The sequence below is a fragment of the Peromyscus eremicus genome, chromosome 3 (assembly GCF_949786415.1).
Source record: "Peromyscus eremicus chromosome 3, PerEre_H2_v1, whole genome shotgun sequence".
NCBI lineage: Eukaryota > Metazoa > Chordata > Mammalia > Rodentia > Cricetidae > Peromyscus > Peromyscus eremicus.
In genome coordinates, this window is record NC_081418.1 from 95,455,044 (window position 1) to 95,524,319 (window position 69,276).

The 69,276-nt window shown below is 47.6% G+C and overlaps 2 protein-coding genes and 1 long non-coding RNA gene across 3 annotated transcripts in view; 1 reads left to right on the forward strand and 2 right to left on the reverse strand.

The window, feature by feature from the left end:
* Actg2 (actin gamma 2, smooth muscle) overlaps positions 1-1,546 on the reverse strand; it is a 25,331-nt gene extending 23,785 nt beyond the window's left edge. The window contains exon 1 of the mRNA XM_059258057.1: positions 1,415-1,546. The gene's annotated coding sequence lies outside the window, so the exon portion shown is untranslated. The remainder of the gene's footprint in view (positions 1-1,414) is intronic.
* Positions 1,547-8,095: 6,549 nt separating this feature from the next.
* Stambp (STAM binding protein) lies at positions 8,096-36,204 on the reverse strand. Its single transcript, XM_059258058.1, has 13 exons — positions 36,072-36,204; positions 35,071-35,168; positions 33,170-33,267; positions 31,069-31,285; positions 24,336-24,411; positions 23,977-24,072; positions 22,059-22,416; positions 18,888-19,012; positions 17,595-17,732; positions 14,380-14,492; positions 12,875-12,974; positions 8,859-8,949; positions 8,096-8,461 (listed from the first exon to the last, which is right to left on the reverse strand). The coding sequence occupies exons 4-12, from the start codon at positions 31,269-31,271 to the stop codon at positions 8,893-8,895; spliced, it is 1,266 nt and encodes a 421-aa protein (XP_059114041.1). The 5' UTR covers positions 31,272-31,285; positions 33,170-33,267; positions 35,071-35,168; positions 36,072-36,204; the 3' UTR covers positions 8,096-8,461; positions 8,859-8,892.
* A 37-nt stretch (positions 36,205-36,241) lies between these two features.
* Positions 36,242-50,039, forward strand: LOC131907102 (uncharacterized). Its single transcript, XR_009378285.1, has 4 exons — positions 36,242-36,336; positions 44,187-45,663; positions 47,676-47,836; positions 48,745-50,039. It is a non-coding gene; the product is annotated as an uncharacterized LOC131907102 (long non-coding RNA).
* The last annotated feature ends 19,237 nt before the right edge of the window (positions 50,040-69,276 follow it).

The window sequence follows — 69,276 nt, forward strand, 5'->3', positions numbered from 1 at the left end:
AATGGAGTGGAGCTGAGTCCTTTGCTGTCCCAAAGACCACCATGCTTCCTCCCTCCTCCCCTCCAGGACTGTCCTTCTCTGGAGCTCAGCTCAGATATTCTTCCCCAGGAAGCCCTCCCTGCTTGTAGCTTAACCAGGAGCTTCTTCTGGGCTTCCCCTGTTCGTACACTTAGATACTCCATTGTGATTCTATTTTTAATCTCATTTTATACTGATACAGTATTTTGTAAAGCCTGGGCTAGCCTTAAACTTACTATATAGACAAAGGTGATCTTGAACTTCTGATCTGCTAGCCTCCACCTCCCAAGCGCTGGGAAGGTAGGCTTGCACCGCCACATTCTCCATAGTGCTTATTAAACTTGAGAATGCAAGGCTAGAGAGACCCTAGCCACATTGGACTGGGTGCTATACTATACACATTTACTCCTCACTCTGAGTCAGTCTGAGAGGTTTTCTGGGTGCCCATGTTATGGGTGAGGACATGGAGGTCACTCATAACACTGGGTACCAGCATCCTGACCTGCTCCACTTGGATGCAACTCACAAATGTGGTAGAGCTCTCCCAACTGTGTGTGTGTGTGTGTGTGTGTGTGTGTGTGTGTGTGTGTGTCTGTTGCAGAGATGGTGGCCTTGGCATATTACTTCACAGATGGTGTGAGATGTTTTGTTTTGTTTGAACCAGAGTCTCACACTGAGGCCCAGGTTGGCCTGGAACTCACTATGTAACCCAGGCTGGCCTTGAGCTTTGGGCAATCTACCCGCCCTAGGCTCCCATGTACTTTGAATAAAAGCATGGGCCTCCATGACCAGCGAGGGCGCATCTTCTGGAAAAGTTGCTTAATTGCCCTGGAAGGGCCTCAGCGACTTCCTCAGAGGAGAACAAGTTAGCTGCCTTCTAGCCCCTCAACATCATGAAGCCATGAGGCATTTGTTCCTCCCTCGTGTCTCACTTTCCACACCCCACAATGGCCTCACAGCCTTCGGATACTGTGAAAACTCTCCACTCATCTCAGCCAAGCTCAAGTTGGAGGACAGAGAGACCAGCTAAGGCCAACGGAAGGAAGTACCTTCCTATTCTAATGCAGGTAGCTCATGGGTACCAGGGCCACCATTGGCTGTGACCCAAATACCCAGGGGAAGCTGCTTTTCTGCAGTGACACAGTGACCCAAGGCAAGGAGAACAGGACAGGTGTAGACTACAGGAGTCATACCAGTCCCCAAGCTGTCCTGTCCCCAGGACACTCCCTGATCAGAAATGCCTTTTCCCAGCAGGCGGCAACGTGTTCCAGGCACCACAACCACTAAGGGCCTTGACCTGGGCCACAGAAACCAAGCAGATCTGGAGTTGCACAGATAAACAGGAGGCCTGACAGCCCCAGAAAGGAAGAGGCTACAGAAGCCGGGCAGTACTCACCGAGGGTGTGAGAAGTCCTTCTCCCAGGGACTGAGGGCCGTGGAGTCTTTGGCAGAAACACCAGAGCAATATAAAACCCCTGAGGCGGATCTTCTTTAAACAGAGTCCCTAAAAAGGCCAGCTGACGGTGTGGTAACACTATTACCATATAAGGTGGTTTTTTTTCAATACACCAGCCTTGGGGGGCGTGGATGGAGGGTGGGTAGAGTGAATTATCATTTGAAAAATGTATGCAAAAGGATTCGAATGGTAACAGTCTCCGGGCTATGGATTTGTTCCTTTTAGGCCATACTTGCGTAAACAAAAAAATCACACCAGGCCTTATAAGCTGCCCAGAGTGAGGCCTGATAGGGCTGTGCTCCTGGAGAGGGAACCACACCAAGAATGGCAGTGTCTGCCTCTGTCCCCGCCTCTTTCCTCAGGCCCTCTGACTGCTGCCCCAGGGTCTGCCTGGGACATGCATGCTGTAGCCACAGAATGAGTGCCATTGTGCTTTGTCAGGTGTAAGTCCAGGACAGCAGAGGGCTGAGGGGGAAATTCCATCTGCGCTTGGCAAAATATCCCATGTGTCCTACTGTTTTTGCTGCCCTGGAACCTCCAGTGCCCTTAAACTTCCTTCAGAACTCCAAACTCTCCAGTTCTCCCTCCTGGAGTTGATCTGCCAGTCTCCCAGTCCTGGGAAATGCAGAATGAGGGCCCTGCCTCAAGACTGAGCACACCTAGCAAGACCCACGGGCCGGCACAAGTGTCCAGAGTCCTGTGATGGTGGATTTTTTTACATAATGCATTCTCTCCCTGGGCAGCTGTTCCATGTCCTACAGTGTCCACCACCAGCTCTGTGGCAGTTAGTTCACACTTCACACTTCACACCTGATCCAGACCAAAATGATCAGTTGTGAATTGGAGAGCTGCGTCCAGGTGACTGTGGGCTCTTCAAGCTCAGCTGTCTAAAACCTGTCTCTCCCCCCCCCCCCCCCGCCCCAAAACTGTCACACGCCCTGATTCCCTCCCCCAGAGTCTTTCCTCTCACTCTGTCCCTCAGGAAAGCCAGTCAGTCTAGAAGCTTCTCTTTCTCCATCTCCAAGTACCTGGGCACAGTTCCATGAATTCTAGACCAGCCTAGGCACAACAATTTTAAGGTAAGAAGCAGTTATAAAGGTAGAGACGTTTTATAAAAAGTGTCAGAGGGGTACATGGGAAGGATTGGAGATAAGAAAAGGAGGGAGGAAATGATGTAATTATATTTTAATTAAAGAAATATGAACATGCACTCATGCACACACACACACACACACACACACACACACACACACACACAATGTCAAAACAAGACAAGGCGGCCTTCTGAGTACTGGGATTATAGAGAGGCTTGCCTCACCACAGCCTACTTCACACTCAGAGGTTTTTTAACATCTTTTCAGCAATGGATGAACAAGGGAGAAGAGAAAAACAAGAAAGGATACAGTGTTTAAGCAACAGGATTAAATCTTCCTTAGGTAACCCATTGGCAGACGTCAATTGCCGCTATGCCCCACCCCCAGCTGTAATAACAGGCTCTGGATGGCCCTGCATAGAACTCCTCCCCGCTCTCAGGTTACTCACCCCCACCTAGAGCTCCCACTGTCCCAGCTTCGGCTTCCTTCTGTCTCCCAGGCTGTGGAGAAAGATGGAACAGTGTGAACAGGGGACCTCTCCTGTATCTGTGGGAAGGGGAGTGAGGAGCATCCCAAGAGGGCATTTCGGGAGATCTAGAGTGGCCGTGAGACTTTGTTCTTGTCTGGGTGCCGTGCCCACCTGAGTGGGGAGGAGAAGAGAGTGTGGACGGCAGCCCGCTGCCAGCTTTGTCAAATGGGCACAGGACAGGTGGTTGAGCCTTCTTGTCAGCCCCACTCCAGGGGCAGCCAGTCCACCTCGGACTCCTTCGATAAAAGGCTGTGGGTCCCTCTGGAAGGGGGTAGGGTGGGCAGATGGAAGCCTTTGGACTGATTTCTCTACAAAGAACTACGTGGCCGGCCAGAACTTCTAGGAATTCCCCATGTGAACACTGGCTCGGAGCCACCATTTGGACTTCAGCACTAAAGGGAAAAGCTTAACATTCCGAAGTCCAAAGAGAAAAAATTGAAACTTGCCAATCAGCTAGGTGAAAAGATGTCTGTTTCTCCCGTCGTCCCATGAGATGGGAACCTAGAAGAGCTAGGAACAGCCTGTATTCCTTCTATTTTCCAAGAGTCCTAAGCCTTGTGCTGGCCTGGGAGTTACCTTGGGATCTGGGTCTCCATAATCCCCATCTAATTATCCGTTTTCTCATTCCCACACCCACATTCATCTTCTGGCAAACCACTTGTTACCCTAGCCTCAGCCTAGAACTAAGTAAAACTATAATTCCAGCAGCCAGGAGGACCATAAAGTCAAGGCTAACCTGGGCTACAAACAAACAAACAAAACCCCCAAAACAGCAGTCAAAGAAAACAAAAATACATAAAACTCTTCACATGAAACTCAGGCCTGTCACCAGAAAGATGGCTTTAAGTGGAAGCAGGACCCTCCCTTCTGTTTTTGATCAATACTGCAGTTTCCGTAGGAAGAGCAGGGAACCCATAGGGACTGAACAAAATCTGGGCTGTTAGGACCCTCAGCCTACCCGGTTAGGCAAGACCAGAATGTTCTAGAACACCAGAGTCTCCAAGGGTGAATTTGAACAAGTGACTGACACAGGTTCATACTTTCTTGTTGTTACCAGAGCTGCCATTTATTGATTTGTGTCTACATGCTATATATTATACATAATCCTCTGTACATACAGTCATATATGTAAATTTATTATTATTGTGTGCTTATGAATGTGTGACTATGATGTATATGAGCAAGTTTGTGTGCCATAGTGCACGTATGGAGATCATAGGACAACTGTAGGGTTTATTTTCTCTTCCCATGGGTTCAACTGAACTCAGGTCGCTTGCTGTACAAAGTTCCTCTGATCACTGAGCCATCTTGCTGACCCCTGAGTAATCATATTTAATCTTGGTATTACGGACTTCAAAAAAAAAAAAAAGAGTTGGAGACTCTGAGGTCAAGGGAGATGAAGCCTCTTATGGAAATCAGGAATCCACCTGTTCCGGGTTGGTCTAGCACCAGGTCCTGTCTTTGAACCTGAATGTGACTCTCCTCCCAGTGTTGAGAGAGCCTGGTGTTTGCCAAGAACTTTTGGAGTGGTTGCTCACGATGCTGTAAGGATGAGCGTCTCACAACATAATGCAAATCATTTCAGATTCATTTTCAAGAAATCACCACCACTATCATCATCAACATAATAATGACCTCCACTACTATGCCATCCCAAAAAGAAAATTCCAAGCAATACATCAGAGCTTCCAGGTGTGACAGAGTTCATCCCTGCATTAAGCCAGTCACAGAGTCCAGGGTGTCTCAGTTGGAACCTACAGTGCCCATCCCAGTGCCAGCGGAGTTATTTTTCTTCTATATGTGCTTTGGTGAGATGCCGTAATTTGTATTGGAAGACAGATTCTGTCTACCAGAAGATGCTGGGTTTATGTTATTGTACAGATGATTATGACATACCTCATCCAAAGTGATTGTAGTTCACACTTAAATTTGTGTATGAGTGTTTGCCTGTATGCATGTCTGTGTACCACATATGTGTTTGGTGTCTGCAGAGGCTAGAAGAGGGTGTTGGATCCCCTGGATCTGGAGTTACTGGTTATAAGCTTCCATGTGGGTGCTGGGAACCAAACCAGGGTCCTCTGCAAGAGCAGGCGGTGCTCTTAGCCACTGAACCATCTTTCTAGCCCACGGTTGATTACCCCTTTTAAAAAAAATTACTGAATCCACTTGTCTGTGTGCTTGATTTTTCCATTTCCCTCCATATTCAACCAATTCTTCTTTGCAATGGTTTATATATCCCAGATCTGTCTGAAATCTTCCCTGCAAGTTCTCCAGAGCCTGCCTCTATTAAATCCTGTGGGACTTGGTGTTTAGTAGGTGTATGGTAAACATTTGCTGAATGAACGGAAAGTGGAATACATTAACTACAGTGAAAACATGTTTCTCTCTTTAGGGTCTCCTGGCCACTGTCCTGTGTACATTTGTCAAGTGTGAGGAAATTGATCTCATACTATCACAGGACTATGGCTCTGGAGGGCAGAGGGCAGAGCATCTGTTTTTTTTTTTTTTCTTTTCATATTTTAAACAGTGCCCTTCACACAGTAGGTACTCTTGAATGAGCCATGGTCTGGATGTATGACTCATGTTTTGGGGGAGTGAGTCAGTACCCCCTAGTCTAGCTGTTATTACCTAAGTTCCACAGGACTTGGTAAGTGGAACCACTTTTGGGACCACTGCCATTGGCAGACTTAGATTCTCATCCTTGGCATCTGTTGGAGAGAGCTGCTGCCTCCCCTTGCTCAGCATCCACTTCTGCTTCTAACGCTATCACGATTTTCTTTGAAAAAGAATGCTCCCTAATCTCTGACCATGCAGCTCAGATGGGATATAGGCTTTCAGTGCAGGCCTGACCAACCAGAACATTCCATCCTTCTAGGCACAGTGGCCCCAGGATGAATTGTGGCCAAAGCTATGATCCAATGACTCAATTACAATTGTGTTGAAACCCAGAAGTTCATTTTCAGCTACATTTATCAGGACAATAGGTTATTAAACTACAGCTGTCTTCATTACTTTAATGGAATAACTCACTTAAATAACCAAACTCTGAACCAAGGGAATTGTGGTCACAGTGGATACTGGATCCAGCTCTGTCTGACCATCAGCTGAATTTTCTGTTAAGACAATGAAAAGTATTTGAACTAACACAAATTCCTTTCTCTGTGGTCTCTTTCTGGGCCAGCTGAAGCTTCAAGTGTCATAGTTCTTAGAGATGGTGTGCTTTCAAAGCCATGATGCCACTGGGAATGAAAATGCTTGTGTGACCATATCCTGGGTCTACCATGAATCAATTAAAGGTAATTCTAAGCTCCAAGTCTCAGAAAAGGGGCGGAAGCACTAGGCTGGGTCAGAGATGCTCTGGACACAGAGGCCTAGTGTGCTGAACAGGGACTAAGGGCTGTTCAAGGTGGCCGCGTGGCCAATGCTTAGCATGGATGCACAATAAGATGGAACTTTGCTCTGGTGCAATGGCATTGACCTTTTAAAGACGGGTTCACCGTGTGGTTCAGGCTGAGCCTCCTGCCTCAGCCTCCACAGTTCTGGGGGTGACAGGCATGTGTCACCATGCCCAGAATCATTAACTTTTTCCAAGGCAAAATGAGGTGAACATAGACTGCTGGGGGTGGCGAAGCTTCGATGGCAGGGAACAGGCAGAGGAGTAGCTAAGAATGGCCTCCTTCCTTTTGTGTAGGAGATGGTTCCACTTCCGTCACCCACCAGCAACCATTGTAGTGTTCAATTTAAGCAACAGCCTGTGTGCTCGCCAAGCTCAGAAGTCAGAAACAGTGGTAGGCCATTGCAGCAGCTCCTCTCAGGAGGAGGGTGACAGGAAAAGCAGTCCTCCTCAGGGGACTGATCAGCAGCAATAGCCCAGAATTTGTGTTAGTTCAAATACTTTTCATTGTATTAACGGCCCCGACTTCTTCAGGCATAACACCAGCGATTCACTCCTTAGGCAGTTTTCAGCTCTCCATCCACCAGGCTTTGTCCAGAGATCTCAAGGCAAGGTTTATGTTGAACAAGTTCCAGCAGTGAGGTCAGCCTCGTGGAAGGTTCCCATATATGACATATGCCTGCTGCATTGCCCAAGAGTGTTACCGAGGCCCCCTCACTGAGGCTGTTCAGAGAAGCAGGTCTTGGCTGGGTTCCCACATTAAGGGGGCAGTGGAGTTTTGGTTTCTGGGAAACAGGAGGTACTGTTCTTTTTGTCCAGTTAGAATGCAGTATATGTTCTTTCAAGTTGGGAAAAATTGAAAAAGGAGAGAGGGGAAAGTAAAGAATCATTTCATAATCCTACCCCTTGATACGAATCCGTCCTTTTCTGAACGTACGTGCCCATGTATATTTCAGGAAGGCAGCCTTGTGGTATGGTTGAGAGCATCAATTTGGGGGCTCAGCAGTCAAAAGCACTTTCTGCTTTTGTAGGGCATCTGGGTTCTGTTCCCAGCATTCTTCACAGCAGCTCACAACTGTCTGTAACTTCAGCTCTAGAGAATCCACAGCTCTGTTTTGGCTCTGCAGGCACCTGTACACACACGGTGCACACCACACACACACACACACACACACACACACACACACACACATTAAAAAATAATTTTGCTGTCCAACATATTTACTCTTCTTTCATGTTGGGGTCACAGATTTCTAGGCTACCTTTAACACCTGCTCAGTTCGTGAAGAGAGGTGAGTTATCACCCACAGTCTCACACACCATCCTAGACATTCCAAACACGACGAAGCCAGCCCGGTGGCTTAGCAGGGTGGGTGGCTAGGCAACCGCTCCATTTGCTGGGACTCTGAAAGGCTCAGTGCCTTGGCTGTGAGGCTTGAGGAGAAAGTGGGAGGACCCACTTGAAACAACACCGGAGCAAGAGACGACTTCCTGCCCGTGGAGGGGACAGTGGGCAGGCAAACCACACTGACCACAAGTCAATTGCCACACAGTTCGCTGCAGGGACGCACCATCCCATTTGCCCGCAATCAGACAGAAAACTCTAGAGCACAACACCAGTGAGCTGTTTTATTACAGAAGAAAATAACATCCTAACCTTTTAAATAATATACTTCTGTTTTTTAAAACAAAATCAACTTATAGGGGGCTGTGGGCTCCTCATGCACTTCCCTCCAGAGTGATACGCTCCCTTAGTAATGCCACAAAGAAGAAAAAGCTATATCCTTCAAAATGGCTTTCACGGTTTTGCATAGACGCCCTTATTTAGTCCAAAGGTAGAGATGAACAAGTTGGTAGATAAATCACAAGAGGGACGAAAGGCTAGTGGTTGGGTCTAAAGAGATGCTTTCTCTTCCATCCTAATTTTTGAGTTAGTTGCTTGGTGTGATTTGCTCATTTTTCAGATTTGTCTTAAAAAGATAAAATGGCTTATTTTCAAATAACAAATTAAAAAGATCAACAGTCTCCCATTGGTGTTGACCCTTTCATATTCTGTCTTAAAAGCTTAATTCCGTGGCGGGGGTGGGGTGGGGGTAGGGTGGGGGTGGGTGGATAGTAAACTGATCAGGGTGCGTAACTCAGGAGGAGGGTGAGACTTTTTGTAAATTACATCTGTTTATTTATTTATTTAGTGTGAGTGTGTGTATATGTGTGTGTGTGTGTGTGTGTGTGTGCGTGTGCACGCACATACCACAGTGCACAAGTGGAGGTCAGAGGACAACTTGGGGGAAGTTGATGCTCTCCTTCCATCATGTGGGTCCCAGGAATTGAACTTGGGCTGCTGGGCTTGGGGGCAAGTGCCTTTACCCAATGAGCCAACTCCCTGGGTGACGACTGAGATTTATCGAAGGTCTGTGATGGTCACAATCCTGTCCTTGACCGTGACATGACTGCAGTCCTGGAGCAGGGAGAAAGGAAGGACAATGAACTTGTGGAAAATCCTTAGAGTCATTAAAAAAACAAACATTTATTTATTTTTGATTCGAGCCTGGCTTCTATGAATGGCGTCACACTCCCTAGGATGGCCTTGCTCCTCCAGCTGCTCCGCCAGTGTTGATGTTGCAGGTATACACTACTCTGCTCTGTTCATTAGGCCTGGGGACTGGAGCCAGGCGCCTCAGGGGCTTGTGCAGAGAGCGCTCCACCAGCTCAGCTACGCCCCCAGCCCTAAACCTCTCATTTAAAATGCCCACTTCAGTGGCAACCCAGATCCAGAAAGGCAAATGCCAAGTATTATCTCTTATTTGTGGAGCCCAGCTCTGAACGTTTACATTTGAGTCTATACCCTAATGTGTCAGAAGAAGCCAGGAAAGCAGAAAGGGGCCACGGCAGCAAGATTGGTCACGAGGCTCTAGAGAGGGGAGTGAGAGGGGAGCATTAGGAGTCAAGTGCTACAGAGGGGTTTAAGAGAATAATGGAGGGTTATCTGGGGAGGGGGAGGAAGGATAACACAGGGAGAGAGGGAAAAAGAGATAAGTAACATAAGGGTACCTAAAAACATAGGTTCCCCTAATATATATATACACGTGTGTGTGTGTGTGTGTGTGTGTGTGTGTGTGTGTGTGTGTGTATACATATACATATATATATGTTTACTTTAAAAATACATACAATATGCTAAGTGCAGTGGCATACATACTTAATCCAAGCACTTGGGAGGCAGGAGGCAAGTGGATCTCTGAGTTTAAGGCTGCCTGGTCTACACAGTGAGTAGCTGGCTACTGAGACACTGTCCCTCCCAATATATATTGTTGGGCATTGTTTGGAGGATTAGAAGTCTCGCCAAACAATATGAGCTATTGTCATTGACCTTGGTTGCCCCCCGGACCTTGAAGGTAAGACTTGCTGAAGATACCACACTCTTTTGGACACAGTACTTGGAGGACTCAAGCTGAAACTGACCTGGAACTGGCTCTCAGAGTATTGAAAGGTACTATGTAAGCTGCTAAGGAAGAGGAGCAATTGGATGTCCTACCCAGCTGTAAACCTACGGCTCATGATAACGACCAGATAGGTCAACTATCCACAGTGGCGCAACAGTGGCATTTTTATCCTGGGGGTGACTAACAGTTGTCTAGTTGGCCTTAAGGCCTTCTCAGTGGGAGTGAATGCGTATTTGGTAGTGTAAATGTAGCCATGGCTGGAGAGGTCACAATCCTGAGAGAAGAACCTACTAGTGCTGTTTTCCTAAACCAATATAGTTTCTGACTGTATTCTAAACACCCTTTTACCTATGGACACATGGTGCTCTCACCCTTCACCAATAAAGCTTCCCTTTGCAACAGATGAAGACAATTAGAGAGCAGCAACTGATTAAAATACCAGAAATAAGTGACATATCTACAGTGCAACCAGGAAACCCAAGGCTTAGGGAAAAATCTCAGAAGAGGGAAGCAGAAAGAGTGTGTAAGCCAGGGGTTGGGGATTTAGCTCAGTGGTAGAGTGCTTGCCTAGCAAGCGCAAGGCCCTGGGTTCGGTCCTCAGCTCTGGAAAAAAAAAAAAAAAGACAAAACAACAAAAAAGAGTGTGCGAGCCAGAGGCCCAGGATGCCTGCTGTGAAACTGTGACCCCTAGACTTGACAGGGAAAATGCATCCATGAAATATCAACAATACGGTTGCATAGACAAGACAGAATATTTGACACTAGTTTAACCTGCCAACATGGATGGGAGAAATTTCACATGGCCCCACCCCTAGGTGAAAGCTCCAGGTCATTGTTTGCTGAGAGAGGGAGAATGGTTTCCTCAAGGGATGAGCTCCTGCAGACATTGTCCAATCCCAAGTGGTCATCGCAGAACACATGTATACATGGGCAGAGCTAAATGGACTCGGTAGGCTGTATAAACGTGTGTGTGTGTGTGTGTGTGTGTGTGTGTGTGTGTGTGTGTGTGTGTGATAGTAATTAAAGAAGAGATCATGAATTTGGGAGGGAGAAGAGGGGACACAGGAGGACCTGGAGGGGGAAGGGAGGTGTGGGAGTGATGTAGATGCAGCACTCTTGTGAAGTTCTAGAAAATAAGTGAGTAAATAAAGAAAATGCTGGCTCAAGGTCAGTGATTCCTAGACTGGGAGCCAGACCCTGATGTCAGTGGCAATTACAGTAACAGGCCGGGGAATCATCACTCCCGCCAAGCTCTACTCATGGTCTGAATCAGCATCTTCCCATAGATTTTCTAGAGTCACTTGTTAAATATTCCTTTATTCAGAAGAATTAGCAGGTTTCTGGCAGTGTTGGGGGCATTATATCATCCAGAAAATAAAGGCCACCTACCACCACCTGGTGGGGCTGGGGGGCAGGTTCTCACTCTGGCATAAAAAAGCTTGCTTATTGATCAATTGGTTGAATGATTGGAGTCAACAGGGTCTGGCTATGTAGCTCAGGCTGGCCTCAAACTGGTGATTCTCCTGTTGCAGCCTCCTGAGTGCTAGCATTACAGGTACGTTGCACCATGAGCAACTTCAGAAAGAACCTTTAGAACTAGAAACCTGGGTACTGGTGTCCCAGGCCTATTTGATGGTGCAATCTTTATTTCAACATTCTGGCATCTAAACATTACTATATCCTGAGATAGACCAATATATATACTTTTTGAGACAGAGCTTGCCTAGAACACACTGTGTAGATCAGGCTAGCTTCAAACCTACACAGATCTGCCTGTCTCTGCCTCCTGAGTCAGCACTCCTGGCCCTGTTTATTTTAAGATTTATATTTTCTTCCTCACTTTTAGCTGAAACCTATTATCTGAGTTTGGTCCACAAGACTGAAAATAAAGTTCAATAAAAACATAAAAATAATAAATCAATAATACATATATATTTTCAGAAGCTATTATTCTATGAAGCTTAAGTTTTTGTGCTTGGAAAAGTATGAAGTACACCTACACACACACATATATGTATGTGTGTATATATATGTACATATATGTGTGTATATATGTACATATGTGTATATATATAAAATATGTATGTATATATGTGTATATATATAAAATAACTGTTCTATCATACAAAATCAGCTCTCAGATCCCATGATCCTAGCCTTCTGTGGTTCTCTTTGATACATTCCCTGCTCTTTCATGCTTTATGGCATAGGGCTCTGGCTCCTTCCTCTATGTTGCTTGCTTTTCTCTGGACCCCTTCCCCAGCCCCCTCAAAAAAGAAGAGGGAAAATTCCAGGCTGGTGTGGAGTCAGTACCAGAATCTCATTGACCTGAGGCTTATCTGACACCCTGAGATCTATGATCAGCTAAGCCTGTTGTTGTGGACACAAGCTGGGAGAAGAAACCACTTCCTGGGGCGGGGGGTGAGAACTCTATTTTCTATGCAAAATGAATGCATAGAATGAAATACGCTTAGTTTACTTAGCTTACATGGCTTTTCCCTTTGTATTCAGGTCACTCACTGAAACTTAGTAACTGACAGTGACCAAAGTAACATTTAATAAGTAGATAATGCATTAGGTATTTTCTGTTATTACTTCCTTTTCTAGTGATGCTGGGGATTGAACCCCATGAGGCATGCTGAACACACATTCTGTCTGGGCTATACCCGTGTCCCACTTATTTCATCCTCTCAACGACGCTGTAAAGTAAGTATTATTATCCCACATATCAGATGAAAGACCCAGGAAGGGTCAGAGTCTCACAGACAGAAATTAATGGGGTGACAGAGCTGAGATCCAAACCTATCTTCACCGCCCACTGCTTCCTGTGTCCATGCTGACTATGGAACTCTGGAAAGGTGAGGAGTGACAGGGCTGAACTCAGGTGGGTTAGAAAGGAGCATGCACTTCAAGGCTTCTGACTTTTACATAGATACATACGCAGAACAGAGGGGGGTCTCTGCCGTGAGGGTGAAAGCCTTTCTGCCGGCAGGTTGAAATCTCTTGAAGGCCATAATCAGTTAACTTAAAGAATCCAGTTCTGAAATAAGAAAGGGAAGGCTCAGAGTCAAGAGTCAAGGTACCCCTCAGAGGCCTCCCTCAGTCCTGACCCTGTCTGCCTGTCTCCTTCCGTCTCTTACACTCACACATTCCAGGCAAGCACACTGACTCAGCAGCGCAGAGGATTTGAGACAGCTTTCACAGTATACTGGCTTATAGCTCTCTTCTCTGGGGAATGGGCCATAGTTAAAGAATAAATTATCTGGTGATTATAAATAGGAGTCAGGAATTTTTTTTTAGACTTATTTACTCTATTTTACGAGTGCTTTGCCTACAGGCCTGGTACACAGTGAGGTCAGAAGAGGGTGTTAGAAGCCTCGGAGTTACAGATGATTGTGAACCACAGAGTGGGTGCTGGGAATTGAACCCATGTCCTCTGCACAAGTGACAAGTGCTCTAACAAGCCATTTTCCCAGTCTCCAAAGAGGAATTCTCTAGTTGAAAATTAAAACTAAAAGTGAGAAATTCCTTTGAGCAAATCAACAACAGATTTAAGGAGGAATAAAAAAGGACCAATGAACAATTACTTAGGTGAATTAAGAGTCCTCTGTCTGAGGAATAGAGGGGAGATGTTAAGAACAGAGTCACAAAGCCCTGTGGGATAACACCAAGTACGCAAAAGTGAAACCTAAAAACAATGACAAATAAGAAGGCTAGTTCACGACTGTCTCCATTATTAGCTCTGCTGGAGAATTCAGAGTAAAGATGACATTTGGAATGAAAAGAATTAACCCTAGGAGATAGTGTCCAATGTGGGAATTCTTTAACCTTTAACCCCAGGCTCTTGAGATCTTATCACTGTAAGTCAAATAGTTCAAATTTCTTGAAGGTTTTTCTTAGAAAACCGACATTATTAATATATCTTTTAAAGAGTAGGTTGTGTTTGTCAGAATATGGACCTTAAAGGAAGCCTTCTAGAGCAGTCAATTAAGACAGTTTATGAATTTTATTTTTAAAAGGTCCAGGGCCTGGAGGATGGCTCAGCCAGTAAAAATAATTGACATACAAACACGAGAACCCGAGACTGCACCCCCAGCATCTACAAAAGAGCCTGGTGTGATGGTATACATCTAAAATCCCCAAGCTAGGGGGACAGAGACTGGCACTCTCCGGCCTAACCAGTGATCTCCAGGTTCAGCCAGAGACCTTGTGTCAAAAACAGTAAGGTAGAAAAGCAACAGAGAAAGATATCCTATGCTAACCTCTAGCCTCCACACACATGTGAACACTTGTGCACAGGCACCCTCCTATACTCGTGTACACATGTAAGCACACACACACACACACACACACACACACACACACACACACACACACACGGTTGGTTTCAATAATAGAGAACTTTTGTTCCTTGGAAGACCCAGAACCACATCCTTGGTACTCACTCTTGGAACTTGGGGGAGCAGACAATTGCTATGGATTCTGGTAACATCATTTGATAGGAGCAGTGAGTGTGCAGATCCACACTGGACAGAAAGGCCGTTTGGGTTGGGTGAGTCTGAAAAGATGAAACAGGTCAGACAATTTCCAGTGGCCCAGCTGCCATGCCTGGCCCTCTAAGGACAGCAGTTCCAAGGAGCTCCCACGGCCCCAACCCCTTCCTCAAGTACAGAGCTATTTGCAGCCATAAGGAACACACTTGACCCTCACAGTGAGTTCCTTCCCAGCACTGTAAACACATGGAGTCTAACACCAGTGTGTGGAAAGATCTTCAGCTCTCTGACCTCAATCCTGACTCTGAGGGCTGTGTGCTCTCTCCCTGTGCAAATACGAGTCCCTTGTGCTCTTCTGATGGACTGTCCTGCTGGCACGTTGTCTTGCCCAGCCTGCCTATTCACCCCTCCTCCACTGCTCACCAGATGTAAACACACACACACACACACACACACACACACACACACACACACACACCAGACAGCTGCATACCAGAGTGTGGATAAATCTTGAAGGGTTAAGCAGAGGAAGCCGGACGTAAAAATTACATATCTTACCAATTGCAGTTCGAGGTTAGAACCAAGCAGAGCAGAAGGATAGACAGCAAGTAGGGGGTCAGACTTAGGGGGTGAACTCTAAAGAAAGTTAGGACAGGGTGATGGAAGCAGAGGGGGAGCACTCTTGGAGACAGGAAGTGGGAGGGATGGAGCGGGCTGCTGGCAGGGTCTGGTTTCCTTATTTAGGTAGTGTGTGCACGAAGATACTGGCATAATGATCCATTGAACTGCAGGGTTAGGCTGGGTACAGACACAGCAAGGCTACATTTTAACATACAATGCTTTAGGATCATCAAAGCCAAATCAAAACAAAACATGATCAAGCCAATCCACACCCAACAAACAGGAAATCAGTCTGTCAGCGCAGCTCTGCCAAGAGCTACCTCATCTCTCTCCCTTCCCTCTACCATCCCTACCATCTTCATGCTAATGACTTCCTGATTCATTGTCTGGAGACAGGGGCTTGCTAAGTAGCCCAGGCTGGCCACAATTCCTAACCCTCCTTGCTGAGTGCTAGGGTTACAGGCTGTGCCACCACACCCGGCTTCCCACGACTTGAAAAATCTTACAGTCTTTGCTCCACCGTTGCAACAGTGGGTTTCACTGGATTAATTAAGATTAATTAATTAATTAATTAATTAAGGTTAATATCTTCAGTGAGCTCCCAACCCTAGCAGGTGATCCGAGTCTTTTTCATGCTAGTGCCCAAGGCAGGTGAGCATCCTGGATCCCCCTTTAATGGCCCTGCTCTGTGGCTTCTGTGACTTACACTTTCCCTGGCTTCCCACATCTTCGCTTCCTTTTCTCACTCACTGTATTTTCTGCTCCCTTAGTAGCCTGCCTCCAGGCTGCCAGCAAGTAACTTCTTCCTGTCAACCCTCCCCACTTTCAGGGATGCCTGGGCCAGTTGAATTCAAAAGCCTCACAGACTGCTCTCCTGCTTTGACCTTGCCTCTTTTTTCTGAGGAAAACGCACAAATTCCAGCCCACAGGACCACTCACTGATGTAGGAGCACAGTGTACCCATCCAATGCTGACCCCTCCCCCATGAAACTCTCCTTTGGCCCCTCGTTACAAGTCATCATAAGTCACCTCAATTGTGAGGACCCCCCTGCTCTGAAACCCATACTGCCCTGTGTTCACCTGCTGAGGAATATAATGCATTCTGCCTCATGTGAACAGGTGCTGGTTTTCTGCGTGACCCTCTATTGTGTCCCCAGGCAGCACGACAGGGCAAGTTTTCTATCTGCCATCTCATGTCCTTGCATTCGGCAAACCAGTTATTTATACAATTGAACTGAAAAGGATGAAAGGGTGGGAGACTGCCCCACACGTCAGCACTTCCCTAGTTCTGAGTACAAGTGTGTATGACTCCCCAAATCTAGAAATAAACCACCTGATTGTGGCTTACACCTGCCATATGCCAAGGAAATCAGCTTGCTCAGTTGAGTCAGAGGCCTTAAAAATGAGAGAAACCCCAGCACTTGGAAGGCAGAGGCAGGCAGATCTTTGCAAGTTCGAGGCCAGCCTGGTCTACATAGTGAGTTCCAGGACAGCCAAGGATACACAGAAAAACCCTGTCTTAAAAACAAAAACAAAACAAACAAACAAAAACAACCCCAAAACAAAACAACAAAAACAAAACAAAAAAATGTGAGAAACACTCAGAAGCACTCTTTAGGGTGTTTCCTTGGACATCATCAAAAGTGTGCATGAGTGTGCAAACACTTGAAAACTGTGCATGCAAAAGCAAGTGCTGCTTCATAATGACAGAGTGCAACCATCAGAATGACCTCCCTTGGCTATTTAAAATAGTTTCAGTTATACAGCTTTCAGGTACACGGTCTCTATGCCGTGTCCACAAACATCCCAGGTCAGCTTCCCTTCACCATTGATACCAGAACATCAAAGAATTAGTTTTAGTAAAAGATACAGTTGAGAAAAACTGCAAAAGCTCTCGGCAAAGCTCTGAGTCAATACTGGAGCACCGGTAGTCATGTGTGCAGAGAAACAGCCTGGTAGTCATGTGTGCAGAGAAACAGTCTGGTAGTCATGTGTGCAGAGAAACAGTCTGGTAGTCATGTGTGCAGAGAAACAGTCTGGTAGTCATGTGTGCAGAGAAACAGCCTGGTAGTCATGTGTGCAGAGAAACAGTCTGGTAGTCATGTGTGCAGAGAAACAGTCTGGTAGTCATGTGTGCAGAGAAACAGCCTGGTAGTCATGTGTGCAGAGAAACAGCCTGGTAGTCATGTGTGCAGAGAAACAGCCTGGTAGTCATGTGTGCAGAGAAACAGCCTGGTAGTCATGTGTGCAGAGAAACAGTCTGGTAGTCATGTGTGCAGAGAAACAGTCTGGTAGTCATGTGTGCAGAGAAACAGCCTGGTAGTCATGTGTGCAGAGAAACAGCCTGGTAGTCATGTGTGCAGAGAAACAGTCTGGTAGTCATGTGTGCAGAGAAACAGTCTGGTAGTCATGTGTGCAGAGAAACAGTCTGGTAGTCATGTGTGCAGAGAAACAAAGGATTTGGATAGGCTTTACTCGGCTCAGGGAGTGAAGCAGGCAGTGTGCTTCTAACAGATAAGAGAAACCCTGGGGAAGTCAGATCTTACATGGATCCAGCCAAGAGTGAGGAGTCCAAGATCATCCTGCATAAAGAAAATTTCTTCTTCATTCTCTGTGTGACAATAATCAGGCCCACCATTTTGTCTGGGGATGAGAACATGTGTAATTGTGAATTCATTTCTCATCTGCAAAGGAGAAAACAACAGGTCATAATTCCCTGGGGCTCTCAACCCCACCCCCTCTTGAAATAGAAGCCTCTCCACCCTGAGCATGACACTCACTCCTCCTCCCTGAATCCCCCACCCCAGCACTTCACAACAGTGGGTGTTCTTGTACTTTTTCTAGGTACTCAATAAAGCCACAGGTGCTGAGACAAACCCTGAATCTCCCTCTGAGCCCAGGCTGGGCCAGCCTAGGGGCTTTCTTGTAGCAGTCAACAGGTCTGCTCAGTGTTCTTGAGGTGTTCTGGAAAGAGCCCCACCTCTCTGCTGCCTAGAGCAGCTTCCCTGCTCTGGCCTCCTCATTATGGTCTAGGTGAGGTTCGCTTCAAAGTTACTCATTACTCCTTGACTTGTTTGGAAGTGAGGAATGGGTTCAAGCGCTCCCTCAGTGGCCCTGCCTTCCTCACAGTCCCTACATCTCCTAGTGAACACACTGCTCAGCACTCTCTCTATCCCAGGGTTCCTTCCTTCTCTGCAAAGGACTGCACACTTCATGGACACATACAAAGACCTTAGATAATTTATGTCCCAAGGCCACCACTCAGGAGGAGCTCAAAAGAGAAGAAGAGAAACTAAGTAAGCCTTCCTGCTCAGTTTAGAATTAAGCCTTCTTTCCTCCCTTCTTTCTTTTCTTTCTTGAGACAAAGTCTTATTCCATAGTCAATACTGGCCAGAACTCACTGTGTAGTTTAAGCTGACCTCAAACTTGTGGAGAGGCTTCTGTCTCAGGTTCCCAAGGGGTAAGATTACAGGCGTGAGGCCCCAGGCACCACTCCTGACTAGTATTACAGTGTGTGTGTGCACGCGTGTGTGTGTGTGTGTGTGTGTGTGTGTGTGTGTGTGTGTGTGTGTAGGCCAGAGGGAAAATCTTGTGTGTTGCTCTTCACGTCCAATTAATTTGTTTTGAAGATGTGGCCTCTTATTGGCCTGGGGATTGTAAAGCAGGCTGTCTGTCTGACCCATAAACTTCAGGGACCTGCCTCTCCACCTCCCCAGAAGCCGTGCCATGCAGTCTTTGTGGAGGGCTTGGTGCCGAGTCAGACCCTGGATATCCTGTCTGAGAGTTACAGGAGGCCACAGAGGAGACAGTTCCAGCTCAGGCAAGTACCACTTACTTACCAATTTTCCACAGAGGACTCCACAAGTTTCAATGCCTTTGGCAGTATTGGCACTGGCAAGCTGGAGAAATTCCGAGCACAAATTGCGGGGCACCACAATGTGGCGCAGGCCTTCGATGGTGGGAACTGAAATGGACAAGAGGGAGAAGTCTGAGGCCATAGGGACAGGAGGCCCTGAGCAGAAATCAGAGCTGGCAGCATGGAGCAGAAATGCTACGTCACTGGGTTTCCCTGCATGGGCCCCTCTCCCCTCAGTGGCACCACAGAGGGACATAAAGTCTCTTCTCCACCATCTGGTCACAGCTGACTAGGAGCTGTGACCACATACGTACTTTAGTATCAACCAGTCTGGATGGAGCACTATTTCTAAATATGACCATGAGGAATTTCTAAGGAAACTGGTATTTCTTTTGGTGCCTGGGCTCTGTGGGCAAGGTCCACTCTCAACATGGGTAGACAGCATGCAGCCAGCCGGGAGCTGCAGGGAACAGAGAAAAGATTTCCTGTGCATCCCTCCTAGGACATGCACGCTCTTCTTCTGTCCCCAGACTCCAGGTCTGCTAGGCTCTGGACCCTGGGTTGTGGACGTGTGCTGAGTCCTCAGATCTCTGGCCTCATACTGAGGCTCACACAAGTGGCTTCCTTGATCTGTGCCTTTCACACACGGACTGAGCCAAACTACCAGTATTCCAGAGCTTCCACCTGCAAAGTCTGTTGTGGGAATGCTCAGCCATGCAGGCCAATTCCCCGAAGAGCTGTGCGACCATGGGAGACTCCACTTGTACTTTAAAGGACATTACAGACTGCCTGGTGGCACACAAAGAGACTTGTCTCAAGGACAGAGTTCCACAGAGATTCCCCCTATAGGGCAGTGTGATAGGAACGGGGCAGTGTCTTGGGATCCTGGAGCTGTGGGCAACTAGTGTGCACCTTAGCCTGGGAACGCTGCATCCTGGGACCCCAACTGTGAGTACAGCTGGTGACTGAGCCCAGCAGAGCCATAATGACATGGTTCTGGACTGAGCTGGGACCAATCCCCCCTCTCCTGCTCTTTCCTCCTTCCGAATGGTGCCATCTCACTCCCGCCTCCCCGCTGTATTTTGGAAATGTGGATTCGAGGCTGCACAAGCTCACAGCTGGAGAAGGCTGACTGCCTCATCTAGATCTGATTTAGATGGAACTCTGGATTCTTCTTTTATGACCCCGATCCTTCAAGAAGAGGAGGTTTTGATCTTTCAAGGTAAGGATCACCTTCTACTTTTTAAAGTCTTTTGAAAAGAAAGGTATGACAGCCAAAGGCACATAGTCATCTCAGCACTCGGAATATTGAGGCAGGGGAATCACAGGTCTGGTGCTAGTCAGTCTGTACAGTCAGGCTCAGAAAGCAAAACAACAAAAAGAGACTGAGGAGCTGATGGCTCCATGTACAGAGACTGCTGGATAAAAACATGAGGACCTGAGTTCAAATCCCCAGAAGCCACATAAAACACAGGAACAGTAGGGCACATCTACAGGCCCGGGGATCCTACGGGAAGATGAATGGCAGGAACAGAAGGGTCATCAGAAGCTCATGGCGGACAACAGAGAGGCCCTGTTTCAAACAAGGTGGAAGCTGAGGACTGACCCTCAAGGTTGTCATCGGACCACCTGGTGCCCTCTGGAACACCTGCTAGAACAAAGTTTAGCCGGGCGGTGGTGGCGCACACCTTTAATCCCAGCACTCCGGAGGCAGAGGCAGGAGGATCTCTGTGAGTTCGAGGCCAGCCTGGTCTACAGAGGGAGTTCCAGGACAGGCGCCAAAACTACACAGAGAAACCCTGTCTCAAAACAAAACAAAAAAGAAAGTTTAAAGATGAAGCTCCCTGAGAAGGCATTTCCAAAGCAGCTTGTAAAACCTATCCAGGATGCCAAGAGTGGATCCACTCATGAACTCCACAGAGAAGCTGTGTGAGACCCAGCAAGCTGGGGGAGGAAGGAACTTCCTCTGTCACGTTTTCATATTAAGAACAAAGTGAAACAGACGTGCCACATCCGCACATTGAACTGCAAGACCTGAACTGCCAGACGAGACAGCGCAGAGCTGCAGCCAGAGCTACAGCAGTTGGACAGCTGCTTCTGTGGATGACGGGTTAAGGCTGGGCACAGTCTTCCTTTCAGTCCAGCGATCCCTCAGTCCGTTCTCAGAAGGCATGTCTCACCCACAGGAGACACAAGAGGAGAAAGACTCAAGGCCTCGCCTGCAGGAAGTTAGAATCTACTTATTGACAAATGATGGCACTACCAGAAATGATTTCAAAAATATTGAGGATGAGAAGATCTCTGGGGGTTTTATGGGCGTTGAATCAATCTGACTGAACAGAGAGGACTGTCAAGAAAAGCAGGGAAGGCGGCCGCTAAGGCTGGATGGAAGCTAACAGACCTGTGGGGAAGGCATTAGAGAGTGTGCCCCAGAGCACAGGCCATGCAGGAAGGAGCCACAGAGGGACAGAAGGCTTTAGAGGGAGCCAGGGAGAAGGTCTGAAGGGCAAGCCTCAGAGCACAGCCCTCCTTCCTTTCTTAGATGTTTGAGGATGGGTCACAAGGTTTTCTGAAGGCACCAAGCAGCCCCCTGCAATGCCCAGCACTCTTGTTGAGCAGCTCCTTACAGATGAGGAGATCCAGGGCACAGTGGGTGATTCAGGGGCCTTAAAAAAAAAGCCAGTCACTCCGGGCGGTGGTAGCGCTCGCCTTTAATCCCAGCACTTGGGAGGCAGAGCCAGGTGGATCTCTGTGAGTTCGAGGCCAGCCTGGTCTGTAGAGTGAGATCCAGGGCAGGCTCCAAAGCTACACAGAGAAACCCTGTTTTGAAAAACAAAACAAAATAAAAAGCCACTCAAGAGTTACATGTGGTACTAAACATTTTAAAACTGCTTCCAGGAAGTGCCACCTGTGACCTCTAGTTCACTGAACACTTCACATTTCTGCAGAGCCCTTAAAAGTTGAGGGCCTGTCTTCCAGGAAGTTTTTAGAAAACTGCCTCTGATTAGCCTAAGTAAAAGGCCATTTTACAAGACAGACAGGATGGCAGGACAGAAAAAGACAGCGCTCATCACCCGAGGTTCTATTGACAGAGCCAAGACAGTGGGACACGGAAGCAAGAGAGACAGGAGACGGCATCAGCAGGGGGACTCACCGTTTTCTATGAGGCTTAGTGCCCCAGGCTTCAGGGACCTGTCCACCACGGGCGGCTTAGCTGGCCTCACGGTTCTGTTACAGTCTGAAGTCTGCGTGGGTGAGGTGGGGACCACATCTACACAAGGCTTTTCCAGATCAGGTAGCAGAGGCCCACACGGGCCAGGGTCCACCTTCCTGAACTCTTGGACAATTTTTAGCCGCTCTTTTTCCAGCTCCTGCTTCTGGATCATCTCCTCAAAGGCATGGAATTGCTCCTGCTCCAGCTGCTTCTGTTTCTGCTGGGCAACTCTCTGTCTTTCTTTTTCTAACTCTTGCTGGATGGCGATAGTCCGGGCAAGTTCCTCCTCTTCCTTTTTCTACAGGAGGAGAAAAAAAGGGACTTAGCTAACACTTCACCTCTCTGAAGGAAAGCCTTCCCGGCACAGAGATGTCCAAAATACAGTTTTGCTCTGGTCTGATTTCCCAGTTCAGAATCTGTGCTTTGCTAGATACCTCTAAAGCCATGGAGGAGTCACCACCCTGTTCTACCAAGCCACCATATACCTATTTTCAGGGATAGCTAGAGTTCCTGTCTTCAAGGTACCTTGGTGTGACAGCTAGTGTTCATTGCCAACTTGACAGACTCTAGAATCATCTTGAGAACAAGGCTCTGGACATGTCTGTAGGGGATGATCTTGACCCATCTTAATTGCAGATGGGACCATTCCCTGTGCAGGGGATCCTGGAGTGTATAACAAAGGGAGCCAAGCACCCATGTGCAAGCATTCATGCTGTGGGATGTTCTGTATGGCACATGTGTTGCTAATTAGTCAAGAAATAAAACACTGATTGGCCATTGGCTAGGCAGGAATTGTAGGCGGGACAAGGAGGAGAATAAAGCTGGGAAGTGGAAGGCTGAGTCAGAGAGACACTGCCAGCTGCCACGATGAGAAACAGCTTGTGAAGATGCCGGTAAGCCACGAGCCATGTGGCAAGGTATAGATTAATGGAAATGGATTAATTTAAGCTATAAGAACAGTTAGCAAGAAGCCTGCCACGGCCATACAGTTTGAAAGCAACATAAATCTCTGTGTTTACTTGGTCGGGTCTGAGAGGCTGTGGGACTGGCAGGTGAAAGAGATATATCCTGACTGTGGGCCAGGCAGGAAAACTCTAGCTACACATTCATGCTGTTTGTTTTATTTTTAATTTTTAAAATTACACTTACTTATATGTTTACTAGAGTGGGGACATGGGCCAAGGCTTATATGTGGAGGTCAGAGGACAACCTGTGGGAGTCTCTAAACTTTTCTAGTGATTACTGAAATACAGTGACATTTAAACTAATATCAATGAACAACCCCCTTTAGTGCATTAGAAATGTATGGCTCAGAGCTGTTACTCCCTCCGCTGATTGCCAGCACCAGTGTGCGGAACAGCTCAGCAGACGGCTACACATTGGCACGCAGGTACCCCTCCCGTGTGTATTCTTGCTCTACAAGGGAGCACTGTAGGGCCCTGTGTGTTTCTCCCCAAGCTGAAACTATTCTAAACAAGACCCGCTGCACACCACTGGGAAGGTGAATGGCTACAAAAAGCTTCAGGGACAAGCACAGGATCTCAGCTTCTCACACCCGACATCTGAAACGCCTTATGCTTCGTCGAGAATGTTCACTGTGGTCAGGTCTCTTGCTGTAGATATGACAGAAAGGTCACAGGTGTCTGTCCTCTTAGACACATAGACTGAATCTGTGAGAATCCTCCATATCACCACTCATTAGTGACTCTTCTGAGTCACTGGCCTTTGTGCCCCCTCACCCTACACAGACCAGCCCATTAAAAATCAGACTCCATTTGCCGTGGCACAGCACAGCCCTGGGGCTGGCTGAGAAGCAAGCGCACTGTCCTCTTAGCTGTTCAAGGCTGCTCACACTGACCTTTTGTTCTTTATACTGCTCATATTCTTTGGTGTATCTTTTCAAGAGTTCAGTCTTAAGTTCTTCTGCTTTAGGGAAAGCAACGTTCTTTAATTTCTGAAATACAAAACCGAACCTGAGAATCAGAACATTCTAATGTCAGTCAAGGAAGCGAGAAAGAGGACTAGAGTGACATGACAGCATTGTCCCTCCTACATGTGGTTCAAACCCCTCACCCCGCCATCCCGCTACCCCTCCCTGCACTGGAGAGGCAGCCCAGTTCTTCTCTCTGGCTCTGATGAATGCACTGAGGCTGCATGTCAGCTGCTTTGCGCTGCTCTGGAGCTTAGAGACAGACACCAGTGAAAACTGGGACCCACCTTGACCGCGTCTTTCTTCTCAGGAATGATGGCTGATTTGTAGTCTCGGTGTTTTGGAAGTTTTTCAATGAACAGCCTACGGAAACAGACTGGAATGATTAGGGTACACAGAAAATGCCACATGAGACCCTGAGACAATGCAGCCATGCAACAAGAGTTTCTAGGGGTTCTGGGGAGACCAGGCACAGCATATAGGCCTTGCCCTCTACCAGCTTTGTTCCTCCATAGAAGTTTTGATCTCTTCTCCCCAAACAGGGAGTAACAGCAAGCACAAGATCCCTACATCAAAAAAGGAGAGCCTCAGGGTGAGCGAGCCGGCTCAGTGGGTAAAGGCACTTGCAGCCAAGGCTGGCGACCAGAGTTTAACCCTTATTATTCACATGGTGGAGGAAGAGAACTGAGCAAGCCAAGTAGTTTACTAACCTCCATGAATGCCACATTGCAGGTACTCTCACCCCAACAAAAAATATAGAAAGGTAAATTTAAAAAAAAAATGGCAAAGAAGGATGTAGCATCCATTGATGCCTATAATTCCAGCCCTAAGGAGGCACTGTGAGTTTTAAACTAGACTGAACTACTTAGTGAGAATGTCTTAAAACAGAAAAAAAGGCACTCCCCCATCAACTCCAAACCAAATGTAAATAAAAGCCTGTGATATGCCCCAATTGTAACTCCAAAGAAAAGGTCTTTTCCTTGAGATATGACAGAAAGGGGCCTCTGTCATAAAACACGCCTCATTCTGTGCTGGCTAATCTTGGTTGTCTACTTGACACACGGGGGAGGAGGGACCCTCAACTGAGGAACTGCCTCCATTGGATTGGCCTGTGGGCCTGTCTGTGGGACACTGTGTTGACTGCTAATTGACGAAGGAGGGCCCAGTCCACTGTGAGTGGTGGTAACCCAAGGCAGGTGGGCCTGGGCAGTACGAAAAAGGTAGACAAATGTGAGCAGGAGCAAGTCGATAAGCAGCATCCTCTGCTGCGTTCCTCTTCAGATTCCTGCCTTGAGTTCCCATCAGCTGTGTGAATCCTTTGCTTTCCAAGCTGCTTTCGGTCAGAGTGGTTTATCCCAGCAGCAAAGATGCTAAGCAGAACAGAGGCCATCGGCAGCCGGGGGTAGGAGGCAAAGAGAAAACCATGGCCATCATTGCTCTTGTGAAGTTTTTCCTGGGACTCCTAATCCTTCAGAGAAGAGTATTTTGCAGCAAATCAAGTGTGGGAATGCTTCCGGGCATGTGTAGCCTGCGGTCCGCAGGCAGATGCAACTGAGGTTAACCATGAAGGCAGCCAACACAGAATCATAGACTTACTTAAAGGTAACGTGCACAGACCAACAAGACACAAGGTGGCTCCGTGGGTAAAGTCACATGCTGTGCAAGCCGTTCAGGCCAAGGGAAGTGACTCTTGAAAGTTGTCCTCTGACCTCTGTGCGTGCACATGGCCAGCGATCCATTTACCTCTCCATACTACTACTACTACTACTAAATAATAACAATAAATATAAATTAAAAAACAAAAAATTAAAGGACTGCACTCATGGCCACTATCTGCCGGGTGTGGATATGATTATAGTCAGTAGCAGACACAGGAATAAAAGATGGAGGTGAGAATTATCACGGAGGAGATCTAACACCAGGGCTGGAAACTTCCGAGGTGCCAACACAACACAGCAGTGGCCAGATGGATGCTTCTGTCTGGGGTTATATCTGGTTGCAGACTAGAGAAAAGGAAATCCGTCAAAACAAAGACATATCAGCCAACACACAAAAACCACCTCACAGAGCAACAGAGGAGAGGCAAAAGTGGGAAGGACAGGCAGTGGACGCACAGGAGAAGAGTTTTCAGCCTCACCTCAGATGAAGGAAATGCTAAGGAAAGGTGACGTAGCAGTTTTGCCATCAGATTGGCAAAGGCTTCAAGGTAGATTGTGTCTGGCATAGGCACAGGTGTAGGAAATGTGTGCTCTTGTGTGTTAGCAAGATGGTAAGTAGAGATCTAACCTTTCTTTCTTATTGGAAGGAAAACGTGGGAGATGATTATTCAAACTTAAGATGTACATAGCCAAGAAACTCACAGTTTGGCCTCAAGGAACTTACGGAGGAGATCAATATACAACATCTATGCATACACCAAGATATGTACACCAGAAGATTCAATATGGAATTATAAAAGCAGGGGAAACAACAATGTCCATTGAGGCTGGATAATTGAATAAATCATTACATATCCAACTGTGAAACAATGTTTGTCAATCACTCATTCATTCAGAAACTACTTACTAGGCATTTCTATAAGGTGCTGAGCTGGGTTCTGACGGCTGAGGATATACCATAAATCACTCAAGCTTTGCCCTCATTATGGAGCACCCATTACAATGGAGAAAAGACATTAAAACAGGAAGTATGTCAAAGAATCAGTGCCATTAGGGCTGGAGAGATGGCTCAGTGGTTAAGAGCACTGGCAGATCTTCCAGAGGACCTGAGATTGATTCCCAGCACCCACATGGCAGCTCACAGCTGTCTAATTCCAGTCTCTTCTGGCCTCCTCTGGCACCAGGCATACATGTGGTTCACAGACATACAAGCAGACAAAACACTCCCCAGTATATAATGGAAATACGTAAAAAGGCATCAGTGCCAGGCAGGTCATTATCAATGGGAAAGGAGGATGGGCAGTGGCTGGAGAACGGGTTTGAGGTGGAGTAGCTCAGGGAAGCACACAAGATGGCATCTGAGTAGGGATTGGAAGAGAACTGGCCATGAAGAGATCCAGGACATTGTTCAGGTAGAAGAGAAGGCTCCATGTGGCCCCAAGTGGAAAAACAGTATCACTAAGAGAACGAGCTCAGAACAGAATACAGACTGCGGCCGCTTTCGTGCCTCAAGGATAAGTCCATAAGTGTTATAGGTGCTGGATGGGATGCTATTATTATTATTATTATTATTATTATTATTATGTATGTGTGTGTGTGTGTGTGTGTGTGTGTGTGTGTGTGTGTTCATATGTGGAAGTCAGAGGACAGATTGTGGAGTCAGTTCTCTCCTCTACCTTTACGTGGGCTCCAGGGATTTAAACCAACTTCCATGGCAAGTGCTTTACCCACTGAGACATGTCACCAACCTGCCATCTAATTTTTTTGTTTTAACTTGAATTCCTCCCTTCTAATATTTGAGGGAAAATTATCATGAACAGGTATTTTATATGAAAACAACTCATTCAAAAAGCACGCCTTTAATCCCAGCACTAGGGAGGCAGAGCTAGGCAGATCTCTGTCAGTTCGAGGCTAGCCTGATCTATAGAGCGAGAAGATCTGGGACAGGCACCAAAACTACATGGAGAAACCCTGTCTCGGAAAAAAAGAAAAGAAAAAGAAAAAAGAAAAGAAAAAGAAGCAGACTTTCAATAGAAGGTTGTATTAAGGATCTTTATTTCATAGTTTCCAGTTTCCAAAGTTAATTGTCGAAGTGAACCTAAGCATGGGAGACCCTTTCTCTGGTCTATAAACCCCAGTCCCAGTAAATACCTTCAGTACAGGTGATAGTTGACTTGCAGAAAGAGGATTTGTGTTAGGGAAAGCTCACACACTACAGCAGACCGGAACTGCTTGAATATTCTAAGTCCCTTCTGTGCAACCTTCTGATGCCCATAAAAAGCTGTGAAAGAATCCACGGCCTGGCTTATTGTCTGTGCTCATCATGAAAGTATGTACTGATCCCACATGCTCAAGATCTTTCTTCTATACTGGGGTCTGCAAAAGGCAACACATTCCTTTAGCAGGAAAATTACTACCAAGGGGGGAGATACGTCTGAGATCATTAAGATGCCTGAACTGCTCGGGGAGGAAAGACAGACATGCCTTTTAAACCCTGAACTAAAGCATCCATGAAAGAGCCAGAACAATACTCTTATGAGTCGGGGAGGCAGAAGGGTGGTGAGGCAGATGTCTGCCCATGCCCCTCTCCAGTTGTAGTAACTGGTAGAGTAAGCCACTTGGTGTAAACTGACAGGAACTCACCAAGTGAAAATCAGTCTCCCAGTCACTGGGCTACAACTTTCCTGCAACCACCCACCTGTCAGTTCACAGACTCGAATCAGGGTCTGGAAAACAGGTACCAGAACAATGAAGGTAGCTGCATCTATTGCTTCAGGCCTAGTCCACCCAATGCAGTCCCAAATTAACCCCCAATCCATAACACTGCCCCAGACCTGGCTCACTGTGTATAGGGGCAGACACCCTACCCCATGTCAGTCTCACCATTAACTTAACATTTGTCATTCAGTGTAACACTGGGTCACATAAAAAAAAAGACGAAATCCAATTCCTTCTGCATCCATTAGTATTATTGTTGTTGTTACTGGTGCTGGGGACCAAACCTAGGGTCTCCCACATTCTAGACAAGCTCTGTACCACTGAGCTGTATCTGCAGCCCTGCATGAACTTTTTTTTCTTTTTTTTTCTCGAGACAGGGTTTCTCTGTGTAGTTTTGGTGCCTGTCCTGGATCTCACTCTGTAGACCAGGCTGGTCTTGAACTCACAGAGATCCTCCTGGCTCTGCCTCCCGAGTGCTTGGATTAAAGGCATGCGCCACCACCGCTGGGCCCCTTGCATGGACTCTTAACAGCATTAATACATTTGATTCTATTTCTCAGGAGCTTGTTGTTACAACACTCTCTCTTGGACCATTAGCCTCGCCTTTTTCACAAGATCTTTTCTTTATGGAAAAAAACAAACCCATGCTCTAGAATTTCCCATCTTAAAACACAGAGAAGCACATTCACACTTCTCATCTCCACTCAATGACTTTCTCATTATTCTACTTTGTATCTTACCCAAGTTTCTACAATGAGCTGTCTAAGCTGGGCATGGTGGTTCACACTTTTAATCCTAGCACTCAGGGGCAGGAGAATCTGTGAGTTTAAGGTCAGCCTGTTCTATGTAGTGAGTTCCAGGACAGCCAGTGACATGTAAAAAAAAATTAAAACAATCAAATAAAAATCAAACAAACCAAAATCCCCAGCGCCCCCCCAACCCCTCCCCAACCCCCGCCAAGAAAACACTCCAAAACACAAAAATCAACCTGTCTACACCAGGATTTGGCAAAATAAAACTAGTGGGCCAAATCCAGCTAGCTGTCTCTTCTTGTAAACAAAGAAAAAACAACCAGGAAAAATCCAGACTCTGGGGTTGGCCAGAGTGAGGAGAGGGATGATACTGGCACCTAGTGGGCACAAACCAGGGGTGCTGCTACCCTTCACCACCAAGCTCAGTCACAGAACTAGGGGTGCTGCTACCCTTCACCACCCAGCTCAGTCACAGAACCAGGGGTGCTGCTACCCTTCACCACCCAGCTCAGTCACAGAACCAGGGAAAATGCTACCCTTCACCACCCAGCTCAGTCACAGAACCAGGGGTGCTGCTACCCTTCACCACCCAGCTCAATCACAGAACCAGGGAAAATGCTACCCTTCACCACCCAGCTCAGTCACAGAACCAGGGAAAATGCTACCCTTCACCACCCAGCTCAGTCACAGAACCAGGGAAAATGCTACCCTTCACCACCCAGCTCAGTCACAGAACCAGGGATGCTGCTACCCTTAAACACCCAGCTCAGTCATAGAACCCAGAAGTAGTCCCTACTGTGTCAGAATGATGCTTGAGAAGACTGATAGACTCAGTGTGTCATGACTGATGGACTGATAAGAGACTCAGTGTGAGGACTGGTGTACGTCTGTCTGTCTGGGAGGACACATGCGGAACTGGTTAGAGTCGGTGTCTTAGGGAGGGAGGAATGGAGAGGGAGGTTTACTATGATCTCCAGGGACTGCTGTCTGTAAGTCTAGACGGAAAACAAAAAGAACCCACGCTCTGGAATGAAGCCTGAAATAGGAGGTGTCGGTACAAACAGAAACCCAAGCTCATTCTTGACCCCGAGATTGCTCCTCTGAGAACAGAGCTGGAGGGTGATGTGCCTCCTTAGTAAACACTGCCCTGTGAAGATCAAGGAAACCAGGCCAGGGGAACGCCTCCTGAGCCCCAGAGTTCCCCCGAGTCACAGGAAACGCTATAGATCCTATTGTACTAAACTTCAGACTAGCAATGACAAGTAAGACCTTTCCCATATGCCCTTGCTCAGTCACCCAGTGCTCTTATCCCTGGGGCTTTAGGAGTCATTCCCTGGTGACAGCCTTGAGACCTTGTATTGGTGCTGCCTACCCAGCTACCATGAACAAACCGTTCGAGAAAGGTCTTACTGTGATAAGTCAGACAGCAAGTGGTCCACAGTTATCTGGTGACTGTGTGCAGTGACGGCTAAGAAGGAAACATCTTTTCTATACTGCTCAATAGGCTCCCGGATGAGTATAGGAGTCTGGGCTGGGCCACACTCCAGCAATAGCCCCGTGACTGGCTGCCTGAGCAGAGAAAGTGCCGTCAAAACACTCACCAATACAGATACAGCCAGCTTACCTGCCAACTCTTGTGTCTAACAGCAGGGACATGTGGGCACAGACCGAGGACTCAGGCTCCTACCCAGGAAATTTCTGAGTCAAATAATGCCACCTTTGGTCCTCAGTCCTTGAACGGCAAGGACAACTCACAGGTGAAAGCTGCCTGGAACCTGATTAGTGGCTGACACGGTCAAGTTCCCTACTGTTAGCCACTGTGGGAACCACAGGTGAGCCCTGGGGCAGATGCAAGGAACGGAAAAAAGGAAGGAGAACTGCGGGCAGCTTACGTGATGTACTTGTTGTAGAGGATAAAGGCATGTTCAATGTTGCCTTCTTCAGAGTAAATGGATGCCATGCGGATGATCTCAACACCAGAACGGAAGTAGCGACGGGGTGGAATGTCTTCATTTAATTCAACTGCACTCCCAAGTTGGGACAGAATCCTCACCCGGTCTTGGGGTGGGAGGCTCACATCCCCATGGTCAGACATTGGACCAGTAAGTTCTGGGACAAACAAACAAACAAACAAACAGATAACATCAAAGCCAGGATCATATCTCCCCAGAGGTCTAGCACAGGATGAGTGTATCACAATTCTCTCAAAAAATTATAGAAAGAGCTGGGCATGGCTGAGCACACCTTTAATTCCAGCCTCTGAATTCAAGGCCAGTCTAGTCTACATAGCAAGTTCCAGGACAGCCAAGGCTACAAAGAGAGACCCTGTCTCAAAACAAAAACAAAGCACAAAACAGACAAACAAAAATTAGAGAAAATAAAACACTACACACAGTGGTTCTGATCAATAACTTATCCCTCCTATCCCCAAGAATACTCAAATCCTGATTTGAGAACTGACAGTCAAAAACAAAATTGTCCCACAATTTGATGCTACAAGGAATACAGCCATTAAAAGGCCGCTGTGGGCTGGGTCTGTTGTTCCCTGAATCACTCATCAGGGAAGGCGTGCCTAGGGCACAGTGGAGGTAAGGAAGCACCAGTTATTTTTTCTGTTCTCTATCCAGATTCCTGCTTCCATTTCCCCAATACCCGGCAGAGTGGGTTCAGTGAACCTTCTCGAAGACTGCCCTGTTAATTCATGCTGACTACTTCAAATAAGTGATATTTACTATAATACACTTCCTCAGGTTTGAATACAAGGCCATTGTGTGTGTGTGTGGGGGGGTGTGTGCTTCTTTCTGGGGCAAATGTTCCTAACTCTGCTCACTAAACCACTATTTGATTCTGTCCATCACATTTACCATTCTGGGCCAGGCAGGTAGCGCTCAGAAGCATCAATGCATACTTGTCTCCACAAGATAAGCAAGGCTTGAACAGCAATGGGACAGTTACCTCACATGGGGTGGGACACTCTAGGATTCTTACTCATTGCAATCCAAACTCCAGTGGGTCTACATTCTTTCTAGATGTCGCTTCCCTTCGACTACAGGCCCTGGGCTCCACACACCATCATTCCACAGAATCCAGAGCGGAATCCGGGTTGTTGTTGTGCACTGGATCACAGCACACCCCAGCCAGCCTATTCTAGAATACACTCATCTTCTGCTTGAGCAGTCTCACTTTTCCATCTCTGTACGGTATTCCTCCGTCAGGATTCCCACCTACCCGGGAACTGCCGATTACAGTCTCCTTTGAACTTCAGCCGTTGTTTTTCTGAGTTCTCACCTGTCCTGTTTTCTCTAGGCCAATTCTACTTTAGCTTGCTTCAACCTTTGGGTGGCATTTCTTCCATGAAGTTTCCCCACTAAAGCTCCTTATTTCCTAGCAAAAGCTGGGGGCTGCTAGGAACGTGGAGGCATTGCAAATATAACACATCTCCTCCTGCGAGGGTAAAACCCGCCCCAAGTCCCTAACTGCTGAACTGGGCAGAGCCCAGCAGAGCTCACTGGAATGGGATGCTGGAATGGGATGCTGGGGGGGGGGGGGGCAGGGCGGCGGGCGTGGGGGAGGCACTTGTGGGTAGAGAAGGGACCCTCCTCCGGAAGCCATTGAGTGGCTTGGGTCAACATGAGGTTCAGCAACCATGCAGAGGAAAAGACAGTGTCCGAAAAGAAGGGGGAGGGACCAGGAGGGGCTCTGGAGGAGGCGAAAGGAAGGAGCAGAGGGGCGTGTGCATCGGAGAGGGATCCCGCTCTAACAGCTGGCAGCGCCCTCCAGAAGGCTCTCAGGCAGGTTTCTCGAAAATGCAAGGAGTGTTGAGACCGGGCCTGGCTGGTCAGGAAGGAGCCAGCTCTGGGGACAGGGCTATCCCGGAGCTCGCGCGCGGCGGGCCGGGGTCAGGGGTACGGGTCCCACACTCATGGTTTCTCCCCGCGGGGCCCCACCGCACCAGGATCCCCCGTCCCGCAGCATTCCCAGGACCCTTCCCACCTTTCCTGAAGGATGACAGTCGGAGCTTCCGGAAACGTCACCTCCGATGACACGCCCACTCTCGCCACTCCTTCAATTACACTCCAAGGATTTAAGACCTGGTGTGGAGAACGGGTGGGTGGGGCTGGAATCTTCCACCAATGAGAACGAGCTCTGCAGCTGTCCTCTCGGTAGAGGAACATGAACCAGGAAGAAAAGGAAACCAAGTGAAGGAGGGAACGGAACTGCCGACCGAACCAGTATGTTTTAAAACTTATTTTGAAGTAGCAGTTTCCTGCCAATGGCTCCTCCACTGGAACAATAGCAATTTAACATTTCATGAGGGATTGCTGTCTAGCTTGACATTCACGGCTCAGATGACAGCACCACCTCAAAACAAAACGACTACCCAGCTAAGCAGCCACCCAGCCACCCTGTCAGTGGGTCCTGCTTTTGTTTTTGTTTTTTTTTAACTTACATTCATTTTGGTCGTGTATGTGTGCGTGCGTGCGTGCGTGCGTGCGTGTGTGTGTGTGTGTGTGTTCGTTCGCCGCCTGTGCGTGGGAGCATGCTGCAAGGGATGGTGATTGTCAGAGGACAACTTGTGGGACAGTTTCTTTCCTACCATATGGGTTCTGGGGACTGAACTCAGGTCGTCAGGCCTGGCGGCAAGTGCATCTACCCACTGACCCATCTCACCAGCCCATGCAGGTTCTATTTTAATTCTTTTCGTAGTCCCCTCCACTGTAGGATTCTCCTAAACTACAATTACTTGAAAGAAGGGAGATTTTTCTAACTTATGGCTCTATCCCCAGCGCCCATAATGGCTTGTGGTTCCAAACTCAATACATATTCTTGCGTGTGCAGGTGTTATTGAGATTACATGGATGGTGAAATCACTTTCACCGATTGTGAAAGTGTCGATGACAAGGACAGGCTGGCCATTGTGTTCTTGGGACCAAATCTTCTCTACGAAACAATCAGAACTAGGAGAAGGCAATGTGTTGCACGAATCCTAAATGGTCTTATAATCAAAACCCGGAGCCAGATATTGGAATAAATGCTGAAAGATCAGAGGAAACAAGCCACAGCCACTTCTCACCTCGCCAACTCCTCAGCTGAAAAGAGAAGATCCTGTCTCCATGAATCCTCAGACTGAATGCCTCTGAGTCCTCTCATCTGAAAGGGCCTAATTCCTGTCTCCTTCCGCCTTATATTCCTTTCCCTGCCCAGCCATATCACTTCCTGTCTCAACCTTCCTAGTGCTGGGATTAAAGGTATGTGCCACCACTGCCTGGCTGTTTCTCTTTTAAACTGGATTAATCTCGTGTAGTCAAGGGTGGCTTTGACCTCACAGAGATCTAGACCAATCTCTGCCTCCTGAGTGCTAGGATTTAAGATGTGTGCCACCACTGCCTGACCTCTGTAGCTAACTCTGTGGCTGGTTCTGTCCTCTGATCTTCAGGCTGGTTTTATTAGAGTCCAGCAAAATATCACCACAGCAGTGGGATGGGGCGCCCGTGTTAATTAATAAGTATCTGTGATACTAAGTCTGCAGGAACACTTGAGGGACAAGTTCCTGCTGAGAGGGCTGCCAGGGACTAGGGTGAGATGCAGGAGGGGAAACTCACTAGCATGAGCTGTGAGCTCCATGCACCACAGCACTGCACAAGCCTATCTGAGGAGTGAGGGTGTTCGTGAAGAGATGTGTGATGCACTCTAAAGACAGACTGCTCACAGTATTGGCCTCTTTGTTGTGAGCTCATTGGGATTGAAAAAGACAGGTGAGCCATGAACACTTAGGGGGAAAGATGTGGTTTTATGGGTTCAAACCCAGGAAAAGGCACCACGACCTTGAATTTGTGCACTATTCTTGTAGGCAAATTATATACTTGATACTTATCTCCAGCTGTAGAACACACCTCAATTAGCTGCCTCAAATTTCCCAGTGTAGAACTCATAGCAACATTGGGATGGACTTGTGGTTCTGAGCTCCATTTCGTTTGAAGGCAGGCCTTTCCTGTCACCGAGGACAAATTAGTTAGGGAAATAAGTTCTCATAGTCATTGGGAAATTCTTCAACGTGTATTTGTGTTGTTAAAATGCTTAAACCAGACATGATGGTAAAAGCCAATAAGACAGACATGGCAGTCCCTCTTCCCCCAGGCTCTTAGGTTAGGGAGATCATTTCAATGTTTGTTTTAAATGTACTTGCATAGATTCCCCCATTCTAACAGATGACATTAGTATATGTTATACGGACAGAATCTATTCTTGGGGAGAAAGGAACACCTCTAGATTGAATTAATCTGATCCATGAACTTCTGGCAGTTTTCAAGGACCAAACAATGGGATTAAAGTTTTTTTTTTATATATATATCTTTAATTTGGGTCAGGAGTAGGGTAAAGTTCATCGGGTGCACCTCTCAGGGGATGATGTGGTCCAAAGTTCTTATCTTTCACTTTCTTCATAACTGCTACCTTCCTTGTGACGAGCTAGGTTAGACTGGGCATACATCTATGTATGTTTTTTCTACTTTCATCCCCCCTCCCTTTATTGTGGGAAATATTTGTTGGAAAAAGCCTTTGTTTTGCATTCTTAAACTCATAGATGTCACTTCCGGTCACCTTCCAGAAGTAGGGCTCTCCTCAGTATCCAGATGCTCTGAAAATGGACTCCACCCACTAGAAGCAAGCAGCAGAGAGGCAGAAGCAGCTGACTGCAAGCTTTCCTTCTACTGGGTTGAATCCTGCCCATACTCTGCTGCTTTTTCTTCCTTAGATCATGTAGACAGCCCACTGTTTGGGTCTTTCATGCTTGAAAAGCATCAAAGATGCTTTCCTTCCTTCTTTTTGTTTGTTTGTTTGTTTGTTTGTTTGACACAGGGTCTCACTGTGCAGCCCAACCTGATCTGGAACTCACCAGGTAGCCTGAGCAGGCATCAAACGCACAGGAGATTCTCCTGCATCAGCCTCAGAAGTGCTAGGATCACAGGTGTGAGCCACCTGCCCAGCTCCATTCTCTCTTCTTTCGTGGGTGCAGCCAGTGTGGCAGTTATAACTGGCTTACTTCCGTTTGCAAACTGCCAGCATAGAATCTTGACCCTCCAGCATTCTCTATCAACCTTGGGTGCAGGACCAAGCAAAAAACGGAAGAGTTGGAGGAAGAAGACATTAGTGAAGGCCAGGTAAAGTACAGGTCCAGAAAAAGGGGATTTGTGTGGATTTTTGTTGTTGTTATTTTACTGTGGAAAATGAGCCAACACATCTTACCTCCTTTCGTGTTTTCAGAACTGACAATTCGATGTTTGTATATATCAAGAGAGTCCAGAAATGGTCATGAAATCTGCACACTGAAAAGAGAAACTTAAACATGTTTTCTCATGTTATCTCTCTCATTAGAATGCGTGTAAATGGTAGATCACTTTTCATGGTTCACAAAGGCATTTACACATATTTAGTGGCCTAAAAAAAAAAACCCACAAAGATACTGCCTTATTTTAACTGTACTCACTTAATTATCCAATTATTATTCAATTAACTATTATTAATTATCATTCAATTAACTGTATCCTTCAATACTTTTTGAGGTGTTAGACATTCACCCAGGGCCTCATGCACACCAGACTGGTCCTTTACCACTAAGCTACATTCCCAGCTCAACAAAATCTTTTTGTTGTTTTTTTGAGACAGGGTTTCTCTGTGTAACCCTGGCCATCCTGGGACTCACTCTGTAGACCAGGCTGGCTTCCATCTCAGAGATTTGCCAACCTCCGCCTTCTAAGTGCTGGGGTTAAAGGCATGCACCACCACACCTGGCCAAAAAAAAAAAAAAAAAAAAAACCAAAACACTTCTTCACATACAAATATTTTCATCTTGAGTAGTGCTGGGTAAAACACTGTAAGAGGAATGTCTGCTTCACAGAAAGCCTGGATTGTGTCTCTCCTTCACCTAACCAGATTCTTTCGTGGCCCAGGGCAAATCTATTCATGAAGGATGCTGTGTCAGTCAGTTTTCATCACTGTGACAAAATACCAGAGGGGACAACCCAAAGGAGGAGAAGTTTACTGTGTCTCACAGTTGCAGCTGTTTCAGAGCATCCTTGTCCTCATCACTGTGGCCCAGTGGTGGAGTAGAGCATCATTGTCCTCATCACTGTGGACCAGTGGTGGGGCAGAGCATCCTTGTCCTCATCACTGTGGACCAGTGATGGGGCAGAGCATCCTTGTCCTCATCACTGTGGACCAGTGGTGGGGCAGAACATCATTGTCCTCATCATTGTGGACCAGTGGTGGGGCAGAGCATCCTTGTCCTCATCACTGTGGACCAGTGGTGGAGCAGAGCATCCTTGTCCTCATCACTGTGGACCAGTGATGGGGCAGAGCATCCTTGTCCTCATCACTGTGGACCAGTGGTGGGGCAGAGCATCCTTGTCCTCATCACTGTGGACCAGTGGTGGGGCAGAGCATCATTGTCCTCATCACTGTGGACCAGTGGTGGGGCAGAGCATCAGCAGGAGTCGGAGAAGGAGACTGATGCAGAGACTTGTGTGTGTGGGGGGGGGGGGAGACAGGCATAAGATCCAAGTTTCGAAGCACATCCCTTGCACCACACTGCCTTTAACAAGGCCCCACTTGCTAGTTTCTGTCACTTCCCAGTAGTGCCTTCACATTATGACCCCACCAAAGGGTCAATACATTGACCGGGTCAGAGTCCTCATGAGCCCATTATTTAAAAAACCTTATAGCTGGCTTTTAAAGATGCTGTTTCTGCTGATATTTTACTACATGTATGTTTTCCTATTTATATTCTATTACTATGTTTAAAGAAAGCAACATGGGGAGGCATACCGTATGCTTTCTCATGATATTTCAAAGCAGCATGAGCCAGCTTGCCCTGGTGGACTTTATGGGAAATAGCAAAGAAAGGCACTTGAGAAATGCCATAGGGTAAGTTACGCCAGGCCTCAAGGGCAAGGTCACGTATTTGCAGCCCAGCTTGCCATGAGCTCCTTTTGCTTTTAAGTCCCTGATTAGTGCTTCTGCTGTGACTTCTGAGCGATTCTCACCAGCTTCTTGTGTCAGTGATAAAAGGAGTCAGGGCCGAGTTGCTAATGATTTACCCTTGGAGTGGTAGTGGTAGGAAATCTATGGATATAATCCGTGTCGGGGCCACTAAGGTTTCAGGGGTAGTGGTAGGAAGTCTATGGATATAATCTGTGACAGGGCCACTAAGGTTTCAGGGGTAGTGGTAGGAAATCTATATAATCCATGTCGGGGCCACTAAGTTTTCAGGGGTGCCTGAGTGAATCTATCTAGGAATTTTAGAATGAGTGACTAGGCAATACATGACACAAGATTTCAAGGGCCACAAGCCATAGGGACATGGGATGGCCTCTACAGATAAATACTGCATGTATAATCCTTTTTAAAAGTGTGTGTTCTTACTATGATCGTGCATGGAAGATTTGGGAGTGTGGAATATGGCTTTAAATATGGGAAGTTTTCAAGGTGTTGTTTTCTTTCCAGTTCAATGTCCTATTTCATAAAACCTCTTTCCATGGTGCTCCTGTATGCTCTGTGAAAGGTCTTGGGTTTGGGGCTCAAGGGGTTCACTGAGGTGGACTGGCCTTCTAGCCAAGGGATTTGTTAGACGAGTTGTTAATGCCATAGACAGACAGAGAGCAACATGACCGAGGCTCTGAAGAGAGTTCAGGCCCACATGGCAGAGTCATCCTCAGGCTCTAGAATACTGGAGTCACAGGCATGTCAACCCACATCTGGGCAGTGAGAAAAGAGATAAAAAATGAGATAAAATTGGGGAAGCTGCTTGTTCACTCGGGGAGTTGGAAGGAATGCAGTAAAGAGTCAACCTTCTGCTCTCCCTGGCTCCCTTCCTGCACCTTCACCACAAGCAAGCTGGGGTGACTGTCTTGGCCACACCACCACAGGTTTCACAGTGGTCAAAGGTGCATCTCCAGCAGAAACAGAGACGGGGAACAGACACACAGGTGCTGGCCCCAGTTTACTCCCTAGGGAACAGACAGAGATTATCTCCTCATCAGGACACTGACAGACCCTTCCTGTTCTCCACGTGGGCCTTCAGAGCCACGAGCCACAAGACAATGCCAGTGCAGAGCCCTGTGTGTGCTTTGGCCACAGAGGAGCTGCCACTCAGGCAGGGATGGGAGCCACAGGAGAGGACACAGCCAGAGAAGTCTGGACTAAACTTGGTGCACATTCTAAAGCTCTGAAGCATTGTCTCCCCATCTGCTGAGGGCCAGGCTAGAGAGAACTCTCCTTGGAGTGAGTAGGGAGTCAGAAAGTCAATCTTCACCACAGTGAGCTCTGCACATGTGGATGGTGGGATCTATGTGGAAACATAGTGAGCACTGCACACGTGGACAGTGGGATCTATGTGGGAAACACAGTGAGCACTGCACATGTGGACAGTGGGATCTATGTGGGAAACACAGTGAGCACTGCACATGTGGACAGTGGGATCTATGTGGGAAACACAGTGAGCACTGCACATGTGGACAGTGGGATCTATGTGGAAAACACAGTGAGCACTGCACACATGGATGGTGGGATCTATGTGGAAAACACAGTGAGCACTGCACATGTGGACAGTGGGATCTATGTGGAAAACACAGTGCGCACTGCATATGTGGACAGTGGGATCTATGTGGAAAACACAGTGAGCTCTGCACACATGGACAGTGGGATCTATGTGGAAAACACAGTGAGCACTGCACACATGGATGGTGGGATCTATGTGGAAAACTTTTTTTTTTAATTTTTAAACAGTTTTATTGAGGTAGAATGACATAAAAAATGAGAATATTTTTAAAACAAATAACTTGGCAAATTTTGATACATAGATGCATTTGTGAGACATCATCTTAGACAATATAGTAGACATTGTTGTCACTCGCCAAAGTAACCTTGTGTCCTTCTCTAGTCCTTCCTCACTCCACTCCATCTTCTGCTGACCCCCACACTCCACTATTGAATTTTGAGGGGCTTCTGGATAGAAGTCTTTTTTTTTTAATGCCAAATGCTGTTTATTGAAGGAGGGAAGAGGTCTTAAATACAGGCTTACAGCACAATGGGAGAACCCCGGAGGGCAGAAGTTTGCTACCGATGTTTTACAATCTTGCATCTAAGCTGTTAACACCCATTATGCAGAATACACAGACAAGGAACTTCCCTTAAGCATTCAGGAGGGTGGAACCTGGCAGGGAATTAGCATAGGGAGGATATCAAGGTCAAGGTTAGCAAGCAAGGCAACAGTTACCCAAAACAGGGGCCAGGACCCTACAGGTCCCCCTTTTACTTAAAAATGAGCTTCTGACTTAGGTTGCGTGGGATGTCAGCAGCTCACCTTACCCGTCATGGAGACGCCTGCCAAGGCCAAACAGGTGCTCTGTCTTAGGTTGGTGAGCGCCCCCCAGGCATTACCCGTCTCTGAATACTCATTATCATACAGGCTCAATCGTGTGTGAGCTGCAGAGTTAACTGCTGCCAAAGATCTCAAAGTGGCACTGGGCTTGCAATCTGTGTGTTCAACACAGAAAAGACCGACAGAGGTCCTATCCCACCCATAGCCAGTAGGCTAAAGGCAACTGAGCCATTCCCTTCCTTAACAAGCCTTACTGCACACTGGAGTCCTTGTAAGATGGTATCCCAAAAGCAAATGGAACTTGAGTTTATAAATTTATAATTTTAAAAGCCAATCAAAATGTATATAACTATTGAATTAAATTTATCATGGCCAGTAGAATGAAAGATTAACTAACTGTAGTAGCTACTTTTGCTGCCAGGGTCTCCACTGTGCTAGCTGTAGTAAGCAATTATGAAATGGTAATCCCAGAAACAGTAGCAGCGGTGGCCACCATTGCTATAACAGCAACAACAGAAGCAGCAATGTCAAATTCTCTTCTGGAACGTGTGGAAATCCACTGGCATGGATACAACTCCAGTAACACGAACCACCAAGTCCCATTTTTTCTTGATCCCAGCATGACTTAAGCTGGCAGCTCTTCTGGAGAATCCAACCTCATGGCTACAGTTCCTAGGCTTACATTAATGCTTGCCAAAGCTGGCCACATTGGGCTCCTATGTGGAAAACTTGATTCTAAACTCATCCTATACAGTAACTTGTCTTTTAGAGAGAGGATCTCATGAAGTCTAGACTGGCCTTTAACTTGCTGTCATGAAGGATGACTTTGAACTCCTGATCCTTCTGCCTTCAACTTCCAAGTAGGAAATAACATACATGTCTTCCAGGCTGGGTTCTATGCAGTGGCTCCAATTCCCACATTAGCCCCAAGAGGGTCTTTTCTAGCCACTGCCATGCCATAGAGGAGGAAACAGATACAGGAAGCTGCTCTCTCAGCTACAAAGGCTAAGGTGGAGCTGTACCCATCCCTCTTGCCTGGCACAGCCCATGAGGTAAATTGAGGCCCTGAAGGAAAGATGGTTCTAAACCAGACGATGTAGGAGCTCTGCTATTGTCCAGACAGATGGAGAGGGCCCAGGCAGAAGGTGGCCAGAGCGCATGTGCAGGAGGCTCTCAGAGCATTGAGAGGAAAAGCTGAGGGGCATGACTCAGCTCAGGTGAACTTTTCAGAGGTGTGAGAAAGGTACCCAAAGGCCAGTAAAAAGCGTACACTACTCCAGTTCCACTCCTGTTTATTCCATAGTTCACAATGACCTCGAACCCCTGACAAGGATGGCTGGCAGATTAGAAGAAAGTGTACAGTACACTGTCCCTCAGCCAGTGCCCCCCAACTCCTCCCAACTCCTCCATACTCTAATTCTGTGCTGCATTTCTTGGCCAGTCCTGTTATTCAGTCCCAGGACCATCTTTCCTTACTTCTGCACCCTCACCCTACCCAATAGAGGACTCTGTAGAAAGGTCCTTCTACAGAGTCCTCCCAAGAGCCAGGTATCAATGGCTCTGCTGCTGCCCTGGGAAACTCTTAACATAGTCAAAGGGCCCAGACTGCCAGTCCCGGGATCTGTAGGAGACCCAAGACAGAAGATGACAAGAAAGGCAGGACTTTGGGGAGACTCAGAAGGCAATAGGAAGCTGGGGAGAAGGCTCAGTCAGTAGAGTGCTCAACCTCAGGAGCCTGGAGACGTCGGTTTGGATCCCTGAGGTCCATGGAAAAGCCAGGCACCACGCTAAGCTTTGCTCATGTGGCAAAATTTCAGGCCGCCAAGAGACCTTATCTCAGAATGTGGATGGTGCCTGAAAACCAGCACCCAAGTTTGTCCTCAGACCTCCACACCTGCATGTTGTGCACACATGCACCCACATGCACCCACACGCACCTACACTCATAGCAATGCACACCTCCAAAATGGTAATAGGGTCCAACTGCTTTGGGCACTGGAGGAGTGAGCTAAGAAGCAGCTGAGGAGTAGATCCTGCAGCTCTCAGCCTCATCCTGCAGAAGGAATCCACAGAAGCATCCCTCTTCTGAAGCTCACGGGCCTTCCCACCTCCCAGGTGCAGCCCCGCCTCCTCACTCCTCTCTCTGGCACTAGTGCCCTTTGACCATGGTAAGAGTTTCCCAGGGCAGCAGCAGAGCCATTGATACCTGGCTCTTGGGAGGACTCTGTAGGAGGGTCCTCTATTGGGTGGGGTGAGGGTGCAGAAGCAAGGAAAGATGGCCCTGGGACTGAATAACAGGACTGGCCAAGAAATGTAGCACAGAATTAGAGTATGGAGGAGTTGAGAGGAGTTGGGGGGCACTGGCTGAGGGACAGTATACTGTACACTTTCTTCTAATCTGCCAGCCATCCTTGTCAGGGGTTCGAGGTCATTGTGAACTGTGGAATAAACAGAAGTGGAACTGGAGTAGTGTATGCTTTTTACTAATGGTTCAGTCAACAAGTGGAGGAACTAAAGCTTTACAAGGTGGAGCCCTTCAGTGTTCCAGCACACACGGGGTAAGGGCTCCCGCCTCACCCCTAGCTGAGTAGCTATTGGCAGCTAACTGTTTTGCAGGGAGGAGGAGTCATTTTTCTTTAGGGGGTGTATAGCCTGGGAAGTTGCCCAGGATCCAACAGGACCCCACAAACACACGCATGCAAGAAACCCCAATGAAACTCAGCAGATTGCTCAAAATCAGAAACTGGGGCAGGCAATTTGGCTTCAGGGGACAAGACCCTTGCCATTAAGCCTGACAGAGTTTAATCCTGGGATCCCACAGGGTGGAAGCAGAGAACTGATTCCTGCAAGTTATCCTGAACACCACACAGCCTCTAGCATTCTATCTCTGTCTCTGTCTCTGTCTCTCTCTCACACACAGAGTAAATAAACATACATTTTAAAAACATAAAAGTGGGGAGGCTGTGTTGGGAACAGGGATTCCGGAAGGAGCTGGAGAACGCAAGAGGACAGTGAAGAGTAAATGATTAAGACACATTATAGACATAGAGAACAACGTCAAAGAATACGTTTTAAAATTTATAGCCACAGGAATTAAAAGTCTTTAATCCCAGCACCTGGGAGGCAGAAGCAAGTGGATCTTTGTAAGTTCCAGGCCAGTCTGGACTACATAGTGAGTTCTAGGCCAGACATTGCTTCACACTGAGATCCAGCCACAATAAAAAAAAAAAAATCAAGAAAGACAGAAAAGGACAAAGGGAAACAAAGAAAGGAGGAAAAAGAAAGTAACCAGGAAAAGGTTGCCTTCCAGCACCTCGTCAGTCCCATTTGCTGACGACGGCATCTCTCATTTAACATGTGATACCTGGTCAGAGAAAAGACTCCAGAGCATGTCACAGAAGTTAACTTTTATTGTAGAATTAAATAGCACATTTTTAGAAATTACAAATCTGCTTAAAAATACACTTACATGAAATAAAATATGAGTTTCAGTGAACTTCATGGAGAAGGAGTGTGTTCTGGGTAGCTTCCCTTTTAGGCAGGGCCAACATTAGCAGAAGCAGTGAAGAGAGCGTGTACCCAGAGTTCAGAGTCTGCCACTGACAGTGTGTCTGTCCTCTCATCCCCTCGCAGGACTCACTTCGTTGGAGGACAGAAGCAAGCACTCCCTTCAATGATGAGGTCATTACAACTTTAGAGCAATTCCAGCCTTCAAGGAAACACGTTCAGGCAAGCAGACCTCTCTAGGCTAGACAGACTTTTGTGTTGTGTTGAATTTGGTGGCCACAGTACAGTCAGGAAGATGGTCATCAGGACAACATTGCTGCAGGACTGGACAATCTGGAGGGCCTCAAATGAGTATGAGGCAGGGAGGAAGGCTACCCCGTGCTGTTTTACGTTAGACAATATGACACAGTCCACAGAGCTGCAGCCATCTTCTCTTGTCTCACAGAGCTTGTGAGGTGGTCCTACTTTGTTCCAGAAGTCCTTATCACACGTGTGATGTTCTGCAGATCACAAAAATCCAAAGGATCAAGGCGTGAAGAGTTCAAGCCCCAAACAGCACCCTCTAAGGTTCTGGTGGGAGCCAGGCCACTGCCATCACTAGGATATTCTCTTGGGAGCTCTGACCCCGTTTCCACGGTGTTGGGGTACCAGGCTGTAGTCAAGCGCCTCACCTGGGGAGACACTGTGCTATCTGCATCAGGAACCTCAGAGTCTACTTGAAACTGCACATTGGTGGTAAGCCTTAGCTGGGCTTCCAGTCAATCCAAAAGCAAGCTTACCTGAGTCAGAAACTTCACTTTACACATCATCAGTTAGGTTCAAGTTCTGTGCCTTACTTCTCTAACAAACCTTTGTCTCTCACAGAAGCCCTCTGAGCAGAGTCAGACATGAGGGCTGGGACCCTCTGAGACCTTCATTCTTCTTCAGTCGGTTAGTGAGTGTCGGCATTATAACCCATCCTCTAGGCACCCCAAGGCAGGCCAGCCGTGGGTGTGCCGGGCCCTTACAGCCATACTGGTTCCTGGCCAGAAAGTATCATCTTAACCTGTTAACAAATATACCATCTAAGAGAATCGATTTCTAGTGTCTATGAACTCCTAATGTACTGTTCTACCCTGAAATAAGCTTCATTAATAGATGACACATCAGTGTCTTCCTCTGGGCTCTGTGAATGAGCATAGTGTGCCATCCATACACATGAGTGAACATATATGACACAGGTTGACAATTTACACAGATAGATACATACACCACACTCACATATAGAAAAGTACACAACACACACACACACACACACACACACACACACACACACACACACACGAGTTCCACCTCTTGGAATTCGCACTTTGATCCCAGAATCTTAGCCTTTCCTGGGTCTCTGTGGCTGCATCCCTGGCTCTTATATATTTTATGGGACATAGTTCTCACTATGTTATTGCATTTCCTCTGACTCCAAACTCAATGAAAAAGTCCAGGCTGATGTGGAGGAACGTGCCAGAATCTCATTGATCTGAGTCTGATCTGACACCCTGAGAGATCTGATCACACTAAGTGTGTTATCACGGACACAACCTGGGAGAAGAGACCACTTCCTAGGCAGGTGAGAACCCTACTTTCTGGGCAAAATTCCAGAATCAAATATGCTTAATTTACCATCTTACATGGTTTTTCCCCTTTGCATTCAGATAGCTGATGGTTATGGTTTCAGTAAGAATGGCCCCCATAGGTCATAGATTTGAGTGCTTGGTCATCTGGGATTGGAACTACTTGAGAAGGAACTGGAGGTGTAGCCTTTTGGAGGACGTGTGTTACTAGAAGTGGGCTTGGAGGTTCCAAAAGCCCATGCCAAGCCCAGTGGCTCCCCTTTCCTGCTGCCTGCAGATCCAGATGTAGAACTCTCAGCTATTCCTCCAGCACCATGTCTGCCAGCATGCTCCCCACCATGATGATAATGGACTCACCCCCTAAAACTGTAAGCAAGCCCCAATTAAATGTTCATTTATGAGTTGCTATAAATTTACCTATTTTATATGACATTGATGAAGAACAAAGTAACATTTAATAAGCATCAAATACGCTGATGGATTCCATTCTTTGTGCTGTTACTTATTTCCCCGTGTTACTGGGGATGGAGTCCAGGCCTCAAGCATGCTGCCCACACACTCTGCCCATGAGCTACACCAGTCCTAATCCTTTATCCTCTCAACAGCCTGTAAAGTACCAGTATTAGAATCCCCAGATGTCAGGAAAAGGGAGCAGGAGGGGTCAGCATCCTCTCAGATAGAAAGTGACCAGATGGCAGATCTGAGAACCCGTTTCCAGTGCCCACTGCTTCCTGGACACGTGGTCCTCATGGATTTCTAAGAAGGAGAGTGCTGAGGTTGAGCTTCCAAGTGGGTCAGAAAGGACGGGAATTATCAGCTCTGTGTCCTGCCTGCAAACATGGCTGTGATTTCTCATAATAGATCATACACAGAAGAGAGGTGTGTCCTGTTCATGGAGATGGAACCCCTCGTGGGCAGAATGATATTTCTTCCACTCCAAAAGGTGTCAGTGTGAGAACTCCAGTTCTGAAATGAGAAAAAGCAGACTCAAGATCAGCAGCTCCGCCCCAAGTCTCCTCCCCATCTCCATCTTCCTCTCCTCTTTCCCCTTCCTTCCCTTTCCTCTCCTCCTCTCTCACCTCTCCTTTCCTAGACCCCTCCCTTCATCTCTTTCACTTTCTCTATCTCTTCTCCTCTCCTCCCATCTCTCCTCATCTCTATATAATTCTTCCTCCCTCCTCTAGTACTTATGGACCTCTTCCTCCTCCTCCTCTTCCTCCTCCTCCTAGTCATCATTGTCATTGTTGTCCTCCTCCTAGACCTTGTCCTCTTTGTCCTAATCCTAATCATCCTCATCCTCTCTTTTCTTTTCTTTTCTTTCTTTCTTTCTTTCTTTCTTTCTTTCTTTCTTTCTTTCTTTCTTTTTCTTCCTCTTCCTCTTCCTCCTCCTCCTCCTCCTCCTCCTCCTCCTTCTCCTCCTTTTCTTCCTCCTCCTTCTCCTCCACCGGCCCCTCCCCTATGTCTCCCTCCATTTCTGTCTGTCTCCATCTCTCTGAATCCTTTTCTTGAACAATGACCTAACCTGGCAGAGGAAGTCAACAGTAGAAATGAGTAAGAAAAAGAATCAAGCAAAGAATGAGGTCTGTTAAGATCAATCAATGTGAGGAACAAGACGGGGAAAATGCTAACACCAGAGTCCACTGTTCCCTGTGGGACATCTAGGGTACAACAATGTTTACAAAAAAAAGCAGGATGTTCATTGCGTTCCCAATAGTAGCTCTGCTGAGGAATTCAGAGTAAATATGACATTGGGAATGAAAAGAGATGACACTCACATACAGTGTCTGATACGGAATTTCTATAACCTCTGAGTCTTGAGGTCTCTACTTGAGGGTTTGTCTTAGAAAACAAGCAGTAGTGCCCCAATATCTTTTAAGAGCAACTTATATTAATCAGAATACGTGCCTTAAAGGAAGGCTATTATAGGAACCAGTTGGGACACTTGGGGATATTATTGAGTTTTAAAACACTTCTGAGACATCTAGCATTTTGCTCTTGTACCTTCTAGACATGGATCCCACATACAATTGATTCTGGAAGCATTCCTTGGTAGCAAAAATGTGTGTGTAAACTGACGCTGGACAAGGCTGTTCAAGTTGGATGGGTCTGAGAAGACAAAACAATCCAAGAATTCCCAGTGAGCCAGCCAGCCATATCTGATATACTCAGGTAGGCAGGCCCAAGGAGCTTCAACAACTGGCCCCACCATGATTCCCCAGATCACAGGGCGCAGAACTCTGATGCTCAGAACTGTGATGGGCAAAAGAGAGTAGTCTGAGCCCACAGGACCCTGTGTCCCCAAACAAGACCAGGCATCCTGGGATAGAAATTCTAAGTCATTGGGACTCCCTGCGTGAGCTTCTCTTCCTATTATACCACATGTGGGCAGAAAATTTCTTCTCAAACGTCAGGCCAAGACTGACTGGGAGCTGTGACTGTGGACTTTGCTCTCAGCTTGAGTGGATGGAGCAAAATTTCTGGATTTGACTATAAAGTGATTCTAAAGAAACTTATGTAGGGGTTCACTGGCTCAGTAGTCAAGGTCCACCCTCAACTCAGGTGGGCAATGTGAAGCCATCTGGGAGCCACAGGACAAATTGGTATAGAAAAATACACTTCCTCTGTGCCTCTCCTGGGATAGGCATGAGTTCAGATCTCCAGGTCTGCTGGCCTCTGGCCTCTGGGGTGTAGACTTGGGTGTCCCTGTATCCTCAGGTCTCTCCCCTCAAACTGAAACTCACCAAAGGGGCTTCCCTGGTCTGTGCCTTTCAGACATAGACTGCACCAAACTGCTCTAAGTATTCCAGAGCTTCCACCTTGCAGAAATTCCCACCTGTTGAGGGAATGTTTAGGCATATAGCCACAGAGTGTCCCCAATAAAGCAACGTTGTTGGGATGGGGCAGCGCCTTGAGACCCTGGAACTGCGGGGCGATCAGTGTGCACATGCGGCCTGGAAAAACGGAAGCCCAAGTCTCCAACTGTGTGTGAAGACGGTGCACTAAGCCTAGCAAAGCCACAGTGACAGGGTCTTAAATCTAGCTGAGACCAGTCACCCCTTTCCTTTTCCCTTTCCCAGATGACCAGGAACTGAACAGCTTACTCCTGCTCCTTCACTGCACTTTGCAAGTGTGTGAATTCCTGACTGCACAGGCTCACAGCTGGGGAAAACATCTGACTCTCTCACCTGCATCTGGAAGTGTAAGGGTTGCTGAGTGCACTGGCTCACAGCTGGGGAAGGCTGACTGTCACACCTGTGTCAGGAGGTGTCCTGGTCCCTGACTGCACAGGCTCACAGCTGGGGAAGGCTGGCTGTCACATCTGTGTCAGGAGGTGTGCTGGTCCCTGACTGCACAGGCTCACAGCTGGGGAAGGCTGACTGTCACACCTGTGTCAGGAGGTGTCCTGGTCACTGACTGCACAGGCTCACACAGCTGGGGAAGGCTGACTGTCACACCTGTGTCAGGAGGTGTCCTGGTCCCTGACTGCACAGGCTCACAGCTGGGGAAGGCTGACTGTCACATCTGTGTCAGGAGGTGTCCTGGTCGCTGACTGCACAGGCTCACAGCTGGGGAAGGCTGACTGTCACACCTGTGTCAGGAGGTGTCCTGGTCGCTGACTGCACAGGCTCACAGCTGGGGAAGGCTGACTGTCACATCTGTGTCAAGAGGTGTCCTGGTCCCTGACTGCACAGGCTCACAGCTGGGGAAGGCTGACTGTCACATCTGTGTCAGGAGGTGTGCTGGTCCCTGACTGCACAGGCTCACAGCTGGGGAAGGCTGACTGTCACACCTGTGTCAGGAGGTGTCCTGGTCCCTGACTGCACAGGCTCACAGCTGGGGAAGGCTGACTGTCACACCTGTGTCAGGAGGTGTGCTGGTCCCTGACTGCACAGGCTCACAGCTGGGGAAGGCTGGCTGTCACATCTGTGCCAGGAGGTGTCCTGGTCCCTGACTGCACAGGCTCACAGCTGGGGAAGGCTGACTGTCACACCTGTGTCAGGAGGTGTGCTGGTCCCTGACTGCACAGGCTCACAGCTGGGGAAGGCTGGCTGTCACATCTGTGTCAGGAGGTGTGCTGGTCCCTGACTGCACAGGCTCACAGCTGGGGAAGGCTGACTGTCACATCTGTGTCAGGAGGTGTGCTGGTCCCTGACTGCACAAGCTCACAGCTTAGGAAGGCTGACTGACTCACCTGTGTCTAATTGAGACAGGGCATTGCAGTTTGAAGATCTTCCTCATTCAGGAGGAAGTTTTGACTCATGAAAGGTAAGACAGGAATCAACCAATCATTTAGAAGCTTCCAAATAGTTCGGCCTGATGATATATACGTGGTGGCAAGATCTCAAGTCAGGCCTGCTCCGGCTAAGAAGTCAGACAAAACAAATGGAAAACAAATTCACTGAGATATTTGATAACTTTCTTTTTTTCTGAGACATTTGTATGTTTTCTTTTTTAAATCCTTTACGTGTGATCTGTGAGTATGTGTTAATGATCTGTATTTTGAAAATGTGCATTCATGTGTGAGCAAGAACACACAGGTGCTTCAGCACACCTGCGGAGGTGAGCAGACGGCCTCAAGTGCTGTCCTTCCCTGACGTTTTGGTCAAACAGAGTCTCTTCTGTGCTGCTGTGTCTGCCCAACTGGCTGTGCTGTCAGAAGCGGGGGCTTCTCCTGTCTCCATGGCCCCTTACCTTGAGAGAACTTTGAATACAGAGGTGGCCAACCCTCCCCGGTGTCATGTGCTTTCTGGAGGTTCTGTCCCAGGTCCTAACACAGTCACCGCTAGCGCTTCATCCACGGAGTCACCATCTCCCTGGCTACACTTGAGGATTTCCTATGAGGGTCTACCAAATGCTGAGAACGATCTCATGCAATGGAAATTCTCTTACCTTCACATCTCTGTTATGTCCAAGAGTCTGGCTTTTGGAGAAAAACAGTGCAGCGCCACACACTCCTTACAAAGGGAGATGATTTCAGTAGATATTTACTTGTGACTTTTTAAATCTCTACAGAGCCCATAAAAAGTTCTGACTTTCAACATGTTTGAAGAAATAGGACCTGACTTAACCTATGTCAACGACCATTTTTACAAGACAGGGTGGAAGGATACACATAGTACTCATTACATGAGGTTCTGTCCCCACAGCAGAGTCAGCGGATCCATGGCACAAAAGCCTGAGGACGTGGACAAGGGGACACAGCATTCTCTGTGGTGTTCAGTGCTCCAGACTCCAGACACCTGTCCACCAGCACTGCCTCAGCTGACCAGTGAGCTCCAGTCTCACTCCTGTGTGGCTGACCCAGACACAATGGGGACCACTTCTACACAAGTCTTTTCCAAGTCAGGAACCTGTGGTGACTAACCTGGCCTTGTCAGCATCACACTTTCCCCGAGCTGAGTGGCTGATGCCGATGTGCTGGGGGCTAACTCATCGGAGGCTTCCTCAAGGCCACATCAGTGCTGGCTTGCAAAGTGGTTTGTACTGAAGAAGCCGCGGGCTTTGTAGATGACCATGTGCACCAGGGTCCACCTCCCCACTGTTTTCTATACCACCAATAATTGGCCCTGCAGGACCAGAGTCTCCCTTGGTAAACTATTTAGATGGTTTTTGTAGGTTCTTGATTTTTTTTCCCAGAAGGCAACAGTCTGTAACACTTCCTCTTCTTTTTTCTTCTATTAAAGAGAAATGGATATAGGCCAATACTTCACGTCTCAGAAGAAAAAGCTTTGTCAGCATGGAGATGTCCAGAGTGTAGTTCTATTCAGGTCTGACATGCTAGCACAGAAACCATGCTTCCCTCAGTACCCCTAGAGCCATGGAACAATGCCACCCCTCACTTACTGAATTGCTAGCTGTCTTCAGTAACAGATAAATCTCAATCTTCTCAGGATCGTGTGTGTGTGTGTGTGTGTGTGTGTGTGTGTGTGTGTGTGTGTGTGTGTCTGTGTCTCTGTTGGCTTGTATGCATGCATATGCAGGAGTGTGGAGGTTAGCCATAGATTTTTGGTGTCCTCTTCAGATATGGACGACCTTATTTTTCTGAGAAAGGGTCTATAACTGGTCTGGAAACTCACACAGTTGGCCTGGCTGGCTGGTCAGTGAGCCCCAGGGGTCGACCTGTAGCTGCCTTCTAAGTGCTGGGGTTGCAAGCACTCCTAGCCCTGCATTATTTTTTATTATTATTATGAATGCTGCGTTCTTGGGCTAGGCTCAGGTCCTCATGCTTGCCTGGAAAGCACTTTATGGACTGAGACTCTCCAGCCTTCATTTTAGTCTTTGCTGTAGTCTCGGTGCCCCTTCCTTGTCTGTCCCCCGTAACCTGCCATCTACAGTTCCCTTCTGTAATCTCGGTGCCCCTTCCTTGTCTGTCCCCCGTAACCTGCCATCTACAGTTCCCTTCTGTAATCTCAGTGCCCCTTCCTTGTCTGTCCCCCGTAACCTGCCATCTACAGTTCCCTTCTGTAATCTCGGTGCCCCTTCCTTGTCTGTCCCCCGTAACCTGTCATCTACAGTTCCCTTCTGTAATCTCAGTGCCCCTTCCTTGTCTGTCCCCCGTAACCTGCCATCTACAGTTCCCTTCTGTAATCTCGGTGCCCCTTCCTTGTCTGTCCCCCGTAACCTGCCATCTACAGTTCCCTTCTGTAATCTCGGTGCCCCTTCTTTGTCTGTCCCCCATAACCTGCCATCTACAGTTCCCTTCTGTAATCTCGGTGCCCCTTCTTTGTCTGTCCCCCGTAACCTGCCATCTACAGTTCCCTTCTGTAATCTCGGTGCCCCTTCTTTGTCTGTCCCCTGTAACCTGTCACACACAGTTCCGTTCTGTAGCTATGTCTATAGGTGCATTCTGTATCCCAAGCAATGCTGAACAGTTGAACCAGCTCCACAGTTACACCACCTGTCTTGGCGGTCTCAAGAGAATTCCAGTCGGAAGTAAAGCCTCCGATTTTGCTCCTGAAGATCACTTGAATTCAGTGACAGATAAAAAACACAAAATGTCATTAATAAACCCCTTCTATTCAGTGCTGTAGGAATGTTTGGATCAGAGCTGCTCGGCCCTCGGCAGACCACCAGCACCAGACTAGGGAACAGTCCAGCAGACAGACACACAGCAGTCCAGTGTACACTGCGGCCCAACACTGGAGCACTGCAGAGCCCTGGACTCATCTCCATGAGCCAAAACTGACTCTCCCCAACAAGACCCACTGCACACCACTGGGAAGATGAATGGCTACAGAAAGCTTTAGGGACAAGCAAGGATCTAAATTTCTCACACCCGACATCTGAAACACCTATGCTCTGGTGAGAAAGTTCGCTGTGGTCAGGTCTCTTACTGTAGATACGGCAGAAAGTTCACAGACGTCTGTCCTCAAGTCACCCTCTTGGGCCCATAAGCTGATGTGAGAATTCTCCACATCACCACTGGAGATTGACTGTTTTGAGTCACTGGCCTTTACTCCCCCAAAATGAACTAGTCTGTTAAAATCACAGACTCCACTGGTGACCACAGCGCAGTCCCAGGGTACAGGCCGTGTAGCCTGTCATACACTCCTCCTGTCTTTCTGCTCTTCACACCAACCTTGTCTGCCAGGCAGTATTTGTACTCCCTGGTGTACCTCTGTAGGAGGTGACATTTCAGGCTCTTGGCCTTGGGAAAATGATTTTTCAGTCTGAGATACAGCACTGACAGCAAATGAGAACAGTTCTAATGTCAGAAAAGAGAGAAGACAGGTCGGGAGAGGCAGCCATGTCTCACACATGACTTGACCCCGAACCTGCCATCCTGCTCCTCTCTGCTGCTCTGCAGCGCCAGCTCCCCTCCCCCAGTGCTGGGGATCTGGGGCTTCTGTCTGAGCAGTTCTGTGCTGCTCTGGAGATTTTAGGTCGGCCACTGAGACAGGGAAGATCCACCTTCTTTATCGTCCCAGTGCCGACAGTAATTCCATATCTAAGGTCTTTTTTTCAGTTTCTCAACAAAGCATCTAAAGGAATAGAGCAGAGTGACTAAGACATACAGAAAATGTCCAGATGTCTAAATGAGGCCCTGAGGAAATGTGTTTCTGCACAAAGAGTTTCAGAGATGCCTGGAGGCACACCCTGAAATCCCGAATCCCTTCCATCCCGGTGCCTGAAGAGAGAGAGGCTTGCACTCTCAGTCAACCAGCACACTCAGCAAACAGCAGCTGTCAAGAAGTATGGCTAAGCTGACCTGGTGCTTGCTTGTCATCCCAGTGCTCAGGAAACTGAGGATTGAATTAGTGATCCCTAGAACCTCAAAGAAACAGGCCATACTGCTCAACTTCCAAACAGGAAGTAAAGACAGCGGGCTCTTTCTTCCACTCCCAATAACAATATGGATCTTTGCTCATCCAGTGCCTTAGTGTATTGTTTCTCATCAGGACACAGGCTGTCCTTAGAGATCATTAGGTAATGACAGGAGACAGAGGGGGTGTCCAGAGCTAGGAGGAACTGTGCTGTGGAGACCTAACGGGATGCTGGACCCAGGGATGCTGCTAACCTGCTTCAACACTCACTCAGTCCAAGAACCAGGAAAGATTTAGGACTGTGTCACGAACTGCTTGAGAGGAGGCTGTGCTCAGAAACTCAGTGTGACAAACTGATGTCTGGGAGGACACATGAGTCCCTGGTAAGAGCGGGAGGAAGTGAGAGGGAGTTTTACTATGATCTTAAGAGACTGCCTTCCTCTTACAGAATACCAAAAATGGAAAACAAAAAAAACCCATCTTCTAGAATGAACCCTGATGTAGGAATTGCACAACTTGAGAAATGCTAACAGTAGAACCTGAGCTCATCCTAAACCTGAGTTTACTCCCCCTCTGTGGAACAGGAAGGTGATGTGCCTACTCAGCACACACAGAGTTGTGAAAATCAGTGAAGTCATGCCCAGGAAACCCCTCCTCAGTGCCTGAGCTCCCGAGAGCCACACACCTCCTTAGGTGGTCCACCATCCTCTGGTGACTGTGTAGCTACAGGGAAGGCTAACCTCTTTGCTGTATCACTCAGTAGGCTACAGGATGAAGAGAAGAATCTGGGCTCTGCCACACACCAGTGATAAGCCTGTGGCTGGTGCCTGATCGGAGAAAAGACAGTCAAAACACTAACCAATGTGGACACACCCCGCTTACCTGCCAGCTCTTCTAACAGCTGGGCCACGTGGGCACAGACAGACCCAAGTCTCCTACTCACAGAATTCCCAAGTCACGACAGCACCACTTTGGGTCCCCATGTCTTTGAAAGGACAAGCATGTGTGTGAGCGGCCAAAAACCTGATTAAAAGATGACAATGTCAAGTTCCATACTGTCCGCAAAGGTGAGAAGCATGAAGAGGAGGGCAGGATAAGTGAGGGATCTGTCACGGGAAAGGAGGTGGAAGCTGCAGGTTCTCACGTTAAAATCTTGTGGTGCAGCATGAAGGCATCTTCTAGATGTCCGTGTTTATGGTGGGCTGCTGCCATCCCTAGGATGTTTTCCCCCATGTTGGTGTAGGAGACACAGGAAAATTTGCTGTTTGTTTCCACATTCTGGCTATGAGTACTTAAAATTCAGAGTCTCCCTTGTGGTGGGAGACTGACATCTTGATACCTAAGAATGGAAATTTTCTAAGCCTGGCATACCCTTAATATGGCAGTAAAGTGGTAGTGTAGGGATGGGCAGTGTCTGTGCCCCTTGAACACATAATGCGAAGGAGCTCTTGGGAACCTTTCCCTTAAGGAGCAGACCTTACACCCAGCCCGTTTATTGAGAACAGCACTAGAAGACTTTAAGCAGCTATTAGTGGTTGTGCACATGTCAGAGGATTGTGCATAAGCATGAACCCAGCAGTCACCACACAGGCTTCCCCTGGTATCACTAGTAAGGAGGGAGCACCTAAGCTTGGGGGGAGCACAACTCATGTCTTCCACGGTGCGATCCCTGCTAGAAGCAGGCGGCGTTGTGATAGATGTGCTCATTAACTTAGTATCTCTCATGCTCAAGTCTGCAGGCACACTTGAGGGACAACGAGGAAGGAAAACTCTGTCCCTGTTGTTTAAGGATATCTGGGTCTAGGGCTGAGCGGCAGGAGAAGGAAACACTCCTTTGAGAGTCGTGAATGCGCTCCATGTACCAGAGCACTGCACAAGCCTGTCGTGAACATTGCTCAGGAGTGAGGGTGTTTAATTGCAAAAATGTGATGCACTCGAAAGACAAACTGGTCACAGTATTGACCTGTTCTCTGTGGTCCCACTGGCAAAGTAAGAAAAAGTGAGGTGTGGCCCCTTGGACCAACTGTTTTAAACACAGAAAAAAGGCCCCAGGACTTTTCAGTTTGCCACATATGACAGCATACAAGTTATCTTTCTTTTCAAGTGTAGTGAGACTTACATCATTTGCGTCTCCAGCTGTCAAACATTCTGTAGTACCTGGACGGCTCTGGTGGTCTGAGTTCCAGGTTTTAATATGGCTACTTCCTGTCATCAGATAAGCAAGGAGTTTTGAAAGCAAGTTCCTTTGTGTGTCTGGAAGGTTGTCAGCAAGTGCATTTCTGAGATAATGACCCCAGTGGACACAGTAATACAGGCTTGCTGTCCTTCAGTTCAGTGGCAGAGGCCGGACTGTAGACACAAACTTCATGGCAGAATGGCACACTTTAAAACAATTTTAATTAAAAAAATAGGATTAAAGCAATGCTTTTTTAAAACATAAATTTACAGTGAATTTTTACACAGAGAAAAAAATTCCTTTAAAACATGATTGGAGGGGGTGTGGATTTAGCTCAGTGGTAGAGTGCTTGCCTAGCAAGCACAAGGCCCTGGGTTTCGGTCCTCAGCTCTGAAAAAAAAAATGATAGGGTTTCACTTTTCACAAGATAGGCCAGGCTTGCTAGGAATTCATTATGAAACAGAAGCTAGCCATGAACTAACGGTGACTGTGGTGATTTGAATGAAAATGGTCCCTATAGGCTCATAGGGAGTGGCACTATTAGGAAGTGTGGTCTTGTTGAGTAGGTGTGACCTTGTTGGAGGAAGTATGTCACTAGGGGGTGGCTTTTGAGGTTTCAGAAGCTCAAGCCAGGCCCCCGTGGCGCTCTCTCTCTCTCTCTCTCTCTCTCTCTCTCTCTCTCTCTCTCTCTCTCTCTCTCCTGCTGCCTGCTGATCCAGATGTAGAACTCTGAGCTACCTCTCCAGCACCATGTCTGCCTGCATGCTACCATGCTTCTCTCTACTATAATAATGGACTAAACTGCTGAAACTGTAAGCAAACCCCTATTAAATGCTTTCCTTTGTAAGAGTTGCCATGGTCATAGTGTCTCTTCACAGCAATAGGACACTGAGTAAGACAGTGACCCAGCTACCTCAGCCCCCAAGTGCTGAGGTGACACACCCGAACAAGCAGTCCTGACACTTTTAGAGAGTTTGTTTGGAGGCTCACGGCAGGGAACACAGATGTTCCTGTGCCCTAGACAGAAGCACAGTCTCATTCTCTCTCCTGAAGGTCCGGTCCTAACTGTAAACCCCAGGTCCAGGAGAGTCGCATACTGAGCCCTGAGCAGAACCCAGCTGCCTCTCCATGTCAGCCAAGGCGACCCTGCTCATGGAGGGGCAGCAGATGTGGCAGCCAATTCCCCTCACATCCCAATGCAACTGCTGAACAGCACCAACATGGAAATGCTGATGTGGAAAACTGAGTGGAGGGCTGCTGCTGCAGTGAAGCATCTTGGCTCTGTGCCTGTCTGCACACCAGCTCTTTCTCTGCTTCTGTTGAAACACTGGGGAACTCTGGTTCCCTTCTCTATTCTGTGCTCCTAAACGCTCGATACCCCAGTGAGCACAGAGAAGTCTGCCAGTTATTCCCTGGTGGAAGGTGATGTTATGGAGTTGGAGACCCTTGGGAAAAAGATCACAGATCAAATCAGTTATAATTAGTGAAATTTATTGAAGTTACCAGCAGGACAATGGTCTTTGAGCCAAACTAGAGACTGCTGCATGAAATGCGCAAGGAGATTCTTTTATTAGTAATAGTAGTAGTTAAATTTATTTATTTTACATCCTAACCACAATTTCTCCTCCCTTCTGTAGCAAACTTCCTTGTCAGACTATCTTTGGACCACTAGCCCCCAAATAACTACACAGAGACTTATTATTAATGATGAAAACTTGGCCTTTAGCTTAGGCTTGTCTCCAACTAGCTCTTACAACTCAAATGAACTTGCTTCTATTAATCTCTATTCTGCCCTGTGGTTTTCAGTATGGTATGTCCAACTTGCTCTGAGTCTGCTGGTGAAATCCCCGCACCTAGGTTCCTCCTCCTCACTTCCTCCCTCTGCCTGGAAGTCCCGCCTATTCTCTCCCACCTAGCTATTGGCCATTCAGCTCTTTGTTAAACCAGTCACAGTGACACATCTTCACACAGTGGAAACAAATATTCCCCAACACCCTCCTCTCCTCTCCTCCCCTTCCTGCTCCCCACCCCCCACGCCACTCCTCCTCCGTTTCTGTTCAGAAAGTGGCAGGCCCCCCCCATGGATATGAACAAATCATGGCATATCAAGTTGTGGTAGGCCTAAGCACGTCCCCTTGTATTAAGGCTGGGCAAGGCAACCCAGTATAAGGAATAGGTTCCCAAAAGCCAGCCAAAGCGTTACAGCCCCTGCTCCCACTGTTAGGAGTCCCACAAGTAGACCAAGCTACACAACTGTCACATATATGTAGGGGGTCTAGGTTGGTTCCATGCAGTCTCCCTGGTTGTCAGTTCAGACTCTGTGAGCTCCTCTGAGCCCAGGTGAGTTGATTCTGTGATGTCCTTGACCCCTCTGGCTCATACAGTCCTTACTGAGGGATTCTTAAGTTAGAAAACCACAAGAAGACCTGGAGTATCTGCACAAGAAATCCAAGAGCTGTTCTGTCAAGATTAGGTAGTCAAGGCGACCTCAAAATAGTCCTTGAATGTCTACACAAGTGGGTTACAGAAGCCAAAAGAGCAGTCATATCACAACGAACAGATGGTCATGTGTACGTTTCTGGGTGGGGGTTATTGCATCGGGGTTACTGAGAACTTTTCTTCCAGTGACAGCAGTCATAGACAAAGGGCTAGTAGGAACCAAGGTAGATGCCGAGCAATAAGTGGAGTTTCTTTAGCCATCACATTCTCTATTGGCTCTAGATCATATGATTTAAATTATTGATGGTGCCTATGTACAGGCTGGTACAGAACCTCTAGAGCTAATATTTTACCAGAACTGATTCCTTTCTAATGTAAGTTAGTAACCAATTTAAAATATGGAAGCAGCCTTGCTCATTGCTGTAAGGGGCGAACTAGCCAGGGCAATGCTGGAGAGCTCCCCCTGGTGGGGAGGACAAGGGAGAGCTGGCAGGCTGACCAACCCTGCAACTACCCAGGCCCAGACCAGGTTTATGAGTAGGCCCATCCCAACATCTACCCCATCTATAATCTGCTGGAGGATGTGAAGGGACCAGCCTGACAGACCCAAAGTTACAGGATCTCCACAACACAGGACAACAGCAGGATAACCAGGAGGGGTCCCAGTGAGGGTCCAGCACTGATAGTGTAGCAGAAACCAGAGGCCTCAAAACAGATCAATGACGCTGCAATGAACACTTGCAAGTAAAGATATATGAGCAAAAGGGTTTACTGTGTGACTCACTGTGTCACACTACAGCTTCCATGACAAGGTTTTTCCTTTGTTTTCTCTTAAATTTTATTTTATTTTGGGGAAGGAGTTTGCAAAGGCAGAGGGTGGATACGAAGGGATGGGAAATGAATGGGATTGAGATATATGATGTGAAAGATACAAAGAATAAAAGGAACTTTAATAAAATAAAAAAGATAAAAACAGAAAAATCTATGTGGGGGATGATCACAACCTCAAGGGGCAGTAAAATAACAGGCCCAGCTCTGGCAGTAAAGAGGATGATAAGCCATAAACTGGTACCAACTAGAGGCCTCAGCATGCTCCTTTGCTCTTGTATCTAGGTTTTTCTGAACCATGTCTAATGCGCCTTGTCTAACTCCCGATCTGGTGGCATTAAAACATCATTTCTCACCTAAAGCAGCACAGGGGCCTCATTCTTCTAGGAAAAACAAGTCTCACCTCTAACATTTTTGTGAAGCCGTCTCTGCCAGGGGATCCACTTGTTTCCCAAGCTGTCCTGTGGAATCTGTCAGGTTCTGTATACTGGTCTCCTTCGTTACTTAGGGTTTTAAAATTCTGGTCTTAAATAATTAATAATAATACATTCTAATACATTCAGATTTATTGGTATCCACGTGAGCACTGAAGGATTGGCCATAATTGGAAGGTTGAGTAACTGTTGGTGGAAGAGATTAAACAAGAACCTATTCCTTGGAAGTCTCTAGGGGACTTTAGTTTTCTCCAGTTTACAACTGAAATTCTCTAGTGGGGTAGTAGTTGGGGTGATAGAAAAGTTGATCCCCATCACCACATAAAAAGGAAGTCTAGCCGGGCGGTGGTGGCGCACGCCTTTAATCCCAGCACTCGGGAGGCAGAGCCAGGCGGATCTCTGTGAGTTCGAGGCCAGCCTGGGCTACCAAGTGAGTTCCAGGAAAGGCGCAAAGCTACACAGAGAAACCCTGTCTCGAAAAACCAAAAAAAAAAAAAAAAAAAAAGGAAGTCTAGGATCTAGGCAAAAGCAACAGTAATTCATTTCCCAGGCTGGAGAAGGTATCCAGCTTTGTAGTAACTTTAAGTTCTCAAGCTCAGGGACCTCACCAGGAGATGAGATTATTTCATGACCTTATATTAGGGCTGGGGTTGAGTCTGAGACCCCTTGGTTGAGACCGAGAGTTGACTTTTTGTCATGGTGGAGTGGTCTGAGGGAGAGAGGACCAGAATGGGAGACATTCTAGTCTTTGGTTGAGGCAGCCAGCTTTTTCCTTAGCCTGTAGGGCTAACTTGACAGAGCAGCATCTTTTGGAGAAAGAATTTCACAGCCCAATTACAAGCTATAACCTTTAATGTTAAAGTGGAAGCCCCAGCTCAGGCCCTTACACCAGGAGTGGGTGATCAATTCATTCCAGGTCTTGACTCTTAAAGAGGCTGCATTCTCATAGGTGCATCCTGAGGGAGGACTTTCTCACTCAAAAAGGATATGTTGTTCTAGGTACCCGTTCTCCCTTCTTGGACAAACTCGGTTTCACAGTTTGGGTCAGAAAAATGATTTGTTTTTCTGATGGCAATGTGCTGGCATATATGGGAAAAGGTTTTATTTTGTGTATTTTCATTATCCCCCGGGAATTATGCTACCTCTAATAAACCACATTTTGGAAGTGATTGGCCACAATCTCTTTTGGCAGCCATGACTAAATAACTTTCAAAAAGGTCACAAAAATCAAATTTGAACACAGGCTGGGAGACAACATTCTGGAGAACATCTGTTAATTTTCTGCTAGTAGACCATGGATATAAAAGAGGTATGATTCCCTGGGCAATTCCCAATCCCAAACCTTAACATTTTCAGATGGCCAAGCATAAGAGATACTTGTCGAGATTCCCAACTCTTTTATCAGTCTGAGTCTGAGGTCCAGAGGAGCTGTACCTTTTGATGGCACCAGGGAGCTCGCATTAACCTCCATTTCTTACCTTTTCTCTGGTCATCATGTCTGCCTTTAGATGGGAATGGTGGACCCAAGCCACAGTTCCTGCTACCTTGACAACTGTGGGTGTTGTTAGGATTACTGGGTACAGCCCCTTTCAGGAAGGTTCCAGGGTTTTGTTGGGCAGGCAGCAGACCCACTCCAAGTCCCCAGGTTGGGACTTGTGTGCTTCAGTTAAAACCAGCGATGGGAGGTGACAGGTGACTCTGTGTATCTTGATCTTCGAATTGTAGGAATAAGTGGAGGTGGGAGGTCAAACATTTCACATGGTGTTATCTCAGTGGAGGGAGCCCCTGGTCCCGAAAAGAACAGTAGGGAGCAGCTCTGTCCACCCCTCCTCAGTCTCTGCCCAGAATTTAATGAAGGTTTCTTTAATGGTCCTGTTAACTCTTTCTACCTATCCTGATCTCGGGGGCCTGTGGGTACAGTGTAATTTCCAATGTATTCCTAGAGTTTTAGCCACTTGTTGAGACACTTTGGTTGTGGAGGCAGGGCCACTGTCAGACACTAAAGAAGAAGGAAGGCCAAACTGGGGAATGATCTCCATTAGTAACTTCTTAGTAAGACTAAGTTTCTGGCCTGGTGGGAAGGCTTCCTCCCATCCTGAAAATTATCTACAAAAACCTAGTAAATACCATTAGCCAAACCTTGTCAGAGTAACTCCAGTCAAGCCCAGTTCCAGTGTTCACCAGGACCATGCCCCTTCCTTGAACACCTGTAGGTGCTGAGTTTCCTCCTCTTGGATCACCTGGGCACAGATGGCACAGTGGCCAGTGATTTATTCAAACCTCTCATCTAGGTGGTGTAGAAAGTACCTGTCTCTGATTAGTTCTTTCCATTTGGTTGGCCCTCGGTGTGTACTCTGATGAAGCTTTGAGAGAAGGGGTAGCCCCAAGACATTTGCTGTGATGGGGCAACCATCTGAAGGCACCCACCAGTCCTCTGTCTTAGTGGACCCCTGCTGCTGGCCCAATTTTTTTTCTCATTGGTGTATGTAGGATGCTCTAGCAGGTCTGGTGCAGGAAGGGGGTGAGAATCTAAGGATGGTCTAATGTTTGCAGTGGCCTCACTGGCCTGTAGCTGCTCTTTTTGTTGTAGTATCAGCAAATCTGTTGCTTTGTGCTTCAACCAAGTCCCCTTTTTTGTGTCCTGGTTAATGGAGAATAGCTAGTTTCTCTGGCATCCAAATTGCTGCTAAAAGAGCAGAGATCTCTTTGTGCTTGATCTCCTTTCCAGTGGGTCAGCAGACCCTGTTCCTGGCACAAAGCACCATGGATGTGTGCAGTGGCCAAGGCATACTGGTTATCAGTATAGATGTTGACAGCAAAGCTATTTTCCCACATTAGTACCTGGGTCAAGGCTGTCAGCTCTGCCTTTAGAGCTGATGTCTCTTGGGGAAGAGATTGAGACTGGATTGCCACCATGAGCATCACCACACCTGTTCCTGCATACCTAACCTCACCTTGTACATAGTTTCTCCCACTGGTGAGTAAGGTCATATCTGCCTTTCCCAGAGGCTGGTCTCAGAGGTCTGGTCGTCCATATTGTAGGTGGTCAATGACCTGGGCACAGTCACAGGCTGGCTGCTCTTCAGGATCAGGATGGAAGGAGGCTGAGTTCAACAATGTGGATGGTGAGAAACAGATCTTGGGTGCATCTAAAAGGAGAGCTTGATAAGGGTGAGGCATGTGTTCCACATCCAGTGCTCAGAAGTTCTCCGAAGGAGCACTGTATGGAGTGAGGACTGGTGACAACCAGCTCCTGTCCCATGGTCAGTCTGTCAGTTTCCTTTAGCAATAGTGCATGGCGGCAATGGTCCGGATGCAGGAGGCCATCCTGCTGCAGCAAGGTGTAGGCATTTAGATAAACAAGACACAGGCCTTTTCAAGGGTCCCAAAGTCTGAGTCAGTACGTCTTTGGCCACCCTGTGCCGTTCATCCACATACAGATGGAAAGGCTTGGTAATGGCCGGTAGCCTGGGTGCTGGGGCTGACATCAAAGCCTCCTTGAGTTTTTGGAATGCCTCCTTTTCTTGGTTTTCCCAGATCAGGAGGCCATTTTCTCCTAGACTCTGATATAACAGTTTTGCTATTTCTGTAAAGTTTGGTATCCATAGTCTGAAGTATACAACTGTACCCAAGAATTCTCTCATCTGCCTTTTATCCTGTGGCTCAGGAATATTCAGGATAGCTTAGATCCTGCTCAAGGACAGAGTCCTGCAGCCACCCTCTAAGCAATACCCCAGATAAGTTATCTTATTGGAGCATAATTGGGCCTTGTTGGCAGACATGTGGTAGCCCAGTTGCCAGAGTATTTTAAGCAGTTCCTCAGTAGCTTGTTGGCATTCTTTCGGGGTACACACAATAATGAAGAGATCATCCACATTGGGTGCCCTTGGAGGTACTCAAGCAGATTTGCACTAAGGGCTTCACACAGAGTAGGGGAGTTCTTAAACCCCTGTGGTAGTTGGGTCCAGGTCGGTTGGTCACTGAACCCTGACTAAGGGTCTGTCCATTCAAAAGCAAATATAGGTTGGCTCACAGGGCCCTGGGGTAGAAAGAAAAAGGCATCTTTCAGGTCCAGGACAATATATACAGCTTTTCCTGGATCTAACAGGCTGAGCAAAGTGTAAGGGTTTACAACACTCTTGTGGATAATTTCCACTTCCTATTTACTTAAGTCCTGAACAGGCTCAATTGCAAGGAGCAGTGGAGTGTCCCAAGGCGAGTGCTGGGGACCAAAATTCCCGCATCCCTAAGGCAGCTGCTGTGCTTTCTAATACCCACCTTAGCTGCCCTTGAGATGGGCACTGTTTAACACTTACAGGCAAGGCTGAGCTTGAGAGCTGAACAAGAATTGGCTCCCTTGTGAGGCCAGTCCAGAGGACTGGTCTCTGCCCATACTCCAGGGAACTTTAGCATTAATTCTGTTAGGAGGGAGTTGGCCACTCCCAGTATTTTTTTTCCGTGTTAATTTTTGTCATTTGATATTTTTCTGATGAGGGGCAAGTGAACGGGATGGCTGACTATGGACTCCCTAGGTCCAGATTGGCTTTATTCTCACTGAACTTGATGGTGGCACCAAGTTTTCTCTGCAAGTCTTTACCAATCAGGGGTTATGGATAATCTGGAATAACAAGAAATGAGTCACAGTAACTTGTCCAAGGCCCACTTCTTGGTTGGTGGTCCAAGTGTAAGTTCCAGACCCTGTGGCCCCTTGGGTGATGGTCTTTTTCTTAGTAAGAAGGCCCAGGGGTTGAGTTAGCACTGAATGGGCTGCACCTGTATCCATCAGGAACCTCCTGCTTTTCCTGTGACCACGGACTTCTGGTGGCTCATTAGTATGAAGCCCTGGCCCCATCAATCTGATCCAGCTGGAATGTCCTTTTTCTTTACAATATGCATATTGGTCCTTCTCTGACCTGACCTGAGGCTGGTTTGGTTGCTTGGGGTGCTTTTGATTTTGATTGGGCCTTTCTCTAAATGCAGTCCCCATTATTTTGTTCGGCCTCCTGTCTTCTCACCTGGACCTCTATTGCTAAAAGTCATTTGAGCCATTTCTACTGACTGTGACCTATTCACCCCCTGACCTCTTCTACTTTCTGTAACTTCCTGCAAATATCTGGGGCCAACTGGAAGACTAAAGCAGTATTATAAACAGCCCACTGGTTTTCTGGGGCACCCAGATCAATGGGAGTAAATGCCTGGTAAGCCTCTTGGAGATGATCCAGGAATCCAGCAGAAGATTCCTGAGTTACCTCAGATACCTTTGAAAATTAGTTGGTTTCTAGATGCTGCTCGCATTCTGGTCAGGAGGCCCCAGTGATAGGTGTCTAGTTCCCCCTTACCTTGATCAGTGTTGGGGTTCCAGTTTGGTAGAGTTGAGGGCAATATTCCCTTGTCTCTTTTTTCAGCATCTAACCCAGTCACCCCAGGACCCTTTGCAGCCTTCCTGGCTTCAGTCATGATTCAATCCCTCTCCTATGCAGTAAAAAGGGTACCTAGAAACTTCTTAAAACCAGCCCAGGTGAGTTGATGGATAAAGAAAAGAGTTTCCAACATGCTGATGAGGGCCCGAGGCTTCTTAGAGAAGGGAGGGTTCTGGGTCTTTATATAAATCACAGGTTGAAAATGGAAGTCTGGGTCTCCTGTCCCCATCAGTCCTTTTCTCTGGCAGGAGTGGGGGCCCACTAGGGGGTGCCTCTCTAAGAGGGAGAATAGTTGAAGCCTAGCTTGTGGAGTATAATCCAGCAAGCTAGGATGTGGAGGTGAGGGCAGGTCAGGTTGCTTGGGACTGCAGGCTCGTGGTACCCTTCAGACACAGTCAGGTCTTGGACTGGCTGGAGGTGTGGATTGTAAGGTGGGGAATCTCTTGCCTTCTCTTCTGCAGAAGCCAGAACAGAGTCCAGGCATTTTCCTGAGGTTTTTCCTCAGCCTCTGACACATTAACTCGGTGACTGAAACAGAGTTCAGTCAAGGAGGGGCTCAAGGAGCAGGCCAAGCCAGTTTCGTGTGAGGAAACTGGTCAGGGTGGCCAGGGTTCCCTGGGACCAGTTGCCAGACTCACTTGGCAGTTTGAGGGTCGAACAACCGTGTTTCTGGCCATTCTAGTTCACAGAGAGTGTGGAGATTCCTAGGTGACAACTCTGTAGCCCACCTAACAGAAGTTCTGAAAGGGTTACAACATGGAGCTCAAGGGAAACTTGGGTGTGGTCAGTCCAATTCCTATTTCTTCAACAAAACTTGGAAACACAAATCCAGCAGACAAAAGAAAACAATGTAAAAAGACGGTAAGTCCACACAGTCAGAGATGACCAGACAAAGATGAACATGTGATGGCCTCCTTCATTCATACACCAGAACCAGGAGGACAGGAAGACATCTCTTGCTGTCCCTGGAGACTGGGCATACAGTCGTATCTGATCTCCCAGTCTCTCCCGAGATGTCCCCAGAACAGAACAGTACAACTCATCAATCAGTCCAGTTTCAGATTTGTGTTGGTCAACAATTCTTACTTCTGTTTTCCATTTACAAATTGGCGGTGGTCACAGTCTGGGGCTCCCCTGGGCCTCCAAGTCCACAATGTCCTCACCATCACCTGGGGCCTCCAAGTTGTGGTACTTTTCTCTGTCTAGGGCCTGTCCCTCTTTAATCTGTGGCAGCCATAGTCTCCGGATCCCCTGGGCCAAGTCCACCTCAGACTTTCACCTACTTGGGCCTGTCCTGAATCCCAAGCCCTGAGTCTGGGCTCTGCCAGGTATCTCATGGGGCCTCCAAAGGTCAGATGGTTTAAGACACTTTGGGAAAGACCACAGGCTCAATTAAGATTATAATTAGTGAAATTCACTGAAGCTGCTAGCAGGACAATGGCCTCTGAGCTGAGCTAGAGACTGCTGCATGAAGTAGCTGAGAAGAGGATTCTTAAAGGCAAAAACTGCAAGAAGAGCTTGCGTGTCTGCACAAACAGGCCAAGAATTGCTTTGCTTTGCCAAGATTAGATATTCAAGGCGACCTAAAAAAGGTCCCTGAATGTCTGATAAGCATGTTTGCTGTAGCAAAGAAAAAATAAAAAACCAAAGCAGCCATAGCACAACAAGCAGATTCCGGTCATGTGTCTATTTCTGGGTGGGGTTGTTGAGTCGGGGTTATTGGGAACTTTTCTTCCAGGGACAGGAATCAGAGACAAAGGGCTAGTAGGAACCAAGGTAGATGCCTAGCGTAAAGTGGAGTTTCTTTAGCCATCAGAGTGAAGATCACTGAGTAAGAGAGGAAACACTGTGTGCAAAGTCACAACCCCAGGATATATCAGAGGCAAAACTGAAGTTAGGGGCCTAGATTCAAGTTCAGTACGTTCCTCATGATTCCAGTGTCTGAACTGTTCAAATGTAGAGGCAAACTGAATAAAAACAAATGTTAAAGATCCTTTCTTGATGCCCACACAGGGCTGTCCACCCTGGGCCAGGAGGAGACAACAGGGATTCACCCGACACCTTGTGGCACCGGGTGGTCAGGCTCCATCTATGACGGTGAGCAAATATAGGGTGGGGTATGGAAGAGAGAGAGACGGAATGGTTCGTGTCCTGTGGAGAGAGGCAGATCGGAAGAGGTGAAGTCGGTGAGGACTGGACTGAGGTGGGTGGCCTGCTGGCCACCCGGGCCATGGTGCTCCTCAGGCCTGGGCGGTTGCCAAGGGCCCCACCCCACACGGGCTGCCACACTAGAGAGAACTGTCCCTGCCCCTCACTGGCTGCAGCAATTGAGAGAGCAGGTCCTGAACCTCCCCTGGGCAGGACACCAGAGCTGACCCTGTTGGCAGGGGCAGAGGTGAGCTGGCCCTGAGGGTGGGAGAGTGGGAGAACAAGCCCTGCCCCACTTGTCTGCCCTGTGGTAGCATGGGGGAGAGAAAGTTGCCCTCCCCCCTCACTCCTCATCACCTGCACAGGCTGGAGAGTTGACCCAGCCCCTCACCTACTGCAGCATGATGGAGAGCAGGCCCAGTGCCTCACCTGGGCAGCACAATGGAGCTGATCCTGTTGACAGAGGCGCGGGTGAGCCATCCCCAAGAATGGAGAATGTGAGCATGGGAGGTCTGACCCCACCCCTCATCTGCCATATGGTGGTGCCGGTGAGTGAGAGATGTCCCCTTGCTCCTCACCCCTTGCCGCCTGTGGCAGGCAAGAGAGCAAGCCCCTGGGCCACGGGAGTGGAAGAGCTGGTCCTGACCCTCAGCACTTGGGAGAGCAGGCCCTGCACCTTGACTGGGCAGCACAGTAGTGCTGACCCTGCTGGCAGGGACAAGTGAGCCTGCCCTGTGGGCATGAGAGTGAGAGAGCTGGCCCCACATGCTTTGTCTGCCTTGTGGTGATAAGAGCAAGATAAAGATACCCTCCCCTCCTCCCCCCCCTTGCCACCTCTGGTAGTCAAGAAAGCTGCCCCTGTCCCTCACCAGCTGCACCTCACCTGGGCATCACAGTAGAGCTGACCCCATTAACAGGGAGTTTCGGGTGAGTAGGCTGCTGAGAACCTGAGTGTGAAAGTTCTGGCCCCGCCCCTCATCTGCCATAGGGTGGTGTGGGTGAGGAAGAAAAGCCTCCTCTTCACTGCCTGTGGCAGGTGGGAGAGCTGTCCCTGAGGTCACAAAAGGCTGGCCTTGCCTCTTACCAGCTACAGCACTCAGCAGAATGGCCCTTGCACCTTGCCCAGGCAACACAGTAGAGCTGGCCCTGGTGGTGTAGGTGTAGGTGAGCCATCCCTGAGAGCCTGAGAGCAGGAGAACCAGTCTGCCCCTTGCTGCTTAGTGCACAGGGTGAGCTAGCCGGAGTGGTGCTGGAGGGCTCACCCTGCTGTTGAGGATGAGGCAGAGCTGGTGGGCTGACCAACCCAGCAAACCACCCAGGCCCAGAACTAGGCTATGAGTTGGACCATCCTGAAAATGTGAAGGGCACATCCTGCAGATCCAAAGCTAAAGCATCTCCATGACAGAACAAGATAGTCAAGAGAAGTTCCAGAGGCCTCGAAGCAGGACCAATGACTCTTTGCTATGAACACTTTCGAGTAAGATGTATGTCACACTATGGCTCCCACAATGGGATTTTTTCTTTTCTTTCAAATATTATTTTGTTTTATCTTGGGGGGGGAGTTGCAAGGGAAGAGTGTGGATGCAAAGGGACAAGGGAGATGAATGGTATCAAGATGTGTGATGTGAAATCCACAAAGAATCAATAAAAGGTATATATAAAAAAAGGATTCTTTCTTTACCAGACATCGTCAGGAGGTTAATACAAACACAGTAACCGGAATCAGACAAAAGGATGAGAACACTGTCAGGTTTTAGAAGCAAAATTCCCTCATCCAGGATCAGAGATGCTGGACACTGAGGCAAATTAGGCTTGTTAGCACCAGAAGGACCCCTAGACCCTCCAGGTGCTGACCAGCTTAGACAGAGGATGACATCATAAAGCTACACTTGAAGCCCTA

Bases quoted from the DNA above. Each gene is read 5' to 3' on its own strand.
- Stambp (XM_059258058.1), bottom strand. From the start codon at position 31,271: ATGTCTGACCATGGGGATGTGAGCCTCCCACCCCAAGACCGGGTGAGG. The intron at 24,412-31,068 runs GTAAGCTGCCCG...CTGTTTCCGTAG, and splicing joins CTCTACAACAAGTACATCAC to GCTGTTCATTGAAAAACTTC. The intron at 8,950-12,874 runs GTATGTATCTAT...TCCCTGCTCCAG, and splicing joins GAGACCCCCCTCTGTTCTGC to GACTGCAGTCATGTCACGGT.